The sequence below is a fragment of the Equus przewalskii genome, chromosome 20, assembly GCF_037783145.1.
Source record: "Equus przewalskii isolate Varuska chromosome 20, EquPr2, whole genome shotgun sequence".
NCBI lineage: Eukaryota > Metazoa > Chordata > Mammalia > Perissodactyla > Equidae > Equus > Equus przewalskii.
In genome coordinates this window covers 4,474,211-4,546,299 of record NC_091850.1, presented here as the reverse complement: position 1 = coordinate 4,546,299, position 72,089 = coordinate 4,474,211, and the positions used below count along the sequence as shown (strand labels likewise).

The 72,089-nt window shown below is 40.9% G+C and overlaps 1 protein-coding gene across 7 annotated transcripts; it reads right to left on the bottom strand.

The window, feature by feature from the left end:
- Positions 1 to 24,360: 24,360 nt before the first annotated feature.
- On the bottom strand, positions 24,361 to 58,013 carry PGBD2 (piggyBac transposable element derived 2). Of its 7 annotated transcripts, XM_070586809.1 has the most exons (5): positions 57,146 to 57,335; positions 53,567 to 53,761; positions 53,180 to 53,270; positions 29,809 to 29,872; positions 24,361 to 26,825 (listed from the first exon to the last, which is right to left on the bottom strand). In XM_070586809.1, exons 2-5 carry the CDS (start codon positions 53,654 to 53,656, stop codon positions 25,064 to 25,066), a joined length of 2,007 nt encoding a protein of 668 aa, XP_070442910.1. In that variant the 5' UTR covers positions 53,657 to 53,761; positions 57,146 to 57,335; the 3' UTR covers positions 24,361 to 25,063. The 7 variants fall into 7 exon arrangements, with proteins under 7 accessions (XP_070442910.1, XP_070442909.1, XP_070442913.1 ...); XM_070586808.1 differs by lacking the exon at positions 53,567 to 53,761 and having other exon boundaries at positions 57,267 to 58,013; XM_070586812.1 differs by lacking the exon at positions 53,567 to 53,761 and having other exon boundaries at positions 29,775 to 29,872; positions 57,267 to 57,406.
- Between the last annotated feature and the right edge of the window lie 14,076 nt (positions 58,014 to 72,089).

Sequence of the window (72,089 nt, the reverse complement as noted above, 5' to 3'; positions counted from 1 at the left end):
GATATCTAAGGAGGCAAGAACTGTACAGCCAGAAAGCCATTGCAGAGTGTGGAGCGTCCAATCCCTCTCCATTCTGCTGGGTTCCTGAGGAAAAGGCCGCAATAGATGGAGAAGTCTCATGAGGGTTTCTGGACACCATAACAAACAGCATTTCATTGGCAGGTGGGCCAAAAGGTGCCAGGACATGTTAGTTGTCAATTCTAAAACAGATGGTACAATAGAGACATGCTTCCTTCTACCTGGCTTTTTGATCTGACACACTCAAGGGACAAGTACCTAGAAGGAAGTACAGATAAAAAGGAGAGATTCAATACATGAATTGTGGTAACTGAAGAGGTAAACGTATTCTCTGAGATCAAACATGTATTAGACGGCATTGAAGCATTGTGGTTCCCTGATGAATTTCTACTCATCTGATCTTGAGACTCAACTAAGGCCTTTGTTAATACCCCAGGCTCTCTCCCAGCAGGTTTTGGTTGTACTTCAGAAATCTGTACTTTTCAGAAGTCGTCTTTGATTCTAATGAGCAGGTAACTTTGGGAAACATTATTCAGTAGGTAGAGTGCAGTATTGAATCAGATTGCCAGGGTTCCTTTATGGCTCCTCTGCCTTTGGAAAATTACCACGTGGAAATTACCATGTTGGGTTCATATATATTAATAAATGTTATGTTTTATTAATGGAGTTTCCCCTTTATCATTATATAATGTTCATCTTTGTCTCTTGTTATCTTTTCTGCCTTGAAGTCTATTTTGTCTGATATAAATATGGCTACCCCCTCTTCCTTTGGTTGCTGTTTGCTTGGAGTATCATTTTCCATCCCTTCACTTTGAGCTTATGGTTTTTTTGAGTTGAGATGGGTCTGCTGGAGGCAGCATATTGTTGGGTCTTGTCTTTTAATCCATCCACCCACTCTGTGTCTTTTGATTGGTGAATTCAATCCATTTACATTTAGGATGATTATTGACATGTAAGGACTTAGTACTGCCATTTTATGTTTTGTTTCCTGGTTGCTCTATATTTTCATTGTCTCTTTTTCCTTGTGTTTCTGTCTGTCATATCAGTTTGGTGGTTTTCTGTGGTGCGTTTTCTCAGTTTGCTCTTCTTTTATGTTTCGTGTCTCTGCTCTGAATTTTTGTTTTGTGGTTACCACGAAGTGTGTATAAAAGGTCTCAGATAAATTAGTTCTTTTTCTGCTGAAAACATCTTCATTTTCCTATAAATGTTCTTTTTCCTCTTCCCTTTCTATGTTTTTATCATCGCAGATTATCCCTTTTCATGTTGTCAGTTCATTACCAAAGTGATTATAGTTATTTTTAATGCTTCCTGTTCCTTTAACCTTTGTTATAATTAAGTATTTACCAACCTATTCTGGTACAGAGTTGCAATTTTCTTGTTCTATTTATCACCTTCCTCAAAGTATTCTATACCTTTGCCTTTTTGTTTTAGGTAAGGAGGGCTGCTTTCAACAGTTCTTACAGGGTAGGTCTAGCAGCCATGAACTCCTGCAGCTTTTGTTTGTCTAGGAAAGCCTTTATTTGTACTTCATATCTGAAGGATGACTTTACTGGTTAGAGTATTCTTGGAAGATAGTTTTTATCTTTAAATATTTTAAATATATGATTCTACTTTCTCTTGGCCTGTAGAGTTTCTGCTGAGAAATCTGCTGATAGCCAAGTAGGGGTTCCCTTGTAGGTTACTGCATTTTTTTCTCCGTGGATGCCTCTAATATTCTTTCTTTGTCATTGACTTTTGGCAGTTTGATTGTCATGTGTCTCAGAGAAGGTCTTTTTGCATTGAGATAACTGAATGTTCTATTAGCTTCATGGATTGATATATCCAGTTCCTTCCCCAGGTTTGGGAAGTTCTAAGCTATTATTTCTTTAAATAAGCTCTCTGCTCACTTCTCTCTTCTCCTTTGGGATACCCATTATCCTTATGTTGCCCTTTCTAATGAAGTCAAATAAATCTTATTAAATATCTACATTTTTTAAAAATCTTAGTTCTCTCTCCTCTTCTACCTGTATCATTTTTACATTTCTATCTTTGAGCTCACTAATTCTCTCTTCCATATGGCCTGCTCTATTTCCAATGTTTTATAATGCATTCTTCCTCTCATTTGTTGAGTACTTCAGCTCCAGAATTTGTTTGGTTCCTTTTTTAGAGTTTCAATCTTTTTGGTAAAGTATTCCTTCTGTTCATTAATTTTATTCCTGAGCTCATTGAACTGCCTTTCTGGGTTTTCTTGTAGCTCACTGAGTTTCTTCTGACAGCTGTTTTGAATTCTTTGTCAGTTAGATCACAATCTTTCATGACCATGTTTGGATTCTGGAAAATTGCTATTTTCCTTTTGTAATGCCATGTTACTATGGGTTTTCCTGGGGTTTGATGAGTTATTCCTCTGCCAGTGCATTTGTTGTAGCAAACGCTTTTCTTAATTAAGTATTGCTTTGTTTGCTTTGATTCTAACTATTCAACTGGTTGGAGATTAGAGGCTTTTCTTTCATTTTTCAGTAGGTGGTGCTATAGCACCAGTTTTCGGTTTTTCTTACCTGAGCTGCACGCACCTCCGGGCATCATTGATGCCTTGCTGTTGCCAGTGTTGCTGCAGTTGCTGGTTTTGCTGCCAAGGGCACAGTACTGTGGTGGGGGAAGGGGAAGGATGGGGAAGAAGGTGGGTTGATAGGGCACTGCCTCCACCATTGTCCAATTCCATGCAGACACTGGTGCTGCTGTGGATGGGAAGCCAAGTCAAGTGTATGCCTCCACTGCTGCTGTCAAGCTCTGAGCCACAGTAGGGCTTTAGGATTGTGGAGTTCCACCTCTGCTATTTGTCCATTCCCTTTAGTCAAAGGCACCGCTGCAGCCAGGAGGCTGGAGTCATGTGCATGCCTCTGCCGCTGCCACCAGGTTCTCTGAGGCTGAGAACAACTGGATTAGCCGCCATGACTGGCAGGGCAAGGATTGTGGGCACTGCCTCCACTGTACCTCCAGTTTGCCTTCTCTATGTGTTCCAGTTAACCCACGTTCAGATGTACTGATGTATGAATCTCTCCAGTGCCCTGGTGTATTGATCAATGTGGCCTTTGTTGAATTATGGATGTTTTACCTGTTGTAGACTGAAAGACAGAGACCAAGGGAGCATCTCACACCACCATGACAATGACATCACCTTGAGTAAAGTTTTGAGCTCCTTATTCTTTACTCAAAAAATGGAAAACATTTTTTCCTATTCTAATGCAAACATCTAAATGTAGTTGTTTAAGTGAGTGCTGGTTTCTTTAGTTGTTGTTGGTTGTCTTGTCATTTATCCATATTAGAACATGGAATTTACCTCTTTAGAACAATTCGTCCCAGCATGAAAATGTAAAAACACTGACAGAGAAAACTGAATCAGAAATGAAATATTACCATTTAATTAAGAACTTCTGTTTACATGTCAGGGACTGGACAAGGTTGGGGCACTCTTGAAACTGGCCCCCTTCTTCCTATGTCCAATTCAGCATTTCCCAAACAGTGTTCCATGCACCCTCTGGTCCAGGAGGATGTGAATAAACATAATAGAGGAAATCGGTTGAGAGGATAAATAAGCATGAAGAATTCTAGGTTTAAAAACTAAATAGTTTTATTTTAAATGGCAGAAATTCCCAAATTATTTAATATCAAAGGAAGAGATCAGAAATTGGTTTTAAAGTCTCTTCCCTAGGATCTGTGTTCTGAAGATGATCCTCTAGAAAATACTTAATTACTCTTGCTTTGTTATTTTAAAAATGGAGCAGTAGAAACATTAACAGCAAAATCTCTTCTGATTCTTGGCATTTTTTTCTTGATGCCTCAAATCTGAATGATTCCACCTACACAGCTGTTAGAAAGTATGTTCAAAAAAGTCCAGAAAATTGAATGCTTTTTTTCTAGAAATTTACCAGATATCCTGTTACATGTGCATGCTGACTGGCCAAGATAAAATTCACCCAGTTGCAAAAAAATGAGCATTTCAATTTAGGTTTATTAACTTTATTATTTTTTTCAGTTCTAAACCAAAACTCTTCTTTGCCCTCATTTTTTCTTGCCTCATTCAAATTCAGAGAGACGGTACATTTGATTTAAGACTTACAAGGACGACATTTTAGAATATCCTACAAAGAATATTTTGGAAGTATTTCCTTAAAAAGATGTGGCTTTCTAACACAATAGTGACAAACAGAGAATAGGGAGGGTATGGGAACCCTGAACAGACTGGTTGGACTAATAAGCACTAGTCCCAGACACCCACAGGCAGATTTGGCTAGTTTAGGCAGAGTTGTGAAATCCACAGCCACACTGATCACACCATTTCCACAGGCAGCCAGGCCTCTAGGTTGCCTCTAGATAGTGACTCCATCTAGAAGCAAGAGGCATGCAGGTCTTCCAGACCATGGCAGTTGTTGCTCATGAGGAACCCTTTCTTTAATGGAACACAAATACACGCTGTCTGACCAGAGATGGATCATGGTTTTCATATTGACTGAAAATTATAGCTGTCATCCACATGGAAGGATGCAGGCATTATTCCAAGCAGTTCAGTACAGTGGTAGCCCAAGTGTTATTCTCAATTTCTGTTGAACACCATTGTAGGTGGATAATTAACAGTGGATCACAAACCATGAATAGTCATCCACTCCAACTATCTTGCCACATATTTGGATTCAAACAATGAACCTCCTGAAATTCAGAGAGAGATTTGGTTTGGCTATTCATTTACACTTCAAAAGATAAAATATAAAACTAAGTAAAGAGTAGGAGTAAGGAGATTGGGAAACTAACCCTTCTTTTTTCTTAGATTAGAATTTCTTTGGAAGGGAAACTATAAATGGTCTCTAAAATAAACTTGAGCCTCCCTGAAACAAAAACTACTCTGTGTAGATGACTGAAACTGCCACTGCCCTTATCGCCCTCTTTCTCTGAAATGAGCAATTAGATGACCAGCACCCTCACTATCCAACCAAATCTCATCACTGAATATGGTAATTAAGTCACTGCTAAATTCTAAAAGTTCTAACACAACAATTTCAGTTCCTTTAACGGAATTTTTTTCTCCATGAATTATTAGGATTCCACCTCTATTTTTTATTATGATTTTCCCTCCTCTAACCCACAAGAAGTTTTGCCTTATTTTTTTAAGATGTTATTCCAACACCCCATTTGATTGCCTTGGTTTGGGTTCCCATTATTATTCCTATGGGTTTGAAGATTCTAGAAATATTTTCATCATAATGATTCCTCTTTTTCCTAATTGTCAGGAAAGTGGCTCCTGCTCTCTTATGTGAGATCGGCCAAATCACACTCAAATCTAAGGTAGAACTGGAATAAGCCTATCCCAGTCTTTAAATAAAAATACTGTACAATCATCTAGGCTAGAGCTGAGAAAATCCTGGTCTTCACATATTAACACTGAGGATTCCTGAGTATTTATAGCTAAGGGAATTTGAAGAGCTAAAATCAGTGTCTATATAGCTTTCTCAACTTCAAAGAAAACCTATGTGAAGCCCAAAGTCAAAGAAAGCAAGAGTATGCATTTTATAGTCTCAATACCAACCTCATCCCTACCTCTCTTTTCTTCCTCTGTCCCTCCCTATTCGTCCTCTTTCTTCATCCATCTCTTAATATCTCTGTCTCTATGTGTAGTTACCCCTCCATCTCAGGTCTCCCATGTCTTTCAGCATCCCTGAGCCCTTTCTCTCGCCACCTATTCTTCCCCTTCTCTCCATCCTCTCCTGTGTCTCTCACTGACCCTTCTCAATTATTTTGCTGTGTGTATCCTTTGCATTCCTTTCTCCAAATATTTTTGCAATTTTACTTTGCAACCCAAGTCTCACTTCTGTTTTAAAGTGTTGCAAATACAAAACCTAAAAATGTTTATGCTCATTGAATAAAGTTTTACATTTTTTATTCATTTTATAAGAGCAATATAATTGAGTCTTTTATATTTCTCACTTTAAGGAAAATAATAGCGTTTTAGTTTGGGGCTCTTTATCATTTTTTACTTTATCTTCTGGCATTTGGTAGTTAGAGAATTATTTTCTCATGCCTAATCTTAATCCATTCCCATGTCAACAGTTAAGAATGCCAACAATCCAAGCAATTTATCCTTTCACTGGAATCTCGGAACTGAAATCACATTCTTTACTTCTAGAAAGCTCTTATGTCCTGTCCTATCTCTGTTCTCATTAGGCAATATAAATGCTAAGAACTTTCTAATGCTGCACATTTACGGCACTCCAAGCATGAATGATTCCAGCTATGTAAATATTTGCTATGATGCAAACAAAATAGCCAGTCAATTGAATGAATCTTTCAAGCTTCATCATTACTTTCAAGTATTGTACAGCTAGAGCTGCTCAGTGATGGAACAAGCACAAAATCATCTGGGGAAAGGAGGATAAATAGTCCCTCGGAACTGCATGATAACTCAGACTTTCTATGAGCAACCGTTACACTTTCTCCCCAATTTTTCTTGCAGCATCTTTAATTTTGAAGGTTTCCTACAATTCCAGAGATGCAGTGACATAATTTTAGACAAGAAAAACAAACCCATCAATGTCAGAAAGGATTTGAACCAAGAAGTTAATTTAAAACTAGGAGGAAAGTCAAAGACTCAGAGTGAGGGAAACAGAGAAAGAGAGACTGAAGGAAGGAAGAAGGTTAGGGAGGTTGCAGATGTTTCCTCTAATTTAATGTAACACCAGATAACTTTCTTCTAAAGATCTGACACTGGAATTTCTCAGATTTAATATGTATGACACCAGCAACAAGAATGTAAATCAAAGCCCCTAGAGTTATAGTGACATAGCAACCAAGTTGCTGTCATAGCTAATTCTGCACACTCAGGCACCCACAGAGGATACACCCAGGTGTAGACTGGCACATCCAGTCTTCTATACTCTTTGTTAACTCAGTCCCACCACATGTTGGATTACCAGAGTACCTGACATGCCTGAATAATGGCTGGAGCATTATCACAAAGATCAAAACTGTTATTACATTCTTGGGGTTTTCCAAGCATTGTGCCAAGAACAGAGCTTCCCTATCCTAGGTTCCTGTGTTCACCAAACCAAGCAGCTATTTAATAAGAAGTGAAATGGACTCATCCACATATTCAAAATGTTGCCACACATTTGAATATACCTTATGAATATATATAATAGTGTCACAAGTAAAATGTATATATTAACAAAGCAAAAGTTTTGCAAGAATTTATAAAAGTACAGACTCTGGTTTTCTTTCCCTAAGCAAAGGATCTTGTTTTCCTTTCCATAATTTTTCAGGTGAAATTAACTAAGGCTAAAACCTGGGTCAAGGAAACAGAAGTTAACACAGACTTCATTTTCCAGAATTATCTTCTAAGGACTTCTTTGCTCTCCCACTACCACTCATCTTTGCAGGCTGTTTGAGTCACTAGAAACACGGTTCTGATCCTCCTACATGCAACCTGCACCTCCTCCCCTGCCCTAGCTTCATCCTCCACCATCTACAAGACAGCCTCCAACTTCTCAAGAAAGAAGAAGCACTCACAAAAGGACCGTGGAGCACATATTTTCTTTCATTTGGCATCTTACCAGCTAAACATTTCCTCTTGGCTCCTGTGTCTTCTGATTGATCTATGGCTAACTGTCACCCTTCCAAGGGTATGAGTGAAACACCGGCCAAGTGCTAGGTTAGAAGTGGCTTGTTTTCCCAAAGCTCATGCTTTGTGCCATATATTCCACTACCAGTCCTGCAGAGCTGGCTCATACTGACTCACAAGAACCAATTGTTAAATTTTCAATAATTTTGCAAGTTGGTTGTTTAACCACTGGTAGCTAAAAATTCACCATGGTGGAAGTATTTAGACCATGGGAACTGGTAAAAACTACCAATCAGGGCTTTTTTGTTTGTTTGTTTTGTTTGGGGATTTTTTTGAGAGCTAACTTACCAGCACATCATTGTCTCTATCTGTGCCTTGAAGGAGATTTATCATTCTGAAATTCACATCTGAATATACCCCTACTAGATACAGCTATGAATTTCAGGCTTTATTTTTCTTTTATAACTCAGATTCCTCCCACACTGAGAAGCACTCCCCTAAATGCAGGAACATAACTGGCTAACCCTTTCTGCCCTGCAGTGTGCTGAGCCCCTCTTGTCCAGCCACTGTTAAATCTCCAACCACAGAGACCAGCCATCTCCCGAGTGGAAACCACCACCTTTTTCTCTTTGATGCTATATTCACCCCCAGGTCAATATCCCTCATCTATCAACCAAGAAACAAGGAGCTGCTGACAGTTCTGAAGAGAGTATTAAACAAAACGTTTAATGAAAACTATAAACGCACATACTCAAGAAACTCAAATAACCTCAACCAACAGGAAGAAAGATGAAAACCATAAGGGTCATTATAATAAAATTTCTTAAAACCAGTGATAAACAGAAATCTTAAAGCACCCAGAGAGAAAAAGACACATTATGTACAGAACCAACAGAATAAGAATTGCAAGAGACTTCTCATCAAAAAACAATGCAATCCAGGAGAAAATGGGCAGATAACTTTAGAGTACAGAAAGAAAAACTTGCCAACTTAGAGTTCTATATACAGCAACAACAACTTTTCCATAAAAAAGGTGACATAATGTTAACAAAATTGGCAAAGTAAGTACTCTTGAAAATAAGTTTTACATCCATAAAAGCAACGAAAACACTGGATATTTTTTGTCAGAATTGTGGAAATTAAATAAAGCCTTTCAGCAATCTGGGGAGCATTTATTTGAGAAAAAATGGCTGAATCTTAGTAAAAAAATTGGTGAGATTTCTGTCTTTTTAACTTGTTTACTCCTATCTTCCCTTCTGTTCTGCTGTAGCCTTAAAAACCAACAGCCTGTAATGAAGGTGAAAAATAGGAGCTGGGCAGTGAAGGAGCAGGACAGGATAGGATTTCCTTCAAAGCCCCATGCCCAGAGAATTACCATTATTTGTTCGTTGATTGCATGGAAGAGCCCACTAGCGATACTGTCTACATGATCTGACTCTGTGCTCATCCAGTACCAATAGGCCCCAGAAGAATTTGAAAAAAAAAAAATCAAAGGCAATTGTAGAACATCACAGCTGCCAATGGTAATAGATAATAGTTGGGGGAAAACTGGCTGACCAAAAAGCTTAAAAAGAAAACATGAAGAATGAGATGTCCATGGCAGATTTGAAAAGTTCAAACATATTCCTGGGACTCTTGAAAGCCACGTGCATTCACAGGACTCTGTACATCCCCTGAGGTGTGTGCTTGCTCAGAAATGACCGGAGAAAGCCCTAAGCATGCACTTCTGGCTAACACTGAGGCTCAACACAAGCAGGAAGTGAACGCTGAAGTAGAGTTGTACACTGCCGGCCTGAAAGTTGAAGGACTGTCCCAATATGCAAACTGAGGCCCACAAAGAAGACTGGAAGTATTGGTTACAGGCACTTAAAGAAAACTCTCCAAAACATTAGCTGACCAATAAGCTACCTAAACAGACTTCAGTGGTGACTTATGACAAAGAATACAGACTTTTCAAAGTCAGTTCAAGACAGTCACTAAAAACTAACAACAATAAGAAACAACTACAACAACAAACCCAGTGGACAAAGAAAAATCTGATGTCCCAATATTCTAAGCTGTATTATTTAAAGTGTCCAGTTTTCAACCAAAAATATTAAGTATGCAAAGAAATAAGGAAGTCAGACATATTCACAGGGCAAAAAAAACCCCACTCTACAGATCTATCTGTGAGGAAGCCCTCATGTTGGGCTTACTGGACAAAGAATTTAAATAAGCTCTTCTAAATAGATGTTCAAAGACCTAAAGGATATTATGTCTAAAAACTACAGAACAGTATGAGAATGATATCTAACCAAAGAGAAGATCAGTAAAGAGACAGAAATTATTAAATAAAAAATGAACCAAATAAAAATTCTAGAAATGAAAAGTACCATATCTGAAATGAAAAACTTACTCAAGGAGCTAAACAGCAGTTGATGAAACAGAAGAGTGAGCAAACTTGAAGGCAGATCAATTGGACTGTACAGTCTGAAGAATACAAAGAATAAAGAAAAATGAACAGAGACCTGTGGAATATCATCAAGTATACTCATATATGCATATGGGAGTCCTCGCAGAGAGGAGAAAGAGAAAGGGGCAGAAAGAATACTTGAAAAAATAATAGCCAAACACTTCCCAAATTTGATAAAAAACATAAATCAATACATCCAGGAAGTTCAATAAGCTCCAAGTTGAATAAACTCAAAGAGATCTACATGTAAACACATCATAACCTAACTATCAAAAGACAAAGAAACAATCTTGAAAGCAGGAAGAAGTGATTCAGCAGGTATAAGGGACTCTGGATATGATTAACAGCTGATTTCACATCATAAAAAATGGAGACCAGAGACATCATAATTATAGTGGTGTGAGAGAATCACTTTATCTCTCCCCTTCAGTCTACACTGAGTAAAATATCCATAACCCAACAAAGGCTGTGTTGTTCAACACACCAGGATGCCAGAGATATCTACACATCTGTACATAAAAAAGTCTGACGATGGGAGCACATACAGGAGGCTAAATGGGGGAAGAGTAGAGGTGATATCCAGGACCCTGGAACCCCAGCAGTGGCAGCTGACCCAGCTGCTCCTAGGCCCAGGGAAACTGACAGGCAGTGGCAAAGTCATGTGTGTGACTCCAGCCAGCTGGCTGCAGTGGCACCTGTGGTCACGGGGAGCAGAGCAGCAGCAAAGGTGGAGCCCCATGATCCTAGGCCCCTGGACACAGTTTAGACCCTGTAGCAGCAGCAGAAGCACACACAGAACTCCAACAACCCAAATTCAGTGACGCCTGTGACCACAAAGTAATGGGCAATAGCAGAAGCAATGTCTCATGAACCCAGCTCCCTCCATCCCCTTCCCTTCCCACCTCCATGGCAGTGAAACTTCCAACCCAAAAGCGGTGGAGCTGTTAGCCGTCCCTGTACCCCCAGTAGTGAACTCAGAGACCACAGTGACTCTGGCAACAGAAAGCCATCAGTGACCCCCCAGGGGCACAGGTGGAAATGATGAGTACTGGAGACACCACAAAAACAGGTGGTGGAAGGTGGAACGTGAAGATCCTCAAATATAGGCAGAAGGAGCTTAGTCAAGAGAATCAAAAAACTAGTAATATAGTGCCACCTACTGAAAAACAAACGAACAAAAAAGCCCCTAGTAAGTTTGACTCAAAACAAACAAAGCTGTGCTAAACAAGAAAAGTGTTTGCTACAACAAATGCACCAGCACAAGAATAACTCAGCAAGCACCACAGCAGCCATGGTAACATAGTATCAAAAAAGAAACTAATTCTCTAGAAACCAAACATAAAGTCATGGAAGGCTGTGATCCAACAGTAAAGAATTCAAATAGCTGTCTTGAAGGAATCCAACAGGCTACAAAAAAACGTCAGACAGGCAGTTTCAGGAGCTCAGGAATAAAACCAATGAACAAAAGGAACATTTTACCCAAAAGACTTAAACTGTAAAAAAAAAAAAAAGAAAGAAATTCTGGAGCTCAAAAAATGAGATGAAGAATGCACTAGAAAGCATTGGAAGCAAGCAGACCATAGGGAAGAGAAAATTAGAAAGCTCAAAGATACAAACCTACAAATGATGCAGGGGGAGAACTAAGATTTTTTTTTAAATGTATACATTCAATGAAATTTATTTGACTCCATTAGAAAGAGTAACATAAGGGTAAAGAATATCCTAGAAGGAGAAGAGAGAAAGAAGGGAGCAGAGAGCTTATTTAAAGAAATAGTAGCTGAGAACTTAACCTTGGTAAGGAAATGGATATACAATCTATGAAGCTAACAGAAAATCCAGTTATCTCAATGCAAAAATTTTCTCCAAAACACATGAAAATAAAACTGTCAAAAGTCAATGACAAAGAAATAATGTTAAAGGCAGCCAGGGGGAAAAAACCCAATAACCTACAAGAGAACCCCTATTAGGCTATTAGCAGATTTCTCAGCAGAAACTCCACAGGCCAGAAAAGAGTGGAATGATATATTCAAAAGATTTAAAGATAAAAACTGTCAGCCAAGAACACTGTATCCAGCTAAATTACTGTTCAGATATGAAAAAGAAATAAAGCTTTCCTAGACAAAAAAAAAAAAAAAAGAGGGAGCTCATTGCCACTACCTATCTTACAAGAAATATTGAAAAAAGAAGCTCTCCTACATGAAACAAAAAGGCAAAGGTATCAAAAGATTTGAGGAAGGTGACAAATGGACACAGAAGCATAAAACTGTGAGATTGCTGGGCAGGTGGCAGCATATGAGGACACTGAACTCAGCCTCCTCCCACGGACGCAACAAACTTACAACTACCCTTGGAACAATTACCCCTGAAAGAGAACAAAAAACTGGACACAAGAACCCTCACAACAATTTACAGCACTGACTGACGTGGAAGAGGGAGAAATACACTTCTAGAGAGGAAAAAGTCACATTCTAGCCACAGCACTTCATGGCTATGAGCAATCTTCAGGTACAAAGCTTTCCTGGAGGGGCAGGGGATCTGAATGGGAGAGCTTTACCACAATAAGCAGCTTTTGAACTCTGCACAACCAAGACAAGTGTCATAATATCTGGCTTTGTTGGCTATTTAAAACAATGGGGAACACCCCCAGTAAAGCCATCAAAAACAAGGAAAAGAAAATCCTTCTTTTAAAGGGCCCACACACAAATTCACCCATTCTGGAAAACAACACAAAATCACCAGAAAGAAAGGGACACAGTCCTTTGGCGAAAGACTCACTTGACAGGCTCTGGGTGTATCTCAGGGAGGCAGGAGTCAGCTGGAGCCACCTCCCCAGGGACTGAGGCATCAGCAGCAGCCATTATTGTGACCTAGAACAGGCGTGCTGACAAAGATGATGGCAGACGCCATTGGAGTCCTTCCCCTGACCTGTTAGCACAGGGGTTTGCCCCAACCACTAGAGCACAAATTTAATCCAGCTTAGCCAGGGCAAGCAGCCCATCCAAGGAACTGGCCACATCCACCAGAAAGTCCTCAGGCAACCTGTGGACCTGCATAGGCAGGGTGTCTGAGACCCCTACAGCAGGACAAGTGGGCCCACCTCTGTGAGGCAGGGCATACACAAGGGGCAGGTCTGCATTGGGGATCGTGTGGGGCCCTTGCAGAAAGGCGACTGGATCTGCTTCAGCAGAGAAGGGCATGCAAATGGGGCAGGACTATGTTGATGGGGTGCATGGGCCTACAAATAGTGGGGCTTGTCAGCTGCAGCACACTTATGCTTCTCAAGCAGCCACATAGGGATCTGTTCCACCTTCCAACTACTCCTGAAACAACTCTGCTGCCACACATGGGGCTGGCCCAACCCAGGTGCACTTTTAAAAGAGCTGACAAAACCATCCGTACTTGTGAGCCCATGAGCATAGCAACCAGCCATTCTGGGGACCTAGTCATTTAACAGACAAACTGCAGAAGAAATGTGCTATTTAGACCTTGCACGCAACTGTGCTGGGGCTCCCCTCACCCAATAGTGACTGAAGGGAAAATAGCAGTCACATGCAGCTGAGCATTACAAACAGCTGGCCAGGGGGATAGCCTAGCTTCCCTGGCACCTGCAGCAAAAGCAACCCCATCACAATAGAAGAACACACAGTGGACACTCTTGGAACAAGTGAACTGAGAAGAGGGAAGCACACTGCTCGTCCTCATAAGACATCTCATAAGGCCACATCTCCAAGATCGGGAGACATAGCTGATCTACCTCACACATAGATATAAGCAGACAGAAACAGGTAAAATGAGGAAACAAAAGAATATGTTCCAAATATGGGAACAAGAAGAACTCTCAGAAAAAGAATTAAACAAAACAGAGATAAACAATCTACCTGGTAAAGAGTACAAACTAATAGTCACAATGATGCTCACTGATCTGGGGAGAAGAAGAAATGAACACACTGAGAACTTCAACAAAGAATTGGAAAATATAAAAACAATCAATCAGAACTGAAGAATACAACAAGAGAAATGAAAAGTTCACTAAAGGAAATCAATAACAGAGCAAATGATACAGAAGAACAGATCAGTGAGCTGGATGAAAGACTAGAGGAAATCATCCAACCTGAACGGAAAAAAGAAAAAAGAATTAAAAAGAATGAGGACAGTCTAAGGGACCTCTAGGATAACATCAAGCATACTATCTAATACCTGTATTATAGGTGTCCTAGAAGGAGAAGCGACAAAGGGGCAGAGAATCTATTTGAAGAAATAATAGCTGAAAACTTTCCTACCATAAGGAAAGACACAGACATCCAGGTACAGGAGGCAGAGACAGCACCAAACAAGATAAACCCAAAAAGGCCCACACGAAGACACATTATAATTAAAATGTCAAGAATTAAAGATAAAGAGAGAATCCTGAAAGCTGCAAGAGAAAGGCAGCAAGTTATATCCAAAGGAAACCCCAGAATGCTATGAGCTGACTTCCCAGCAAAAACCTTACAGGATAGAAGGGAGTGGCATGATATACTTAAAGTGCTGAAAGGAAAACACCTACGGCCAAGAATACTCTACCCAGCTAGGTTGCCACTCAGAATGGAAGGAGAGATAAAGGGTTTTCCAGCACAGTGTCAAGAGGGGGGCTTAGGCAGACTCTGAACCCACCTCCTCCCATGGAGACAACAAATTTACAACTACTCTTCGAACAATTACCCCTGAGAGAGAACTGAAAACTGGATAAAAAGAACCCCCACAACAAGGGCAGTGCTGACTGAGGTGGAAGAGGCAGAAATTACTTTCTGGTAAGAAAAAGTCACCTTTGCAAGATGCAGCACTTCATGGCCAGCTGGGATCAATCCTAAGGTATGAAGATTTCTTTGGGGGAGGGGGGGCCTGAGCAGAGGAGCATTATTGCTATAAATAGCCTTTTGACTCAGCATAATCAAGATGATTGTCCCGATATCTGGCTTTGCTGGCTACAAACAACAATGGGGAATACCCCCAGAAAAGCTATTGGACATAAGGGTAAAAAAGCCTGCTCTTAAAGGGCCCATGCACAAGAACATACAATGGAGAAAGGGAAGTCTCATCAATAGTGTTGGAAAAACTGGACAGCCACATGCAAAAGAATTTAAGTAGACCATTGTACTACACCATACACAAAAAATAAATCAAATGGATTAAAGACTTGAATGTAAGACCTCAAATCATAAAACTTCTAGAAAGAAACACAGGCCGTATGCTCTTTGACATTGGTCTTAACAGCATATTTTTGAATACCTGGCTGACCAGGCAAGGGAAACAAAAAGAAAAATAAACAAATGGGCCTACATAAAACTAAAAAGCTTCTGTATGGAAAAGGAAACCATCAATAAAGTGAAAAAACAACCTAACAATTGAGAGAAGATATTTGCAAACCATATATCAGACAAGGGGTTAATATCCAAAAAATATAAAGAACTCATACATCTCAACACCAAAAAATTAACAACCCAATTAAAAACTGGGCAAAAGATATGAACAGACATTTCTCCAAAGAAGATATACAGATGGCCAACAGGCACATGAAAAGATGTTCAATATCGCTAGTTATTAGGAAAATGCAAATCAAAACTACAATGCGATATCACCTCACACCAGTCAGAATAGCTATAATTAAGAAGAGAAGAAATAACAACTGTTGCAGAAGATGTGGAGAGAGGAAACTCTCATACACTGATGGTGGGAATGAAACCAGTCACTATGGAAAACAGTACAGAGATTCCTCAAAAAATTAAGAATAGCACTACATATGATCCAGCTATTCAACTGCTAGGTATTTATCCAAAGAACATGAAAACACAAATGCAGAAAGATAAATGTGTCCCTATGTTCATTACAGCATTATTCACAACAGCCAAGGCTTGAAAATAATCTAAGTGTCCATCAAGGGATGGAAGGAGAAAGAAGATGTGGTATATATTCAGAATGGAATACTAGTCAGCTATAAAAAGGTGGAAATCTTGCCATTTGAAAAAACAGGGATGGACTTTGAGTGTATTACACTAAGTGAAATAATACAGATAGAGGGAGTCAAAGACCATATGATCTCACTCATAAACAGAAGATAAAAACAATAACAACAGTAACAACAAACACATAGATACAGAGATTAGATTATGGTTACCAGAGATGAAGGAGGGAGGAGGATGAAAGGGGTCACTGAGCACATGTGTATGGTGATGGACAGTAATTAGTCTTTGGGTGGTGAACATGATATAGTCTAAACTTAAATTGAAACATAAAGATGTACACCTGAAATTTATATAATGTTATTAACCAATGTAAGCTCAAAAAAAAGTAATAATATTTTTTAAAAAGACAAACTAAAAAAAGGAATCAGAAAATTGCAACTCTATATCAGAAGAGGTTAGTAAACACTTTATTATAACATAAAGGCTAAAGGGAAAGAAAGTATCAAAAATAACTGTAACTCCTTCCACTTAGTAACAAACTCACACTACATAAAGGAATAATTTGTGTCAACAAACTCATAGATGGAAAAGAAGAAAAGGATGGACTCTGTAAAGGCAAATGAAGATAAGATGCTATCAGCAAAAAAAGGACTATCGCATCTAGGAGATCTTTTACACAACTTAAGGGTAACCACAAAACAAAACAAAGAGAGACAGAGCACAGGCACAAACATGAGAAAAGAGAAAAGTGAGAAACACATCACAGAAAACCACCAAACTGATATGACAGACAGAAACACAAGGAAAAAGAAACAACGGAAATAAAGAACAACCTGAAAAGAAGAGATAAAATGGCAGTATCAAGCCCTCATATATCAAAAGTCACTCTAAATGTAAATGGATTGAATTCACCAATCAAAAGACACAGAGTAGTTGGATGGATTAAAAAACATGACCCAAAAATATGCTGCTTCCAAGAGACTCATCTCAGCTCCAAAGAGAAACAGAAAGAATGGATGAAAGATGACTCTCCAAGAAAATGGCAATCAAAAGAAGGTGTAGCCATACTCATATTAGACAAAATAGACTTCCAGTCAAAAAAGATAAGAGCCAAAGATGGACATTATATAACAATAAAAGGGATATTCCACCAGGAAGAAAGAACATTTATAATACATACACACGTAAGACAGGAATATCAAAGTATATAAAAGAACTGTTAATAGATGCAATGGGAGAAACTGACAGCAAGACAAAAATAGTAGGGGACCTTAACATCCCATTAATATCAATGAATAGATCATCCAGAGTCAACAAGGAAACACTGGCCTTAAATGAAACACTAGACCAGATGGACTTAATAGATATACATTCAAAAGAATCAGAATACATACTCTTCTCAAGTGTACACGGAACATTCTTAAAGATAAAGTATATGGTGGCAAACAAAACAAGCCTCAATAAATTTAAGATTGAAATTGTATCAATCATCTTTTTCGACCACAATGGTATGAAACTAGAAATCAACTACAAGAAAGCTGGAAAAGTCACAAATAAGTGCAGAATAAACAAAATGCTACTGGACAACTACTGAATCAATGAAAACTTCAAATAAGCAATCAAAAGATACCTGGAGACAAATGAAAATATGTCATAGCAAAATCTATGGGATGCAACAAAAGCAGTACTAAGAGGGAAGTATTTAGCAATACAGGCCTACTTTGAGCAACAGGAAAAACTTCAATCTAACACTATGCATTAAAAAATTAGAGAAAGAAGAAGAAAAAAGCCCAAAGCCAGTATAAGGAAGGAAATTTTAAAAGATAGAGACTAAAAAGACATGAGAAAGGATCAATGAAACTAAGAGCTGGTTCTTTGAAAAGATAAACAAAATTGACAAACCCTTAGCTAGACTTGCTAAGACAAAAAGAGAGAAGGCTCAAATAAATAAAAACAGAAATGAAAGAGGAGCCACTGCAACAAATACCAAAGAAATACAAAGGAGTGTAAGAGAATACTGTGAAAAGCTACACACTGACAAATTAGATAACCCAGAAGAAATGGATAAATCCCTAGAATCAGACAACCTCCCAAAACTGAATCAAAAAGAAATAGAGAATCTGAATAGATCAATCACAAGTAAAGAGATTGAAAGAGTAATGAAAAACCTCTGAAAAAACAGGAGTCCAGGACCAGAAAACTTCTCTGGTGAATTCTATCAAATATTCAAAGGAGATTTGATAATAATCCTTCTCAAATTCTTCCAAAAAATTGAAGAGGACAGGACACCTCCTAACTCATTTTACAAGGCCAACAGTACCCTGCTACCAAAACCAGACAAGGACAACAAAAAAAGGGAAAACTACAGACCACTATCGTTAATGAACATAGATGCGAAAATCCTCAAAAAATAAGCAAATTAAACACTACATTACATTAAAAGGATCATACATGACAATCAAGTGGGATTTATTCCGGAGATGCAGGGATGGTCCATGTTTGCAAATCAACTAATGTGATATACCTCATAAACAAAAAGATTAAAAAACACAAGATCATCTCAATAGATGCAGAGAAAGCATGTCACAAGATTCAACATCCATTTATGATAAAGACTCTGAATAAAATGGGTATAGAGGGAATGTATGTCAACATAATAAAGGCCATATATGACAAATCCATAACAAACATCACACTCAGTGATGAAACTGAGAGCTATTCCTCTAAGAACAGGAACAAAACATGGATGTGCACTCTCAGTACCCTTATTCAACAAGATTGGAAGTCCTAGTTAGAGTAATTACACAAGGAAAAAGAAATAAAAGGGATACAAATGGGAAACGAAGAAGTGAAATTGTCACTATTTGCAGACGACATGATCCCATATATAAAAAACTCTAAAGAATCCACCAAAATCTATCAGAAATAATTACCAGTAAATAACAGTAAAGTTGGAGGGTACGAAATCAACGTACAAAAAGCAGTTGCACTTCTATACACTACTAACAAAGTAACAGAAACAGAAATCAAGAATACAAACTCATTTACAATCCCAACAAAAGAATAAAATACCAAGAGTAAATTTAACCAAGGAGGCGAAAGATCTAAACACTGAAAACTATCAGACATTATTGAAAGAAATTAAAGACAAAATAAAGAAATGGAAAGATACTGTCCTCAGGGATTGGAAGAACTAACATAGTTAAAATGTCCATATTACCTAAAGCAACTTACAGATTCAATGCAATCCCAATCAGAATCCCAATGACATTTTTCATAGAAATAGAACACAGAATTCTAAAATTTATATGGAACTAAAGATCCTGAATCGCCAAAGATATTCTGAGAAAAAAGATGAAAGTTGGAGGTATCAAATTCCCTGATTTCAAAATACACTACCAAGCTATAGTAATCAAAAGAGCATGGTAATGGCACAAAAATAGACACATACTTCTATGGAACAGATTGGGAGCCCAGAAATAAACCCACACATCTATGGACAGCTAATTTTCGACAAAGCAGCCAAGAACAAACAATGGAAAAAAGAAAGTCTCTTCAATAAATGGTGCTAGGAAAACTGGACGGCCGCATGCAAAAGAATCAAAGTAGACCATTATCTCACACTATACACAAAAATTAACTTTAAATGGATTAAAGACTTGAATGTAAGACCTGAAACCATATAACTCCTAGAAGAGAATACAGGCAGTATGCTCTTTGACGTTAGTGTTAAAAGTATCTTTTTGAATATCATGTCTCCTCAGGCAAGGAAAAAAAAAATAAACAAGTGGGACTACAACAAACTGAAAAGCTTCTGCATGGCAAAGGAAACCTCAATAAAATGAAGAGACAATCCAGCAACTGGGCGAAGATATTTGCAAATTATAATGTTATACAGGGTTAATATCCAAAAGATATTAAAAAAAAAAACTTACGCAACTCAACAACAACAAAATACCCCCATCAAAAAATGGGCAGAGGATATAAAGACATTTTTCCAAAGAAGATATACAGATGGCCATCAGGCATAGGAAAAGATGTTCAACACCACTAATTATTAGAAAAATGCAAATTAAAACTACAATGAGATATCACCTTACACCCATCAGAATGGCTAATATTAAAAAGACAAGAAATAACAAGTGTTGGAGAGGATGAGGAGCAAAAGGAATCCTTATACACTCCTGATAGGAATGTAAATTAGTGCAGCCTCTACAGAAAAAAGTATGGAGATTTCTCAAAAAACTAAAAATAGAAGTACCATATGATCCAGCTCTTCCACTGCTGGGTATTTATCCAAAGAACACTAATTTGAAAAGATATATTCACCCTTATGTTCACCGCAGCATCATTCACAATAGCCAAGACTTGGAAGCAGCCCAAATGCCTATCAACGGACGAATGGATAAAGATATGTTTTACATATACAATGGAATACTACTCAGCCATACAAGGAAGACAAAATTAGGCCATTTGCAACAATATGGATGGACCCTGAGTCTATTATGCTAAGTGGAATAAGTCAGAGAAAGACCTGACTTATTTCCTGTCTGACATATAAATACCTATGACTTCACTCATATGTAGCTAATAAACACAGAAACAAGCACATACATAAGGAGAACACATTGGTGTTTACCAGTGGGGAAGGGGGTGAGGGGAGGCCAAAAGGGGTACAAGGTCATATATGTATGGTGACGGATGGAAACTAGACTTTTGGTGATGAACATGATGCAGTCTACACAGAAGTTGAAACTTGAAATTTACATAATGTTATAAACCAATATGACCTCAATGAAAAAGAGTAGTAAGAATAACTATAACAACAAACTTGTTAATGGAAACACATTAGAGAAAGCAGTAAAATCTGATTTCAATTACAGAAGGTGAGTGGGGAGATTAAAGTGTACAATATCTGTATGTGATTGAAGTTGTCATCCATTTAAAATAGACTGCTATGACTACAAAATATTCAATGCAAACCCCATGGTAACCACAAAAAAAATACAGTAGATACACAAAGAAACAAACAGAAAAGAATCAAAGCAGTCCACACAAATTAAAAAAATCATCAAACCACAAAGAAAGTCAACCACAGAAGGGACGAACAAGAGATCTACAAAGCAGACAGAAAAGAACTTACAAAATGGCGAGAGTAGGGGCTGGCCCCATGGCCGAGAGGTTAAATTCTCGCACTCCGCTTCGGCGCCCAGGGTTTCACCAGTTTGGATCCTGGGCGCGGACATGGTACTGTTCATCACACCACATTGAGGCCACGTCCCACACGCCACAACAAGAAGGACCCACAACTAAAAAAAAATACAACTATATACTGGGGGGATTTGGGGAGAAAAAGCAGAAAAAAAAAAGATTGGCAACAGTTGTTAGCTCAGGTGCCAATCTTTAAAAAAAATGGCAAGGGTAAGTACTTACCTATCCATAATTACTTTAAATATAAGTGGACTCAACTCGTTAATCCAAAGACATGGGGTGGCTAAATGGAATAAAAAGAAAAAACCTACTATATGCCTTCTTCAATTAGATCTCTTGTGCACTGTTGGAGGGGATGTCAAATGGTGCAGCTACTATGGAAAACAGGATGGAGGCTCCTCAAAATTTAAGACGTATGTCAAATTTGACATATGATCCAACAATCCCACTTCTGGCTATATACCCAAAAGAATGGAAAGCAGAATTTCGAACAGGTATTTGCACACCTCTGTCCACTGCAGCATTATTCACAATAGCCAACAGATGAAAGCAATTCAAGTGTCCATCAACAGATGAGTAGATAAGAAGGTTGTTGTATACATACAATGGAAGGTTATTCAGCCTTAAAAAAGAAGGAAATCCTGTCAGATGCTACAACATGGATGAAACCTGAAGACATGCTAAGTGAGATAAACCTGTCACAAAAAGACAAATTCTACCTATATGAGGTCTCTAAAGAAGTCAAACTCATAGAATCGAAAGAAGAATAGTAATTGCCATGGGCTGGGGGAAGGGGAAAACGAGGAGCTGTTTAATAGGTATAGAGCTTCAGTTTTGCAAGATGAGAAATTTCTAGAGATCTTTTGCAGAACAACATGAATATACTTAACACTACTGACGTATACACTTAAAAATGGTAAAGATGGTAAATTCTATGTTATGTGTTTTACCACAATTCTTTTTAAAGACAACTCTCTGGCAATCGCTAAGTCCTGTAGACACATTCATGGTTTTGAAGAGCTTCAGAGTCATCCAGGCTTCACATATACTAAGTTTTTTTATTGTGTCTAGTTTCTTAGCAAAAGAAAAATACTTAAAACACCATCTAGAATAAGCAGGACAACTTTCATATTGTTTCCAGTTAAAAGATTCATAAACAGTTCCGTGGTACTTAGTAGACAAGGCAGATAATCTGTACAAGTGTTTCCCCGCTTGTAGGGTTAGTGACCGCCCATAGTTTCATTTGGTACCTTAAAATCTTCCTCTGAGAATATGCCAGCATGGAATGTCATCTGGCCTTGACAGCCAGCTATGATCCTTGATACTGTCTACACAGTCTTCTACCGAATGTTAGTTTTGGCTTGAGTTAGTGGCCTGGGGAAAACTGCACAGTCCCGCATCTGTTTTTACAACCTGTAACTATATATCTTTCCCAGTGGCAGTATTTTCTTTAGCTCTTAAGGCAGGAGTCACAATTGGCCATTCTGTAGTTTCTGGAAGCTTTACAGACTGTTTTCACAATCATTTCAACTAATTCCTTTGGACTATCAGTAAGGTAAAAAATAGCTGGTAAGTATCTAATATTTACGGATCATGATGATGCAGGGGACGAAAACTGAAAAGCAGAAAGAAATTTGCTCAACAATTTCTTCTTAGAACAAACATTTTAAAGTGACCAGGCTAGATTTCTAAAGATGGAAATGATGTACCAAAAGTATGAACACTTTTTTAACGTACATTTGGAAAATATTTTGGACCTACAAAAAGGTTGTAACAGTACGCACCGTTCCTTTTATCCATCTTCCCCAAATGCTGACATTTTGCATAACCACAGAACAGTTGTCGAACGCAGAAAATTAATATTTATAAAATAAAATTAATAAACCTACAGACCTTATTCAAGTTTCATCAGTTGCACCATTAATGTCCTTTTTTGAAATCTTTTTTGTGGAACCTGGGCCAGGATCACACATTGCATTTTGTCATACTCCTTGGTCTCATCTAATCTTGGATAGTTCCTCATTCTTATTGCCTTCTACAGCCTTAACACTTTCAAAGGGTATTAGCCAACTGTTTTTGTGGAACGTCCCTCAGTTTGGATCTCTCATGTTTTCCCATGATTTGGAATTCAGATTGCATCTTCTGGGCAGGAACACCACGGTGCACCATACTTGGGGTTGGGATGAACATCTGTCGTCTATAGGTCTCGTCATTGGTGATATTCACTTTGATTGCTTGGTTGAGGTGGTGTCTGCCTGATTTATCCAGAGGAGTTACTGTTTATTCCTTTTGTAACTGAGGGGTATCTTGAGGAAATGCTTTGCCCCACTAAGTTTAGCAGCCACTGATACTTCTTGCTGCAAAATTACTACTGTGGTGTTTTCCAAAAGTATTTTATTTCCATCCTTCCTTCTACATTTATTAATTGGGATTCTACTGAAGGGAGGATCTACCCCTTCTCCCCTTTTATATATTTATATCACTATGGACTAAACATATGCTTTATTCTCTGGATATGAACATTTTTTAAGATTTTGGATGGACCTTAAATTGTCAGAAAGGTTGCACAGATTTACACTGCTTCAGGTAATGCATGATTCTGCCACCTTTCTACACCCACACCAACAGTAATAAGTACAAATAACAAATTAGTTTGATTAAAAGAGGGGATCTAGTAATTGCTTCTCTTGGCATCTTACTACCACCAGAGAGGAGCCTCTTACACATGTTCACTGTTCATTTGTTTTTTATCTTCCATCTTTCGTCTTTTCATGTAACATTGTACATTTTACCCTTACCATCCATGTGTTTATGAGATCTTTATTCACTGAGGATACTATTACAAATGTAATAATGTGGAATATAGTTTCTCAAATTCTTTGCATTTTAACTTTAATAATGACTATCAATTTTACACTTTATATAGTTAAATATATTGTTGTGGTCCTCTTTAATAGTGCTGTACTAGAAAGTTCTTTCCCAAATAAAGAGAAGATATTCAACATATTGTCTTAGATTTCTGATAGGTCCAAATTTTTACATGTTTTTCTTTTATTCTGGATTATATTCCACTAGCCTTTCCAAAATAAAATTTTTTCTTTGTTTCAATACTTTCCCCCAAAGTTCAGGAATTTATAGAGACAGAATCTAAATCAGTGGGAAAATACATATAACTTTTAATACAAAATGCTGACCTATCCATTTGGAGGAAAAACCAGATCCTTACACCACACTCTTTATAAAAATGGATTCCACATGGATACACGGGTATTAGGAAAATATTTTTATCAAGAAAATACAAACTCTACAAATCCAGTTGTCTGGATAAACACAAGGCAGATTATCTGTTCCTGGACAATTTGCTAACATTGGATTAAACTGAAGTAAATGATTAAGATACTTTCATCATACTGATACAACATTTATATACTAATGCCTATGTCTTAGATTACAATTGATAACATACAACTGTAAAATCTCTTTACTGTTCACCAAAGTTTCCTAAAGTTTCTGGTTACACTTGATTGTCCTTACTAGGACTCAGCTATACCTCAAAGCAAGATTTTTATTTGAGTAAAAAGGGGCTATAAGTTGAAACAAATAACAGAATAAAATACAGATTTACAAACATTTACAATTACTAATATAAATATTATATTAACTTGTCGTAACAGAAGACAATAAAAAGATAATTGTAACGGAGTTGGGGAGAAAATACAAGATCGAATCATCAGGGATTCAGGTCTCTTTTTTCCAACACAACAAAATTCAAGTGCTCCAACTACTATATGTAATTAGCTGTAAATATCTCATTATAAACCAAACATTCACAGGGCTCCCTCTGCCCAGTGGGAATCACCGGATGTGGTACTCCCTGAAGCACTTAGCATGGACGCCCTTCTGGCACTTCTCACAGCGGGTGTTGGTCTGCGAGTGGCAGAGGGCACACCGGGTCCTCTTGTCTTGGTGGACGATCCAGTGCCCAATCATGTCAAAGCGACTCTCGGTTTCCAGCCTCCTGCTTCGCCTCCCTTGGGATGACGTGTCAGCATTGCTCTCCAGGTACACACAGGCCACATATCTCCGGAAGGCCAGAAGGTCCACCTGGGCATCGTGGCTGCAGATCCTGTGCAGCTGCCACGCGTTGTTAAGGGCAGCGTCAATGATGTAGCCAATGAAGCTTGAGTACCACTTCATGCCACGGATCTTCACCTTGTACTTGGCAATGTTCTGGTCCATCCGGCCAACACCCCCCACCTTCTCCTGGTACAGTCTCACCAGGGACGGCTGATGGACCTGGGTCCGTGTTTTGGCTGCTCCTGAGTGATGACTGGTCAGCCCCACCGGCTCTATGCCTATGGCATTGGAGCAGATGTTGACCACACTGCTATCATGCCAGCGGCACACGATGATCTCCTCTCTCTCGTCAACTTTGTAATCAAATGAACCCCTTTTCATTTTCTTCAGTTCTTTGGGATCTTTGAGGGGACACCGCTCAGTCCTGTACTCACAAACAGTTCCCGTGGCCTTCACCCCCTTTTTCCTCAAAACAGACATCAGTTTGACACTTGTAAAAGCCTTGTCAAAAAATATGTGGTATGGCAGACAGCCACGCTCCTGCAGCGCATCCACAAACTTTACCACCATGCTGCCTCCTAGGTCCAGGCCCCTGTCTGGCTTAGTGAACAGCGTGCCTTGCGAGGGCTCGAACCATACCAAATATCCCCTGCTGGTCGTCCCACACCAGATCTTATAGCCCAGCCGCAAAGCCTTCCCCACAGGCAGCTGCTTGGACCCCCGGTGTCCAAAGTACTCACACATGGACTCGCCAAAGCTGTAGAACTCCTCCAAGGGCGCGTGCTTCTGGAAATTGCGGTTCAGCCGCACAATGAGAGGCCTGACCTTGGCAAACCTATCGCTTTCATCCAGCTTGCTGTTATCTGCAAAATGCAGGTATGAGAAGATCAGTTCGAATCTGTCCCTTCTAATTGCATCGGCCACAAGATGATGATGTGAATCAGGAGATGTTTCCCAAAACATCCTTCTCCTCGGATAGGAGATATACCCACTTAAAATCAAAATGCCCAAAACACACTTCAATTCCTGGGCTGTGAGACCCAGGTTGACGTTTTTCTGCCAAGCGTAACGATTGGTTTCATTAACAATGAAAGTAATTGTTCCTTCATCAAAAAACAATTCAAAGAGGCCTACAGGACTCAGTTCTTGGCTTTTGAGATCCTCCATATGAGGATCCGATGCTGTCCAATTGCTGAAGTCTGGTCGGATATCTCTTTTGGTCCAGACACGCTGAGGTGCCACTCCTGCTTTCCACCTCTTCGTGGCTGGCTGCAGCTGCAGGTCATCCTCCTCCTCCTCAGTGCTGGAGTCCTCAGGCACAACAGAGGCATGCAGCACAGTGCCGGGAAGGTGGGCCCCTCGCTGGCCATCTTCATCACCTGAGTCCTCATCAGTGAAGTCACCTGCAGCATTATCAGGCGGTACAATGAAGATCTCCTCCTTGCTGCAACCGGACTCCTCCTCCTCCAGAGCATTCAGAACCTCAAGCAGCTTCATGGACTTCAGCTTCGAGCCGGCACATCTCCTGGCAGTGAGGACGCTGCAATGACAAGAAACGGAATGGGGAGAGGCCATGAAAGAGAGCCAGTGATTCAGCAGAAAACCCCGTTAAAACACTGCCTGAGAGGCAGGGACTCCCGCTGCAAAAGCATCTCAGACCCGGCCTCATTAGGCACAGTGCAAGATAAGTGAATTTTTCAGACAAACACAAATGCAGATGTATTTTAATGTTGGGAGGCATTCTAAAGAGGCATTCCATTCTTCCTTTCCCGCTTAAATAAAGTATTCTGAATAGAGGATCCCCTCTAGTGATGAATCCAGGTGCCACTGTCATCACCCAGATAACGGTAACTACTGATGACCTAAGACCAACAAATAGCCAGTTATTTTGCCAGCAGGATGGGTTTCTACAGGAACAGCAAAGAACTGCAATTTGGGACATGCAGTCTGTGGCAAACCACATGCAAGTCCAGCAAAACAATGGAGAAAAACGTTCTTTTATGAATTGGGAGGGGTTGCTGTAAATGAAGAGTCCACTGGAACAGACTGGGAGTTCAAAGTGTAGCGTCTTTTCATTGGCTGAGTTACGGCAGTCTCCCACTGGCTGAGCTGTTGCTGGGCAAGAAGGAATTTCTTCCTTCCTTCTGCTAGAGTAGTAAGTAGTATCAGTCCCTACTGGAGACACAAGGCACAGTCTCTTCCTGTTGGGGTCTGTAGCATGCATTGAGTGGCTCGTACATAAGAGTTCTCTCTTCTGGCCTCCTGACTCCAATTTATTTATTTATTACTTTTTCTCCCCAAATCCCCCCAGTACATAGTTGTGTACTTTAGCTGTGGGTCCTTCTAGTTGTGGCATGTGGGACCACCTCAACATGGCCTGATGAGCAGTGCCATGTCTGCGCCCAGGATCTGAACCAGCGAATCCCTGGGCTGCTGAAGCGGAGCGCATGAACTTACCACTCGGCCACAGGGCTGGGCCCCCGACTCCATTTTAAATGAGGTTTCTGTTTATTAATTTTCACACCACTGATAGGAAGTCTGGGCCACTCGAGTACACCTACCGATGTCCCCTGACTCAGGGGCTCCAGCTCTGTTTTCATGCTTCTGACCTACTTATCTTTTCCCTTTCTCTTATTCATTTGGCAAATATAAGTTTCCTCACTTCTCAAATTTTCAAACTCTCCCTACTTGAACTCACTACCCAAATTCAGGACCTGAAGAGATTCAGACAGATTTTCAGATGGCTCCATCAATATCTGATATCTTATTGCATACCAAGTGCAATTCAGGAGGCAAACAGATTTGGAAACATGGAAACCCTACTATTACAACTTTCCCTGTCCACATGGCAACCAAATGGATGGCAAGAGATACTTGTATTTAATGAGCACCAACCACGAGCAGGGGAGGCCCAGGGAATGCCCAGGGGCTGGCACTGGGCACACTCCACTCCCTACCTGCACAGCACTTCTTCTAACTGCAGGAGACAGACGATAGATCAAAAAACAAGTAGCTAGGCAGGACAGCATCAGATAGCGAGGAGGGCCACCCTGGACAAGGGACAGAGACTGCAGTGAAGGCGCAGGACTAGGGTGCTGTTTCAGATGATGATGAGCGAAGGCTCACAGGGCAGACAGCCCGAAAGTGAGGGAACGAACCCTGCAGACAGCTGGAGACAGTGTGCCCCAAGCAAAGAGAAAAAACTACAGGCACAAGGGCCTGAGCCTGAAGGGACTTGGTATCTGTGAACAGTAAGGATGCCAGTAAAGCTGCAGATGCAGTGGGGGAGCAGAGCAGAGCAGAGCAGAAGTGGCCGAGATTGGGCCCCAGAGGGCTCCAGACGCCTTGATGAGGACTTCTGGTTGTGTTCAGCTATCACAGGAAGTCCTCCAGGGAGATGGAGCAGGGCAGTGAAGGGTCAGATACGTCACTCTGATTGTCAGAACGGACTGGACGGGGAAAGCAGGCACTACTACTGCTCTGTGCCCCTCTCTGAGCCCGACCTGTATGTCAGAAGAGCCCCAGCCAGGGAGGACACAGGTCTTACCACAGAGACTACTGCCTGTGGACCTAGCCTTAGACTCTGGAGTTCAGGTTGCATTCGAGGTTCACTCCAACCTCACCTCCTGGACACTGACTCTGCCAGCCCTGTGCTAGAGGCTAAGGTGGAGGAGGTCTGATTCTGGAGAGGTAAGGTACTCCTCAGGCTCTGCATGGGCCAGGAAGAGAGCCCAGCCTTTGAGAGAGAGGAAACCCAAAGCCCTCCCCATGGACCTTGGACTAAGACAGGTTCTTAGAGGACAGCAGCCATTTTCACGGCTCCCCCAGCCTTGCTTGGTTCATATCCAGGCCTGCCAAGCCAGGGTCTCTGCTAGCCTCACCACTCGAGTTGCTCTTCATCAGCAGGCCTTCACGCCTTCTGTACGTTGCTGTGCAATCCCTTGTCATGAGAAAGCCTGCAGGGACTGAGGCAGCCCTAGGGGCAACTGTCTTGTGTCTTAAAAATGAAGAAAGTGGGGCCAGCCCAGTATCACAGGTTTAAGTTCGCATGTTCTGCTTTGGTGGCCTGGGGTTCACCAGTTCGGATCCTGGGTGCGGACCTAAGCACTGCTTGTCAAGCCATGCTGTGGCAGGCGTCCCACATATAAAGTAGAGGAAGATGGGCATGGATGTCAGCTCAGGGCCAGTTTTACCCAGCAAAACGAGGGGGACTGGTGGCAGATGTTAGCTCAGGGCTAATCTTCCTCAAAAAATAAAACAAAGGAGGAAAGTAAATCACATTTTTAGATGAAGTGTAGACACTGAAGCTACACAGCTATACCCACACCACACATACTCCCTTGTCTGCCTCACCTTTTCTCTAATTTTCTCCTTTGTCTCCTTGCTCTTTCTCCTTTTTGCTTCCTAGAGACCAAGTGCTTACTGAGACCAGCAAGACTAAGAGAAAAAGTGTCCTGGCTTGGCCTTCCAAAAACAGAAGAGTAATTACCTGCAGAAAGCCTGTCATCAAACAGCACCCCTACCTTGAGGTGGAAGCCATGATGAACTGGGGACATGGGGTTGTCTCTAAGCGCAGAGTCGGAGAATCTGTAAGACAATGGGAGTCAATTTTAAAAAGGATCTTCTCTACCATTTACAGGGAAAACATCTCTGGCTTATGGTTCACCAGCAGCCAGAGGGAAATGGATTGAACACACACAGGAAATGGTTATCAAGTTGACCGGCTGGTCAGAGAGAAAAAGAACAAGCTCCCCATCCCACACCTCGCAACAAACTTCATCACAGGCACAGTCGCCTACCCTCAGAACCACTGGCAGTTTGGGTTGGCTGAGTCTTTGTTGTGTGGGGCTGTCCTGTGTATCATGGGATGTTTAACAGCTCCCAGGCCTCTGCCCACTAGATACTAGTAGAACACCCACCCCCTAGTTGTGAAAGCCAAAAATGTTTCCAGACATTGCAAAGTGCCCACAGGAGGCAAGTCATCCTTTGTTGACAGCTACTCTTTAAGATCAGTGCTACCAACAGAACTTACTCTGAATATTTTGTACCAACACTGTCTAATATGGTAGATATAAGCCACGTGTAGTTATTAAGCATTCGCTATTTGGCTAGTGTGACAGAGAAACTGACTTTTTAATTTTGTATAATTTTAATTAATTTTAACTTAAATAGTCACATGTGGCTGGCTGATGGCTACTGTCTGAGATGGTGACATCCTAGACATATTAAGAACTAATTGAGAAAAAGCAAAACTTTTAAAGTATATTAAAGACCACAGAATAGGGAAGCCTTCTGTGTAGACAACACAGACTTAAAGGAAAATGAATAAATTTAACCATATCAAACTTCTAACAAATCTATAGTAGGCAGCTTCTCCGATAGCCCCCAAAGATCCCTACCTCCTGGTAGTCATGCCCTGTGTGCAATCTTCTCCCCTTGAGTGGGGTGGACCTTGTGACTTACTTCTAACAAACAAAATATGGTGAAAGTGATGAGATGTCTCTTCTGAGATTACACTACAAACAGACTAGGACTTCCATCTTGTGCACGCTCTCTCTGTTGCTCTCTCATTCACTGACTCCAAAGAAAGCCAGCTACAATATTCTCAGTTATCCAAGGGAAAGGCCCATGAGGCAAGGAACTCAGGGAGTTCCCTGGCCCACCACCAGAGGGAACTGAGCCCTGAGTCCAACCACCCACAATGAACTGAATCCTGAGGAACACCCCTCGCAGTCAAGCCGTCTGATGAGACCACAGCCCCTGCTGACAGTCTGACTGCAACATAAGACCCTACGCCACAGGAAGTCAGCTAAATCATAGCTGGGTTCCTAACTGGCAGAAAACTTAAAGATAATAAATGTCTGTCATTTTAAGCTTCTTTGTTGTGGGATAATTTGTGATGCAGTAACAGATAACTAATGTAATATTTACACAACAAAGCACCAAAATCAAAAGTCAAAGCCATAGCGGTCAGAAGATACTCACAATGCCTATAGCTAGCAAAGAGCCGGTATCCAGAATATATAAAGAACGCCCACAAAACAATGAGAAAAAGATAAACAATCCTAATAGGCAAATTAATTTGTTAGCTACCTTTTGCCCTGAGGAGCTCTCATGAACCCTAGTGATACTGAGCTTCTATTTCTGAGGATTACATGGAATTTAAAGTCTAGAGGAGAGTAGAAACAGACTTAAATAAAGGGTTAATGAAACAGGACTACATTAAGACCCTGCCAAAGAGCTACACTTAGGATATAAAGATAAATGATAAATAATCCCATTGTGAGGGCCCACCCCGTGGCCTAGTGGTTGAACTTGGTGTGCTCTGCTTCGGTGGCCCAGGTTCAGTTTCCAGGCACAGACCTATAATAGTCGTCGGTGGCCATGCTGTGGTGGCGACCCACATACAAAATTGAAGAAGACTGGCACAGGTGTTAGCTCAGGGTAAATCTTCCTCGAACAAAAAGAGAATGATTGGCAACAGATCTTAGCTCAGGGTGACTCTTCCTCAGGAGGAAAAAAAAAAAAAAGATAATCCCATTCTGTATAAGTGGTCACACAGTAAACATGCTGACTTAACCTTAGCACTGCATAGAGAGGTGAGGGGGGCCAGATCTCCTAAGAATTTGTAACCAGGAACATTTATGAGGTCAATTCACATTTCTTAGTAGTCCCAATAACCTCAAGTGAAAATGTGAACTGAAAATGACCACTGGTAATGCCCTCCAGGGGAATAGTGGAAACAAACAAAACCTCTCAAGAGGACTATATCCTAAACAAAACTTCAAGGAACTCCACTGATAACAGTTCCAAAGAACATGAACTGACAACCTTGAAAAAAAAAATCACAAAATAACCAAGGGAACAAAGCACCATGAATAGGAGCCAGCAGAAACAAGACACAGCAGAATCAGACTCACGGACTCTAGATACTGTAAATACCAGAAAAATAATACAAAATAAGCACACTTAATAAGTCGAAAGAAACAGATGAACAAGAAACAAGGAATTTTAAATGAAATAAAAGATCTACTAGAATTAAAAAGGACAAAATAAAAATTTAAAAAGGAAAAAGCCAAAAACAAATAAGAACAATACAGCAAAAATGAAAATAAACAAAAAAGACCTCCCCCAAGAAATGAAAAGGAAATAAAAACCAAATAACAAAAAAACACCAAAATACCAAATAATCAATACCAAACAAACAAAAAAGAGAAACCAATAAAAACAAAAGCCAAATCAAAATTTAAAAATACATAACAGCATATTGGGGCTGGCCCCGTGGCCGAGTGGTTAAGTTCGCGCGCTCCGCTGCAGGCGGCCCAGTGTTTCGTTGGTTCGAATCCTGGGCGCGAACATGGCACTGCTCATCAAACCACACTGAGGCAGCGTCCCACATGCCACAACTAGAAGGACCCACAACGAAGAACACACAACTATGTACTGGGGGGCTTTGGGAAGAAAAAGGAAAAATAATAAAAAATTAAAAAATCTTTAAAAAAAATACATAACAGCATATTAAAAAATCAAAAACAAGAGTGACATGGGCAAAACAAAGGACTAGAAAGTTCCAAGATCTCACCCCGACATCAAACTGAAAAAACCACCATAAACTGTCTAAACCAAACTTGTAGGAGCTCTGAAAACAGTCAAAGGTTTATAGCAACCAGCAAACGTTCAATCAATAAAAAGCCATCTTGGCACTTACCGGGCAGGAAAACTACTTTGTAGCCCACCCACTGCTGACTACAGCCTTCAGCCTCCAGGACCAGGAAATCTAACCAGAGCACAGGCACACTTACAGTGACACAAGAGCAGAAAGCACAACTCTGTCTACATAGCGAAACTGGTAGCTGCATCTGGCCAAGTAATTCAGTGCATGGTTCTACCTGATTTGGGTCCCCAGACAATAAGCTATGATTGGGCCCATTCTGCTGCCTCACTCAAGTAGGAAAGCTAATTCATACCCCTGCTTATTGTCAAGTACAGTACCCACTCCCAACTATCTAAGAAGCCTGACTGGAGAACCCAGGAAACCATGGAGCCCATCTACAGCCTCACTTGGACCAAGAACCAGGCCAGCAGTCCTATCCAACTGTCCTCAGCCAGCAGTACTCCCCATCTCCTGACCTCAGAGCTCAGGCAGTGGCCTTACCCAAAAATAGACCCTGATAGCCAGCCCCAGCTGCCCAAGGATGCTACCAGCTAACATGTCCATAACCCCAAGATGACCTAAGTGTAAACGGCAGATGCTGTCAAAGTAAACTGGTAACGTGTGGAAGAGGAGACCACATACTCAAATGCATAGACATCAACTTAGGGAAGCAAGGATGACAAAGAATCAGATAAACACAATATCACCAGAGGAAACTAATAATGCTACAATAACACACCCTAAACAAATGTAAATCTATGAGTTGTCAGACAAAAAATTCAGAATAATCCCCTTAAAGAAGTTTAATGAATTACAAGAACACAAAGACAGACAAATAAACAAAATTAGGAAAACAACACATGAACAAAATGAGAAGCTGGACAAAGAAATAGGAACCATCAAACAAACAAACAAACAAAAATCCCACAGCTGAAGAATACAATAAATGAACTAAAGAATTCAACAGAAAGCTTCAACAGCAGCCTTAACCATGAAGAAGAAAGAAACAACTACCTAGAAGACAGGCATTGACATTATCCAATCAGAGAAGAAACAAGAAAAAGGAATGAAAAAGAGTGAAGAAAGTCTACAGGATTTACAAGACACCATCTTATGGGAACCCCAAAAGGAGAAGAGAAAGAGAAAAGGGAGAGAAAGTACATTTACAGCAATAAAGGCAGAAACCTTTCCAAACCTGTGGATAGAAATAGATATCCAGATCTAAGAAGCCCAAAGGACCTCTAATAGGTTGAGCCTGAATAGGACTACACCAAGACACATAATAATTAAATTATCAAAAGTCAAAGTCAAAGAGAATTTTGAAATCAGCAAGAGAAAAGAGAAAAGTTACCTACAAGGGAGCCTTCATAAGACTAAAGGCAGATTTCTCTACAGAAACGATTCAGGCCAGAAGAGAATGGGATATATTTAAAATATTCAAAGAAAAAACTGTCAACCAAAAATACTATACCTGGCAAAACTGTCCTTCAGAAATGAAGGAGATATAAAGACTTTATCAAACAAGCAAAAGCTACGGAGGTTCATCACCACTAGATCTGCCTGACAAGAGATGTTAAAGGTAGTTCTTCAAGTAGAAGTAAAAGCATACTAAGTAACATCACAAAAACATATGAAGATAATGTAAAACTCACCATAATGGTGATTATATAGTCAAAGGTCAGATTCTCTAATATGTTAATTGTAGTACATAATTCACTTACAACTCCAGTTTAAGAGTTAAATAAACAAATGTACTGGGGACCAGCCCCATGGCCTAGTGGTTAAGTTTGGCACCCTCCGCTTTGGTGGTCCGGGTTGGAACCTAAACCATTCATCAGTGGCTATGCTGTGGCAGCAACCCACATACAAAATAGAGGAAGACTGGCACAGAAGTTAGCTCAGAGTGAATCTTCCTCAAGCAAAAAGAGGAAGATTGGCAACAGACATTAGCTCATTGCAAATCTTCCTCACCAAAAAAAATAGTATTAAAATAACCCATAACTACAATAATCTGTTCATTGGATACACACATAACAAATAAGTAAACTGTAACATCAATAATCTAAAATGTGAGGAGAGGAGAAATAAAAATGTAAAGTTTAGGAATGCTATCAAACTTAAATTGTTAGTTTAAAATAAGGAGTTATAATTTTAAGATATTTTATGTAAGCCTCATGGTAACAACAAAGAAAAACCTACAGTAGTTACACAAAAGAGCATGATGAAGTCAAAGCTTAAGAATACAAAAAGTCATCAAATTGCAAAAGAAGACAGCAGGATAAGGAGAAAGGAACAAAGGACCTACAAACAGACATAAAACAATTAACAAAATGGAAATAGTTGGTTCTCATCTATCAATAATTACTTGAAATGTAAATGGATTAAATTCTCCAATCAAAAGACAAAGAATGTGTGAATGGATAAAAATGCTACCTACTCACTTTGACTTTTAAACACACACATAGACTGAGAGTAAAGGTGTGGAAAAAGATTTTTCAAGCAAATGGTAACCAAAAAAAAGCTGGGATAGTAATACTTGGACATAACCACCTTTTAACTCAAAATGGTAAAAAGAGAAAAAAAGGCCATTATGTGATGATAAAGAGGCCAAGACATCAAAAGACATAACAACTGTAAATATTTATGCACACAAGAACACCTAAATATATGAAGCAAATACTAACCAAACAAAAATGAGAAATAAACAGCAATACAATAATAACAGAGACTTTAACACTCTCAACAGAGCATCCAGACATACAATTAATAAGAAAACATTGTATTTAAACACTATAGACTGAAAGGAGCAAACAGATAAAGAACATTTCATTCGACAATAGCAGAATAAACACTCTTCTCAAGCACACATGGAATATTTTCTAAAATAGATAATGTTTGGCCACAAAACAAGTCTTACCATACTCAAAAAGACTAAAATCATACCAATTATCTTCTCTGGCCACAACAGTATGAAAGAGAAATCAACAACAGGAGGAAAATTCAGGAATATATAGAAATTAAACAACACTCTCCTGAACAACCAATGGACCAAAGAAACTGAGGGGGAAATAAAAACATATCTTGAAAGGAATAAAAATAGAAACACAATATACTAAAACATATGGGATACAGCAAAAGGAGCTCTTAGAACGAAGTTTATAGCTAAAAACACATACATAAAGAAATAGAAAGATCTCAAATTTATAAAACTAACTTTATACCTCAGGGAACTAGAAAAAGAAGAATAAACTAAGCCCAAAGTTAGCAGAAGGAAGGAAATGAAAGATTACAGCAAAAATAGAGAACCGAGAAACAATAAAAAAAAGACAAATTGGTACTTTGAAAAGATGAACAAAATTGACAAACCTCTAGCCAGACTAGTCAAGAAAAAAAGAGAGAGGACCCAAATCAACAAAATTATAAATGAGAGAGGAGACATTATAACTGATACTACAAAAACACAAAGGATCATTGAGGCTACTATGAGCGATTATACGCCAATAAACTAGACAACCTAGAAGAAATGGATAAATTCTTAGAACATAGAACTTACCAAGACTGAATCAGGAGAAACTGAAAATTTGAACAGTCAAATTACTCGTAAGGATATTGAATCAGTAATCAAAAATCTCCCAATAAAAAAAAAAAAGGCCTAGGATGACATGGATACACTAGTAAATTTTATCAAACATGTAAAGAAGAATTAATGTCAATCCTTCTCAAACTCTTCCAAAAAATCAAAGAGAAAAGCACATCATCGAACTCATTTTACAAGATCAGCATTACCCTGATACCAAAGTCAAATAAGCACATTACAAGAATATCCCTGATGAATATAGACGCAAAAATTCTCAATAAAAACTAGCAAACCAAATTTGACAGCACATTAGAAAGACCATACAGCATGATCAAGTGGGACCCATCACTGGGATGCAAGGATGGGTCAACATATGTAAATCAGTAAGAGTGATAAATCACATTAATAGAATGAAAGACAAAAATCATATGATCATCTCCATAGATGCAGAAAAAGCATTTGACAAAATTCAACATCCTTCATGATAAAAATTATCAAGAAATTAGGTATTGAAGAAATGTACCTCAACATAATAAAGGCCATATATAACAACTCACAGCTAGCATGACTCTCAATCGTGAAGACAGAAAGCTTTTCCTCTAAGATCAGGAACAAGACAAGGATACCCACTTGCAACACTCTTATTCAACACAGTATTGAAAGTCCTAGTCAGAGCAATAGGTCAAGAAAAATAAAAAGCATCAGAATTAGAATGAAAGAAGTAAAACTATCTCTATTTGCAGAAAACATGATTTTAAATATAGAAAACTCTATAAAGAGATTTTAAAAACTGTCATAACTAACTAATGAATTCAGTAAAGTTACAGGATACAAAGTCAACATTAAAAAATCAGTACTGTTTCTACACACTAACAAGTTATCTGAAAAATAAAGATAATTATACCATTTGCAATAGCATCAAACAATAAAATACTTAGGAGTAATTTAATCAAGGAGGTAGAAGAGCTCCATATTGAAAACTATGAGATATTGATGAAAAAAATTGGAGAAGACTAATAAACTGAAAGATATCCCATGTTCATGGACTTGAAAAACTAGTATCACTACAATGTCCGTGCTACCCAAAGCCATCTGTAGATTCAATGCAATCTCTATCAAGATTCCAATGGTATTATTTATAGAAGTAATAAAAACAGTCCTAAAATTCAGATGGAGCCACAAAAGATGCTTAACAGCCAAAGCAATCATGAGGAAATAAAAAAAAGCCCGAGACATCAGAATTATTGATTTCAAACTAATTATAAAGTTATACTAGTCAAAACAGTATGGTACTGGCACATGGACCACTGGAACAGAACTGAAAGACCAGAAAAAAATCCATGCATAAACAGTTAACAAATATTTGACAAGGGAGGTAAGAATATTCAATGGAGAAAAGAAAGTCACTTCAACAAATGGTGCTGAGAAACTTGGATAGTCACATGTAAAAGAATGAAAATAGACCTCTTTCTTACACTACTCACAAAAACTAACTGAATAATTCAAGAGAGATAAAAGACTTAAGTGTAAGACCAGAAATCATAAAACTCCTAGAAGGAAACAGAGGGGAAAAGCTCCTTGGCATGGGTCTAGGCAATTATTTTTTGGATAAGACATCTAAGCACCAGCAACAAAAGCAAAAATCAACAAGAGGAACTACATCAAACCAAAATGCTTCTACACAATAAAAGAAACAATCAACAAAATGAAAATGCAAACTACGCAAGAGAAGAAAATATTTGCAAACCACATACTGGATAAAGGGTTAATATCAAAATATATAAAGAAATCATACAACTCAACAGCAAAACAACAAATAAGCCACTTCAAAAATGGTCAAAGGATTCGAATAAACATTTTTCCAAAGAAGATATTTAAACAGCCTACAGGTGCATGAAAGCATGCTCATCACTAATCATTACTGAACTGCAAATCAAAACCACAATGAGATTTCATTTCACGCCTATTAGAATGACTATCATCAAAAAGACAAGAGATAACAAATGATGGCAAGGATGTAGAGAAAAGGTAAGTCTGGCACACTGTTGGTAGAACTGTAAACTGGTACAGCCACTGTAAAAAAACAGCATGGAGTTTCCTCAAAAAATTAAAAATAGAACTATCAGGGGCCAGCCGCACGGCCAAGCAGTTAAGTTCAAATGACTGCTTCAGCAGCCCGGGTTTCAGATCCTGAGCATGGACCTATGCATTGCTCATCAAGCCATGCTGTCAGCATCCCATAAAGAAGAGCCAGAATGACCTACAGCTAGGAAAGAAAACTATATACTGGGGCTTTGGGGAGAAAAGGAAAAAAGAGAGAAAGACTGGCAACAGATGTTAGATCAGAGCCAATCTTCCTCGCCAAAAAAAAAAGGCAGGAGAGGGCATAAAAAAATAGAACTATTATGTGATCCAGTAATTCTCCTTCTGAGAATAGATGTAAAGGAAACAAAAACACTACGTCAAAGAGATAGCTGCACTCCCATGTTAACAGCAGCATTATTTACCATAGCCACAAAGTGGAAACAACCTAAGTGTCCATCAACAGATGAATAGATAAAGAAAGTCTGGTATAAAGGCCAGCCCCATGGCCTAGTGGGTAAGTTAGCTGCAATCTGCTTCAGTAGCCATGGGTCGATTCCTGGGTGAAGACCTACACCACTTGCCAGCAGCCACACTGTGGGAGTGGTGCACATACAAAATAAAGACTGGTACAGATGTTACCCCAAGGTGAATCTTCCTCAACAACAAAAAAGTATGGTATATATACAATGGAATATTATTCAGCCATAAATAAGAAGAAAATCCTTCCATTTCTGACAATATAAATGGACCTTGAGTACATTCTGCTAAGTGAAATAAGTTAGACAGAGAAAAACAAATACAGTAGGATCTCACTTATATGTTGAATCTAAAACAAAAAACAAAAACGCCAAACTCAGAAAAAGAAATTAAAGTTATGGTTACCAGAGGCAGGTAATGGAGAGAGAGGGAATTCGATGAAGGTGGTCAAAAGGGACAAATGTCCACTTATAAGATTTAAGTACTGGGGAAGTACTGGACAACATAATGACTATAATAATACTGCTATATCTAATATTTGAAAGTTGCTAAGAGAGTAAACCCTAAAAGTTCTCATCACAAGGAAAAAAGGGTTGTTCTTTGTACCTATATGAGGACACGGATGTTAATTAAACTTACTATAGAAATCAATTCACAATATATGTATTTCAAGTCATTCTGTGGTACACTTCAAACTTATACAGAGCTGTATATCAATTCCCTCTCAATAAAACTGAAAATAAATAAATAAAAAGCCATCTTCAAAATGACAGGAAAGTTTCATAGAGTTCCCACCCTTGACCTACCCGTTCCCCAGCACTGCAGCAATCTTAGTCTTGAGCAGGCAGAAGCCCAGTTCCCAGTTCTCCCCTCAAACCAGAGGGAGCAGACCTTATTTGCAAATTGTGTATTTCTGTTCTAACCTGTCTTGGGGATACCTGAAAGAATCATAAAAGGCACTTGTCTCTGTTTTGCATAACTTGGAACAGATGTAGGAAAAGTGGCAGGTACTACTGATCAAAGGTATGAGGTAGAATACAAATCCACAAACGGAGCAAGAGATTACAGGTGCAAACACATAATAGGCCATCTAAGGCCCAAAGGAGAAGCTGGGATGAGACTATTTGGGAATATAGGACATTCAAAAGCAGCCACGTATATGGAAGAATTTAGGAAGCAACACACAAGCCCAGGCAAGACACAGGCTCTCAAAACTCCTGGGAAGACCTTAAACTTTCACCTGGGGCTAATCCCAAGATTAAGAGAATCCTAAAGCAATGTTACCTCAGTAAGAAAAAAATAAACCAAATTTTAAAAAGTACCCTAGCTAAGTGATGAAGGAGTGCCCCAGCAGAGAAAATATGCAAAGGCAGGGAGAGGTGGCTGCTCTTTTCTCTTTTTATCAGTGTTCTGTTTGTTTCAGCTCCTGGGATTCAAGGAAATCTGTCAAAAGATTAGCTGAACATAAACTACAGAAACAGAGATCCTCAGTGATCACACATGACAAGATATAGACTCAGTAAAAATAGTTTGGAAAACTCTCAAAACAAATGGACTACTACTGTCTTCAACCATCCAAAAAAAAAAAGCAAACCCTGAGGAAGGGGAAAATCTAATTTCCAGAGTTACCACATTATAATAGAAATATTTCAAATTTCAACAAAAAAAATCACAAGGCATAAAAAACACGAAGGCATGGCTCATTCAAAGGCACAAAACAGACGGAATCAACTCTGAGGAAGCCTAGACATCAGACTTACCAGACAAAGACTTTAAAATAACTGTCTTAGATATGTTTAGAGAGTTAATGGAAAACACAACCAAAAAACTAAAAGAACTCAGGCAAACAATATATGAACAAAGCTGAAATGAAAAGTTCAACAGCAGAGTTGAGCAGGTAGAGAAAAGAACTGAACACAGGACTATTAAAATTACCAACTCTTATCAACAGTAAGAAAAACATATGAAAAAAAGTGAAGAGAGCCTGAGAACCTGGTGGGACACCACCAGCTGTACCAACATACATATTTTTGGAATCTCAGAAGGAAAAGAGAAAAGAGCACACAGATTATTTGAAAAAATAATAGCCAAAAATTTCTCAAATTTGAGGGAAGACATGCATCTACAAATCCAAGAAACTCAATGAAACTGAAGTAGGAGAAACTCAAAGACACCCATTCCAAGACACAGTGTAATCAAACTGCCAAACACTCAAGCAAGAATCTTGAAAGCAGGAAGAGAGAACCAACTATACATACCAAGGGATCTGCAATAAGATATCCAGCCAATTTCTTATCAGAAATCTTGACGGCCAGAAAGAAGTAAGATACTCTATTTAAAGTGCTGAAAGAAAAAAACTGTCAACCAAGATTTCTATATTCAGCAATACTGTCCTTCAAAAATGAGGGAGAACTTTAAGACATTCCCAGGCAAACAAAAGTTGAGGTAATTCATTACCACTAGACCTGCAATACCAGAAATGCTAAAGAGAGTCCTTCAAGTTGAAATGAGGGGATACTAAACAGTAACTCAAAGCCATACTTAAGAAAACATAAAGTCCACCAGTAAAAGTAAATATATAGACCAATATAAAAAACAATATTATTGTCATTTTGGTTTGTAACTCCACTTTTTATTTTCTACAGGATTTAAAAAATAAAAGCATAAAAACTATAAATAATGTAATTTGTGGCATCAGTAATATGAGGGCAGAAATTTCTAAGAGAAGTATTCGTGTATGCAATTGAAATAAAGTTGGTATAAGTTGAAATGAGACAGTTACAACATTAAGATATTCTATGCAATCCCATGGTAAACACAAAAAATACCTAAAGAATATGCATAAAGGAAATCAAAAGACGTCACTACAAAAAAATTAACTATACACAAATGTAGGCAGTAATGGAGGAAATGAGAGGGAAAAAAGCTATAAGACATATAGAAAACAAATAGAAAAGTGGCAAAAATAAGTCTTTCCTTATGAGTAATTATTTTAAATGAAAATAGATTAAACTGTTCAATCAAAAGGCAGATATGGGGAGGTGATGCCAGCCAATGGTGGACTAGGAAGCTCCACGTCCTCATTCCTCATAGAAATGCAAGTTAACAATATATGGACCAGGATACTTTTGTGAGAACTACAGAGACCACTTGAGATGGTGTAGTACCAGGCCAACAGAAAGCCAAAAAGGGATTCCATAGAAAAGGGTAGGAAAGTTCATGGCAATTTTCACACACATCCATCTCCCCCTACTCAGTGTAAGTAGGTACAACTGGGGTAAACCTTCCATATGGGAGCTCCTCCCTCAGGATGGAAACAAGAATGGATCATGTGTCCAACATTCTGGCTTGTCTAGGGGCTTCCTGACAGACAGATTGCTGTCTCACTGGACTCGGAGCACTGATGGAAATGGTGGCAGACTTTGGAAACCACTGAAAATGTAGGTGAGTGCCACAGCACAGTAGTGCTGCAGAGATTCCACAGTTCTACAGGCAGACGCCAGAGAGAGCAAGAGGTTACAAGCTCCTGAGAAGAAATGGGGCAAGCAGCTTATGGAAATTGAGACAACTAAAAGTACACTCAATTCCAGAGAAGACACCACCAGAAAATGTTGGAGAGGTCCCAAACTTCTATGTGGACTGACTGGTGAAGGGATTCCCCTGAATGAAGCCAGTCCATAAAGACTGGGAGAGGAAGCTGTTTTTTCAAATGGTCAAATCTCAACAACAGATCACAAAGCATATAATGAAACAGGAAAACATGGCCCAATCAAAGAAACAAAATAAAACTCCAGGCATGGAACCTAAAGAAAAACAGATTGCTGAATTTCTTGACAAAGTATTCAAAACAACTTCTTAAAGATATTCAATGAGCTAAAAGAGAGTACTGATAGACAACTAAATAAAATAAGGAAATGCATGAACAAAAAGAGAGTGTCAACAGACTATAAGAAAGAACAAAACAGAAATTTGGGAGCTGTAAAGTACAATAACTGAGCCAGCATTACCCTGATACCAGAGCCAACCAAAGACACTAGAAGAAAACTAACGACCAATACCCTAGATGAATATTGATGCAAAAATCCAAACACAATATTAGCAAAGTAAATTCAACAGCACATTAAAAGGATTATACACCACAACCAAGTGGGATTTATTACTGGAATGCAAGGATAGTTCGACATATGAAAATTCAACCAATGTAACATGCCACACGAACAGAATGAAAGACAAAAACCATATGTTACTATCAGTTAATGCATAAAAAACATTTAACAAGATTCAACACAGTTTCATGATAAAAACACTTAATAAACTAGGAATAGAAGGAAACCATCTAAAGATAATAAAGAACATAGGATATATATAAAAAAATCACAGCTAACATCATATGAAATAGTGGAAGACTAAAAGCTTTTCCTCTAAGAATAGGATCAAGACAAGGATGCCCACTCTGGCCATTCTATTCAACATAGTGCTAGAAGTCCTACCCAGAGAAATTAGGCAAGAAAAAGAAAGAAAAGGCACCTGGGAGGAGTGATGTCAGCATTATGGCAGAGTGAGCTCTCCCCTTGAACTCTCCTCTCTAAAATACAACCAAAAGGACATTCATACACCAACAGAAGATAATCACACAACACAAAAGGCGTCTGAGAGACCCATGCAGCCATATGTCTGAAGGTAGTGGTGCTGGATCCCCTGGAGGAAATGGAAGGTGGTAAGGGGGACTTTTCTTTTCCCCACAGCAGCGACCCCAGGACTGCATGTGGTTCTGAAAGGAAAGGGGGGAGGGGCAGCCCTCCACGAGAACATTGCTCTCTGAGTTCCCTCACAGCCCATGAGATAACCCAACACACAGAGGTGACTTAGCTATTGTGGAAGTGTCTTCATCAAGACGGCACCCTAGGAGAGCAGTTAGTGAAAGCCGAGGGAGAATGCCCCAGGATTGTGCAGGAGAAAGTGCTCCTCCCCCAGCTCAGCACTCCAGCTCTACAATCTGACAGAGCGCTGCACAGAGAGGAAAGCAGCAGCTGGAGGAAGTGCAGGTGAAACAAAGTGCCCCTCTCCTCACCCAGCACTCCAGCTCTGCCATCTGCCAGAGCATCACAGAGATAAAAGGAGTCAGCGGCTGGGGGAAGCATGCACATGAAAGAAAAAGCCCCCTCCCCTACCAGCACTCCAGCTATGCCATCTGCCAGAGTGCAGCACAGACAAAACAGGAGTCAGCAGCTGGAGCCAGGGAGCCACGGACCATGCCGGGCCCAGAATACACAGGGCCTGACACCCACCAAGTGGTGGTAGGAGGAAGCTGCAACCAGAAAATATCACTATGCAGAGAGAAAAATCCACACCTCTAAGCAGTATGAAAAAGTATATTAAATTTCCAGACCAGAAAGAAAATGACAAGTACCCAGAAACCAACACTGAAGACACAGGAATTCATAACCTAAACAACAAAGAATTCAAAATAGCTATCATAAAAAAACTCAATGAGTTACAAGAAAATACAGAAACACAATTCAACGAAATCAGGAGTATCTTCACAAAAGAGACTGAAACTATAAAGAAACGATCAAGGGTCAGCCCTGTGGCTGAGTGGTTAAGTTCACACACTCCACTTCAGTGGCCCAGGCTTTTACTGGTTCAGATCCTGGGCAGAGACATGGCACCACTCATCAAGCCACATTGAGGCGGCATCCTACATAGCACAACCAGAGGCACTCAAACTAGAATACACAACTATGTACTGGCCAGCTTTGGGGAGAAGAAGAAGAAGAAGAAGAAGAAAAAAGATTGGCAACAGATGTTAGCTCAGGTGCCAGCATTAAAAAAAAAAAATCAGAACTGTTGGAGATGATGAACACAGTGGATGAGATTAAAAAAATTTGGATTCCCTAAACAACACAGCTGACATTATAGAGGACTGAATTAGCAATTTAGAGGACAGAAATATACAAATGCTTCAGATGGAAAAAAAGAGAAAACTAAGACCAAAAAGAAATGAAGAAACTCTCAGAGAAATATCTGACTCAATAAGGAAATGCAACGTAAGGATTATAGTTATTCCAGAGGGAGAAGAGGAGGAGAATGGAGAAGAAAGCTTGTTCAAAGAAATAATATCGGAAAACTTCCCACATCTGGGGAAAGAGCTGGAAATACAGGTGAATGAAGCTGACATATCTCCTAACTATATTAATGTTAAAAGACCTACTGCAAGGTATAGAGAACTAAACCTCGCAAAAGTCAATGACAAAGAGAAAATATTAAGAGCAGAAAGTCAGATGAAAATAACTTACAAAGGAATCCTTATCAGGCTTTCAGCAGATTTCTCAACAGAAACCTAGGGGCCAGAAGAGAGTGGAATGACGTATTCAAAATTCTGAAACATGAAAACTTTCAGGCAAGAATACTCTATGCAGCAAAAATATCCTTCAGATATGATGGAGAAATAAAGTTTCCCAAATAAACAAAAGCCAACGGAGTTCATCACCACAAGAACGCCCCTAAAAAAATCCTCAAGAAGGCCCTCATACCTGAAAAAAAACTAGGAAAGGGGCCACAAAGCCCTGAGCAAGGAGATGAATATGTAGGCAATAATCAGAAAATAGAGGCTCTCTATCAGATCAGGTTAGTAAACACTTAACTATAATGTTAAAGATAAAAGAAGCTAAACACCAAAATAAAAATAATCTTGTCATTTTAACCACAAACTCAAAATACAAGATAGAATAAGATATTAATAATAACTTAAAAGGAGATGAAAAAAGGGATGGAATTCCCTTAGTCTAAGGAAATAAGAGGCTATCAGAAAAGGGACAATCTCATCTATGCGATTTTTTATACAAACCTAACGGAAATCACTAAACAAATAATTAGAACAGAGACACAAATGATAAACAAGGACAAAAGTAAGAAAACCTTCAGAGAAAACCACCTAACCAAACTGACAGTCCAAAATACACTGGATGAGAAACAAAGGAAATGCAGAAGAACTGGAAAGTGAGCAATAAGGTGGCAGAATTAGGCCCCCACATTTCAATAATCACTCTAAATGTAAATGGATTGAATTCTCCAGTCAAAAGACAAAGAGTGCAGGATGGATTAAAGGACAAGACCCAACAATATGCTGCCTCCAGGAAACACATCTCAGCTCCAAAGATAAACAGACGCTCAGAGTGAAGGGATGGAAGATGATACTCCAAGCTAACGGCAAACAAAAGAAAGCAGGTGTTGCCAAACTTATATGAGACAAAGTAGACTTCAAGATAAAAGAGGTAAAGAGAGATGGGGAGGGTCAGTATATAATGACAAGGTGGACACTCCACCAAGAAGACTTAACGCTTATAAACACAGATGCACCAACACAGGAGCACCAAAGTACATAAAGCAATTATTAACCAAACTAAAAGGAGATATTAACAACAACAACACAATAACGGTGGGGGATCTCAACACCCAATTTACATCAACAGATAGATCATCCAGACAAAGAGTCAACAAGGAAATAGTGGAATTAAATGAAAAACTAGACCAGATGGACTAACAGATATATACAGAAAACTCCATCCAAAAACAGCAGAATACACATTCTTCTCAAGTACACAAGAAACCTTCGCAAGGACAGACCATAGATTGGGAAACAAGGCAAGCCTCAATAAATTTAAGAAGATTGAAATCACATCTAGCATCTTTTCCAACCATAATGCTATGAACTAGAAATTAACTACAAGAGAAAAGCTGGGAAAAGAACAAAAATGTGCAGACTAAACAACATGCTATTGAACAACCAATGGATCGCTGAATAAATTAAGGGAGAAACAAAAAATATCTGGTGACAAATGAGAACAAAAACACATCATGTCAATTCACATGGGATGCAGGAAAAGTGATCCTAAGAGGGAAATTTATAGCAATACAGGCCTATGTTAACAAAGAAGAAAAATCTCAAATAAGCAATCTTCAACTACATCTAACAGAATTAGAAAAAGTACAAGCAAAGCCCAAATTCAGAAGGACGAGGGAAACAATAAAAATTAGAGCAGAAATAAACGAAACTGAAACAAAAAAAAGACTGTAGAAAGGATGAAACAAGGAGCTTGCTCTTTAAGATAAACTAAACTGACAAACAGACTCACTAAGAAAAAAAGAGAGAAAGCTAAATAAAATTAGAAATGAAAGAGGAGAAATTACTACAGATACCAGAGAAATACAAAAGATTATAAGAGAATACTATGAAATATGCCAACAAACTGGACAATCTAGAAGAAACAGATAAATTTTTAAACTCTTACAACCTCCCAAAACTGAATCAAGAAAAACTAGAGAATCTGAATAGAGCAAACACAAGTAAAGAGACTGAAAGAACAATCAAAAACTTCCCAAAAAATAAAAGTCCAGGACCAGACGGCTTCTCTGGAGAATTCTACCAAACATTCAAAGAAGATTTATTACCTATCCTTCTCAAACTATTCCAAAAAACTGAGGAAGATGGAACAATTCCTAACACATTCTATAAGGCCAAAATCACCCTGATACCAAAGCCTGACAAGGACAACAGAAAGCAGGAAAATTACAAGCCAATACTGCTAATGAAAATAGATGTAAAAATCCTCAACAAAATATCGGCAAGTCAAATAAATCAATACATTAAAAAGATCATACATTATGATCAAGTAGGATTTATACCAGGAACACACGGATGGTTCAACATCCACAAATCAACGAATGTGACATACCACACTAACAAAATGAGGAACAAAAACCACATGATAATCTCAATAGATGCAAGCTCCAACATCCATTCATGATAAAGACTCTCAATGAAATGGGTATAGAAGGAAAGTACCTCAACACAATAAAGGCCATACATGACAAACCCACGGCCAACATCATACTCAGTGGGGAAAAACTGAAAGCCATCCCTCTGAGAACAGGAACAAGACAAGGGTGCTCACTCTCACCACTCTTTTCAACATAGTACTGGAGGTTTTGGCCCGAGCAATTAGGCAAGAAAAAGAAATAAAAGGAATCCAAATAGGGAGTGAAGAAGTGAAACTCTGTTTGCAGATGACATGATTTTAAAGATAAAAAACTCTAAAGAATCCATCAGAAACCTATTAGAAATAACCAACAACTACAGCAAAACTGTGGGTTACAAAGTCAACTTACAAAAATCAGCAGCATTTCTTTACTCCAATAATGAACTAACAGAAAGATAACTCAAGAATACAATCTCATTTCCAATCACAACAAAAAGAATAAAATATCTAGCAATAAATTTAACCAAGGAAGTGAAAGACCTATACAAGGAAAATGATAAGACATTACTGAAAGAAATCAATAATGACATAAAGAGATGGAAAGAGATTCCATGCATATTCCATATTCCAAGAATAAACATAGTTAAAATGTCCATACTACCTAAAGCAATCCCAATGCAATCCCAATCAGAATCCCAATGACATTCTTCATGGAAAGAGAAAAAAGAATCTTAAAATTCACATAGGGCAACAAAAGACCCCGAACAGCCAAAGCAAACCTGAGAGAGAACAACAAAGCTGGAGGCATCACACTCTCTGACATCAAAATCTACTGCAAAGCTACAGTAATCAAAGCAGCATGGTACTGGTACAAAAACAGACACACAGATCAAGGGAGCAGAATTGAGAGCCCAGAAATAAAACCACACATCTATGGACAGCTCATCTTTGACAAAGGAGCCAAGAACATACAATGGAGAAAGGAAAGTGTCTTCAATAAATGGTGCTGGGAAAACTGCTCAGCCACGTGCAAAAGAATGAATGTAGACCATTATCTTTCTCCATAAACAAAAATAGACTCAAAATGAACCAAAGACTTGAAGGTACAACCTGAAACCATAAAACTTCTGGAAGAAAATATAGGCAGTGCGCTCTGTGACATCAGTCTTTAAAGAATTTCAAATACCATGTCTATTTGAACAAGGGAAACAAAAGAAAAAATAAACAAGTGGGACTTAATCAGACTAAAGAGCTTCTGGAAGGCAAAGGAAAGCAGGATCAAAACGAAAAGACAGCTCACCAACTGGGAGAAAATATGTGCAAATCATATACCCAACAAGGGGTTAATCTCCATAATACACAAAGAACTCACATAACTGAACAACAAAAAAAACAAACAACCCAATCACAAAGTGGGGAGAGGATACTAACAGACATTTTTATAAAGAAGATATACACATGGCCAATAGGCACATGAAAAGATGCTCGACATCACTAATCATCAGGGTGATGCAAATCAAAACTACACTTAGATATCACCTTATGCCTGTCAGAATGGCTATAATCACCAAGACAAAAACCAACAAACATTGGAGAGGGTGTGGAGAAAAGGGAACCCTCACACACTGCTGGTGGGAATGCAAACTGGTGCAGCCACAATGGAAACAGTATGGAAATTTCTCAAAAAGTTAAAAATAGAAATATCATATGACCCAGCTATCCCACTACTGGGTATTTATCCAAAGAACCTGAAATCAACAACACAAAAGGACTTATGCACCCTTATGTTCACCACAGCATTATTCACAACAGCCAAGATGTGGAAACAACCCACATGTCCAACTGACTGACAACTGGATAAAGAAGACGTGGTATATATATATGATGGAATACTACCCAGCCATAAAAAAAGACAAAATCGTCCCATTCACAACAACATGGGTGGACCTTGAGGGTATTATGTTAAGTGAAATAAGCCAGACAGACAAAGACAAACACCATATGATTTTACTCATTGGTGGAAGATAAACAAACTTACGGACAAAGAGAACAGTTTAGTGGTTACCAGGGAAAGAGGGATGGGGGTTGGGCACAAGGGGTAGAGGCACATTTATATGGTGACTGACAAGTAATAACGTACAACTGAAATTTCACAATGTTATAAACCACTATGACCTCAATAAAAAGGAAAAAAAGGTGTCCAAATTGGAAAGGAAAAAGTAGAACTATCTGTTTGCAGATGACATAATCTTATACGTAGAAATCGATAAGGATTTAAAAAAAAGAACCATTAGAATAAACAAATTCAGCAAAGTTGCAGAAATCAAAATCAACACATAAAAACCAGTTGTATTTCTATACACTAACAACAAACAATCTGAAGTGGAAATTAAGAAAACAACTCTGTTTACCGCAGCATTGAACTGAATAAACTATTTAGAAACAATTCTAACCAAGGAGATGAAAGAGTTGTACACAAAACTACAAAACATTAATAAAAGCAATTTTTAAAAAACACATGGAAAAGAGGCCAGCCCAGTGATGTAGTGGTTAAGTCTGCGCGCTCCGCCTTGGAGGCCTAGGGTTTGAGGGTTCCGATCCCGGTGCAGACCTACACACCACTCATCAAGCCATGCTGTGGCGGCTTCCCATATACGAAATAGAGGAAGACTGGCATAGATGTTGGCTCAGGGCCAATCTTCCTCACCACCTCCCCCCCCAAAAAAAGAGGTTAAGATGGTAAACTTTATTTTATGTTTTTACAGTTAAAAATAACATAAAATAAGACCAAAAAACAGAAGCATTATCAGAGAGAAACAGGGTCACTTCACAGGGAAAAAAGTTTTGACTCACCAGAAAGACTCAATAATTTTAAACTTTATGCATCTAATAATATAACTTCAAAATACAGTAAAAATTAACAAAACTATAGAAACCAACAAGTCCATAATATTGAGAGAGATTACAACACATCTCTTTCAGTGATTAATGATCAAGCAGACATGTTTGATCCATGCTAAATAAAAAAGACAGGAAATGATGTCAGCAAGGTAGTGGAATAGCAAGTGACCCGCTTGCATCTCCCTACACAAGCAATGATTTGGCAGTCAAAAATGAAGAAAAGTGTCTCTGCAGGAGCTCTGGGATCTGGAAGGAGGTTGCAAAACCCCAGTGAATCTCAAGACCCAGGAGAACTGCTTCAAAAAGCCAGATCTGCACCAAGCTCACCAAACGTGGTTCCATCTGCAAACTGAGAGCAGCCCCGACTCCCGATGGACTCAGCTCCAGGCCTGCTTGGCCATGGTGCTGCAACCAGGCCCACCTGCCAAAGGATCCGGGAGGAGGCACGCTGTCTGTACCCCCGGTAACAGGCCTACCAGCCTTGGACCAGACTACGGATCCTAAAGTAGCCCTGTGACCTGGCTCTAACCCTGCTCTCAGTCCTGCTCACGCAGGGACCCAGCAACAGCCATCCATGCCCCTGGTAGCAGGCCCACCGACCTCAGTGCTGGCTGCGGAACCTAAGCGGCCCTGAGACTTTGTTTCAGCCCCACTCTGCCACGGCCTAGGGGAAGTCCTGCCTTCCCAGGGAACCAGTGGGAGACATGCCCATCCGAGCCCCCAGTGGCAGGCCTGATGACCTTAGCCCCAGCTGTGGACCCTGAAGCAGCCCCGTGACCAGCTCCAGCCCTGCTCGAGTGCAGTCCCAGAGGCAGACTCGTCCACCTGGGATCCGGCAGGAACATCTACCCACAAAACATTCACCATAAAGAAACTGATTGATAAATTCTACCACATTTAAATTAAGAACTTTTCTCATCAGAAAAAATTCATAAATAGGAAAAATTATTTGCAACAAATATAAGGGCTTAGCATCTAGAATATATAAAGAATCTACGGCATACAAAGAAATCCCAGAAACAACTAAGAAAAACAAACACCACAACAAGATAACGGGCAAAAGGATATCAGGAGGCACTTCTCAAAAGAAATACAAACAGCAGAGAGACATGAAAAGATGCTCACTCTCATTACTATTCAGGAAATGAAAAGTAAAACTACAGTGAGATATCATTTCACATATACCAGTTGGCAAAAATTTTTTTTAAAGATTGGCACCTGGGCTAACAACTGTTGCCAATCTTTTTTTTTTCCTGCTTTATCTCCCCAAATCCCCCCTGTACGCAGTTGTATATCTTAGTTGCAGGTCCTTCTAGTTGTGGGATGTGGGACGCCGCCTCAACGTGGCCTGACGATCGGTGCCATGTCCGCGCCCAGGATCCGAACCCTGGGCCGCCGCAGTGGAGCACGCAAACTTAACCACTCAGCCACGGAGCCGGCCCCAGCAAAAATTTTAAAGGCAGGAATTATCAAGTGTTGGACAGGACAATGAGTAACACAAGAGGCCATACACTGCTGACAGAAGTATAAACAGGGCGTTAGTAACTACTAAAGTTGAACTCCCCTCCCACCCAGTGGTCCACCCCAGGTATTTACCCCAGAGCACGAGTTCTCAGTCTCAGCACTGGCATTCGGGATTAGACAAACTAAGGTCTTTGGTGCGTGGGAAGGTTGGAGGAGGAGGTGGGGAGGCTGACCTGCGCACTGTACCATGTTTAGCAGCATGCCGGGCCTCTAGCCACTAAAGACAGTAACACCCCACCTCCCAGTTACGACAACCAAAAGCGTCTCCCTTCCTCCCCTCCCCACAGACCCCCCAACACCATTTGAGAACTTCTATACCTGTGCACCAGGAGACCGGGACCAGAATGTCCACTACAGCACTGTTTATTTTCAACAGCAAAAACTAGAGACTGCCCAAATGGCCATCAATAGAAGGGATGTAATGGAATACAACAGAAAGAGGGAATGAAGAACTTCAGCCACACACCACTGAATAAATTTCAAAACCACACTGAGAGAAGAAACCCAGAAAACTTGCTACACGATTTCATTTTATAAGGACCAAAAGGTTAAACAAAACTAAAAAAAAAAGAAAAAAAAAATAGAGACATATATATATATAATCTAGAGATACATACATATACACACAGTAAAACTATAAAGAAAAGCAAAGAATGATTAACAGGAGCTGCAGCACTGTGGTTACCTTTGAAGAGAAAAGATGCAGTTAGGGCAGACACACAGGGGACTTCTAAGGTTTGATAAGGTTCTATTCTTAAACTGACAGGATATTCAAAGTTGTTTCATTATTCTTTAAACTGTTCCCATGCATTTTCTATATTTTTGAATGCATATTTGGCACACTCACACAGATACAGACTAAGGCACAGGGATACTCGCACACAAATGAGCAAATACTATTAAGCTGACGCACTCACCACCCCTTGGGCAGACCGCCGTCTGCAGACGGGGAATGGCAGGCAGAAGGCGTTCGTCTGTGGTGTTCCAGAGCACACATATCTTACACCGCTAAAGGAAGAAAATTAGGACACGGTCATCTCTCCACTCTACAGTCTCAGGAAAAATCTCCTTATAAAATCCTTGTGAAATTGTTTACCCAAATTTCTTCAAAGCCCAGCCAGCCTGCATCCTAGCTTGTTCCCTTGACATTGCACTTAAATTCCTCTACAGCTTGTGAGAAAAGCTCATTGCCCAACCAGACCACAAGATGCAGGCATCACAGAAATGCGTCCCCACAGGCCCTCAGTAAATCAGAGTACGTGACCGTGACCTCTATGCGGCTCCCATCTCCCTTCTCTTCTGACCTTCCTTGCACTCAGGCAGGCTGGCTGCAGAGGCGAGGTGTCTGAAACGTGGGAGAAAGACCTCGGTTCTCCAACAACCTCCCCTCGCATTCACGAGTCTGCCGTCCGGTAAGAATGTGGACTCTGGAGCCATAAGTGACGAGCTATGCGAGTCTGGGCAAGTCACTTACGTTCTCTGTGCCCTCATCTCCTCACCTGTAAAATAGGATCTTCAGGGTAGTGACTCTGACAGTTGTTGTCGTGAGGACAAAAGTCAATGCACGGGAAACACATACAACAGCCCTGGCTCTACAAGTGTTAGCTACCATTTCAGATCCACTATCCCATACCCACAATTTTCAGAAGTCAAAAACGTTGTGAAAAATGAACAATTTCTTAAAACTTGGTGACAAACTCTGGCAGCAAAATCTGAAATGATCTGAGGCTCTTTATAATCTGTTTATATTACTTACTATAGACATCCATACATCTGGCTGCGAAAATTCTGTTTGATTAAAGGGTGCTTCAGTGTAACTCTGACAAAATTCAAACATTCTTTTTCCCATGTCCGGCCGGGTTTGGGTCAGAGACCTGTGTCGCCACTTCACAGTCACTCTTACCCTCAGCAGCTCATTTCGTCACCTTTTCCTCTGTTGTGCCCTAAGCTGTCCCTCATCCACTCGATAACTTTCAGTGACAGTCTTCAACCGGTCATTCTGACACCAGCCTATCCTCACAGCCTGGGCAGACCAGACCCTCCCTGGGCCATAACCCCACAGGCCCTGAAATAAGGTCAAGGCCACTCACAGCCTGGTCCCCAGCCTCCCCCTAACCAGTCCCTGCCTCAGCTCTGGCCACCTCACGCCCTGCAATGTCCTTCTCCAAGTCAAGGCTTCCTCTGTCACAGCTTCACCTTGATTACTGCATGCTGACTCCCACCACACGCCCTATGATGGCAGGACAGGTGCAGAATTTATTCAGTTGTATCCCCAGAAGCCAATATGGCTATTTATTCAGTTGTATCCCCAGAAGCCAATATGGCTCCAGGGATGCAAGAGACACCCAATAAATGCTTGCTGAACTGACAAGTCATGCTGCAGAGCAAATGGCCACAGTCCAGGCAAACCCATCTACCTCATCCTGCAGGCCTTCATTTTCATCTCCACGTTTTGGCTTTAAGGCAGCTATTTAGAACAGGACTAGGAACTCTTGATATACGATTGATACTAAGCAAAACATATTCCTAAAGATTCTCTGAAACCCTGCACAGGAAATGTCTGTCAATGGAGAGTCAACTAATACAGCAGACTCGACCAGGGTAAAAGGAGTAGCTAGGCTGGACGGGCGGCAGCAGCCATTTCTCCCTTTCAGTGGTCCTTGGGCTGTGCTCCCCAGGCCCTCCATCCTTCTTGCCCTGCCTAACAGAACCAAGAGAGGAATGGGACAAGAGCAAGCAGGTCCCCTGCGGGCTAAGCAAATTCCCAAAGGGAATGATGTCCAGATAGAGACTGTTGGGCAGCTATATTAAGTAGCCCATCATTTCTTCACTTATTTGGCAAACATCAAAAGCGTCTACTAGGTACCAAGCACATATGTATAAAACTGCCACTATAACAGGGGTAGCAAAGAGAGGAGAGATCAGGACCTGGACCTAGTCAGGGAGGTCACAGAATGCTTCCCTAAGGAAGGGATGACTAGACAGAGATCTGTGGGAAGAGTAAGAATTCCCTGGGTAGGCAGGGAACAGAATCCCAGGGAGAGGAAACAGCAAATGAGGGGGAAAGCAAAGCCAGTCATGCTAGAGCAGGGAATGCAAGGGAGAAGGGGTACAAGAAGAGGCTGGACCAGCCGTGCAGGGCCTTGAAGGCACCTTTAAGGAGACTTGCCTTTATCCTAAAGCAAAAAGAAATTTAAAAAGATTACAAGCAGAGCATGACACAATCAGGTTTGTATTTTAACAAGCTTAGTCTGATCGTGGTGTGGACAACTGAGTAAGAGCACCAAAAGGGACACAGGGAGACAGACAGCAAGGCAGGATGGTGGTGCCTATAGAGGAAAGTGGGCATGCCCAAGGGGGAGGCAAACAGTAAACCCGAAAGTCTGAATTGATTGGGGAGGAGGGGAAGGGCTTATCCTGGGGTTCCTGCTGAGTGATTGGGATAGGGTGGTGCCATTCACAGAGGCTGGGAGCACAAGAAGGGGACCAGATGTGGGTGAGCTCGAGCTATGTCCTGCAAGTACTGAGAGGGAAATGCTTTCGAGATAACGCAGAAATACATCAGTAGGCCAGAGATTCTGCGAGTCTGGAACAGACAAATGGCCTGGGCTGGAGTCATAAAAGAGTGAGTTTCCTGAGTATTCATGGAACGCTCAAAGCTGCAAGAACCCTAGAAACCACAAGACATGACCAAGAAGGAAGCCTAGACTGAAAGAGAAAATGGCCAAGGAAGATGCCTTCAGAAATCTAAGGGCAGAAAGAGACAGGCCTGAGAGGTAGGATACCAAGGAGAGGCTGAGCAAGTGGCCTGAGACAGATGGGTTAAGGCGCAAAAAGTAACCTCCTGTGCCAAAGCTGCCCAGAGGCCCCAGCTGGACATTCTAAACAGGCCCTGGCACCCAGGAAGAAAAGGTTCTTTGATTGGAGACCTGGTGCTCCCAGGACCAATCTGAAGGGTTTGGGGGGCGAGGTGGGGGAGGGGGACCTCTACTGTTTCAAACGGAAATTTTTCCAATGAGACACTACAACTAAATGCAGCTAAATCCTAACTTGGATCCTATACCACAGAAAGGAAATGGGTGGCACTAGCAGACAAATCTAAGTGAAACTTGTATATGTTAGTGTCCTGGTTTTGCTAATTATTCTGTTAAACAAAATATTAACATTTGGGGAAGCAGGTGAATAGGATGTGGGAATTCTTTCACCAATTTTTTAACATTTTTTTTAATTCTGAAATTATTTCAAAATGATTTTTTTTCAAATAAGACACTTTATAAGTGTGAACATCTCAAAACTGAGCATGGTGTAAAACTGCTCAAGAAAGGCCTCTGTGATAAATAGGCCCCCTCCCTTTTTCTCTTCTCTATCTCAATACCCAAATGACACAGAGGAAAAGCGGAAAACCAAGACCCTCCGCAACCTCGGCGATGCCAGGATCCCAGAAGAAGGCAGAAAAGCCAGAAACGCCCTGCACCCAGCGCGTCCCCCGCGGAGCCTCTCCCAAGGGGGCGCGGCGGGGAATGTGCGCGCCCACTCAGCCCGCCCCGGCCCCGCCCACAGGCGTCCGCCCACTCCGCCCTTAGCCCATCGCGCGGCAGCCCGCCTCGGCCCCAACCCCGCCCACAGTCCGTCCTCTCAACCGGCCCCGCCCCCGACTAGGCTAACGGGTCCCGCCCACAGGGCTGTGAGCGCCTGCCTCAGCCTGGCCCCCTGGCCCCGTCCCCTACCCCACCCGAAGTCCCACCCCATCCACGCTAGCCCCGGGCTGAGCCCGCCTCGGCCCCCGCCTCGCCTCCCCGTCCCGCAGCAGAAGCGCCCCGGTGCGGCCCTCGGAGCTCGGCGTCCAGAGGCCCATTGTCCCCGTCCCGGTCCCGCCTGCCTACCGTCCGCGCACAGCTTTGAGGGCCAGTGCCTGGGACGCCGTTGAGAAAACGCAACGCCAGGCCTCGCCGCTCCCGCACCCATGCTGGGCCCGGTCGGTGGCGCAAGCTGAACAACGCCTACCTGCTCTGGCCGGGCGGAGCCTTGCGGTGCCGCACCGGACACCAGGCGCAGGGCTGAGTCTGGAACCCCGCGTCCGCGCCGGCGTCGGACGTCGCGGCCGCGCAACGTCCGGCACGAGAGCGCTTGGCTTGCTTTGGTCCGCCCACCGCGCCCCGGCCAGGCCACGCCCCCGACCCGAGCGACCATCGAGACGCAAGGACCTCCACGGAGCCTAGAGGGAACCCAGAAGTGCCTCTGGGCACGGACCGGGACGGCCAAAGTGCGCCTCGGTCTTCCCGCCACGTCCGCTCACCCTGCTACCGTCCATGCTAGCCCACACGCTTTACTCGCTCCTACTTAGGGAGGCGCGAAGCGTTTTCTGTCTCTAGGGTAGTGGTTCTCCAGTGTGGCCTCAGATCAATAGCAGCTCCACCTGGGAACTTGATAGAAACGCAAATCCTGGGTCCTCACCCCAGAGCTACTAAATTCCCGGCCCAGGGTTTCACCGGTTTGGATCCTGGGCACGGATCTAGGACCGCTCATCAAGCCATGCTGAGGGGACATCCCACTTGCCACAACTAGAAGGACCCACAGCTAAACATATACAACTATGTGGGGCGGCGGTGGCGGGGGAGGGAGCACTTTGGGGAGAAAAAGGAAAAAAATCTTCAAAAGAAACCAAAACAAAAAGAAACTGAGGGCAGGCCCAACAATAGAGGTGATTGTGGCGCAAACTAAGGTTAGAAAACCGTCTGTCCTGTGGCAGAGTTTGTTAGCTTGCGCACTCGACTCTTTGGCCTGGATAATTCTTTGTTGTGGGGGCCTATCTTGTTACGGCACAAAGGGCACAGTGCTCACCAGGAGACTGAAGCCAATCATCAAGAGGCAAGATGGTGGCAGAGAAAGGGCATTTTAATACAGCTTACTAGTAAGAAGGAAGATGGCCCACTCACGTCTGAAAGAACCATCTTAAGGGAGGCACAGAATCTTGAAGCAGTTGTATAAGCGGGTAGGTTATAGGGGAGGGAGTTAGGAATGTCAACCCAGGAGTCGCCACACCAGATCTTTACTTTTCATCAATGATGGCTATCTCCATACACTCTCTGTTTGGTGGTTATCATTTTGCTAAGGAACTCAAAAAAATGAAGTTATCCTTTTACCGCAGCTAGGAGGTATATGCATAAGCAGGGTGTCATAAAATCTAGAGAGCAGATGGATCTCCTGAAGGGTGCAAATCCAGCTGGGTTAGTAGAGTTCATTCGAGGTTACAATATGGTCTGTTTTCTACAATATGGCTTCACTTATGTCAACCTTGTGTTAAGCTAGTTTCAGTCCTATGCGTTGTAGGTGCACAAAATAAAATACAGGGCAAGCAGTTAAATTTGACTTTCAGATAAACAGTGATGTTAAAGTAAGATTAAAATTTAACTGGTAGTCATGTATTTCATCCGGAGACCCTACCCACAGGTGTTTTTATTTGCTAAATCTGGCAGCCCTCATCATAGGCTATTAAGCATCCCTGGTGTGAAAGATAACATAAGTGGAGCCATGTTAAAACAGAGATGAGCAGCCATTTCGGAGGGATTCCTCTGCACATCTTATCTTCCAAACTGAACCAAACTGCCAACATTACAAGACGTCAGTAAGAATGAGAATATCCTGTTTGACCTCATCTGTCAACATTCAAAAACAAAACCAGTTTAAGAGGCAAATCGTTTATTTGGGATCAAAGAATTGCAATTCAGGGAGCACAGATTCAGGTAGAAACCTAAACAGTGTCTCGATGAAGGGTTCAGGGTTTTTGTGGGGAAAAGGGAGGAGCATGAGGTGAGTTGTATTAAAGAAGAGTTCATTGGTGCTGGATGAGGTAAGGCTAGGTTTGTACTACATAGATTGGCTTGAGATTCAATCATCAGGCAAAAGGCTAGACTAGTACTTCATTGTTTGGTTAGTGATTCAGTCATCAGCAAAGTCCAATTTCATCAGTCCTTACAAACAGGTATAGGGGAGGAAGACAATTCCTCTATCCACTGTAGGTTCTTCTGGCTGGGATACGAATTAAATTGACATGAGACAGAATAACAGGAGAAAAATTAAAGAAGTTTAATAACATGTATATATGGGGGAAACCCAGGAATACTGAGCAATTTGGCCATCTGGCCAAAGCTACCATCTTAAATATTATCTTCAGTTAAAGGCAAAGGAGGATGTTGGATGTAGTGGTCTTGGATTTCCGGGGGGAGGAAGACAGTTTACATGGAGATAGAAATAGAAATGTTTGTTAAACAAGTTCTGCTGGACCAAAAATGGGCTTGTTGGTGCCTTTCTGTCACACCTGTTTTACATCATACTATAGCTGTCTCACGGTATTAGCTCCTTCCTGGAACTGGCCTTATACGTTAAATTCTTTCAGGCAGTTTGGGAGAAGGTTAAATGTTCTTCCTGAGTCTTCTGAACCTTTATTGTGACAAGACATTTTCACATATTGAGGCGTATAGGGTAACTATTCGAGTTCAAAACTGACTCAGCTTGAACTAAAAAGCCTGACTTATAGCCTGTCAAACATACATTGTACATCTGCTTAACCATTAAAGTAAAGAATGTACTCTCTTAAGATAAGAATGCATACTTCCCCTCCTATGCCCTATTGATAACACTCTATCGGTAATACTCAGATTAGTCCCTTTCCTGGCATCTTGGTCAAGCTGACCTGCTAATTTGCAACCAAATACCTCTTTGAAAATGTATCCTGGGTGTGTTTAATGTATCTTCTTTTTTCTAAAAAGATATAAGACTGTACTGAAACCCATGCTTCTCTGGAATGCCTTCTAAAGCCTTCCTGGGTTATAATCCTCACTCTGGCTTATAATAAACTCATCCCAATTTTGATTTATAGGTTGGTTATATATTATTTGTGTCAACAATTGTCTTCAGCTCAAAATAATCTGCACCAGAGTGGGGATTCTTGGGGCAGCCTGTCCTAAACGCCGTCACAGGATACTCTTGTCCGTACTGACTTCTTGGAATGTTGGTGGTTTGGTCCAGTTTGGAAGATGAAGAAAACAAGACATGCAAGGCAATTGCTCTGAAATGGCTGCTCTGGCTCTATTTTATGGCCCCACTCATGTCATCTTTTGTGTGTAACTGCAGGCCCTCCAGGATCAGTTCAACCAACACCATCTCTTATCAACAGAGTGATTAAGAATTGCCTTTCAGAAATTCTGAGAAGTCAGAGAATGCGTAAAAGAAGAAATTGTGACCTGAAACAATCTCAGAACTAAATATCCTCCTCCCCATGGAACTCAAGGACCAGGACGCGACCGGAATTTGAAAGTTGGATTCTTATCAGAAGCAAGGGGTCCTTCAGAAAGAACTAGAGTTAAAATTTCTCCCCCTCTTCATCAAAAATGTGTAGAACCCCATCATAAATGTATAACCCTGTCATAAATGTTGAAAACCTTACCATAAATTCTTGAAGCCCACCAATCAAACCTTGTCCCACCAGCATTTCCACATGCCAGCCTGTTCTCTCTAACCTCTTAAAGTTCATCCCAAATCCTGAATTGGGTAGACGGATCTGAAGGCACATGCCCCCTGTCTTCCTGCAGATTGATCTCGCAGAATAAAAGCTCATTTCTCCCCCAAAGGCAGATGCCATAATTAGTAGGCTTGTTTATGTGCATTGGGCAGAGAATCCCGATTTTGTGTGGTAGCTTGCATACCAATGAACCCTTCTTAAAACTTCTTACTTCATCTTCCTCCTTTTTCCCATAAAAACCCTGAGTCCCTGTCCTGTGATTGGGACAGTGTTTGGGTTTCTACATGAATCTGTGTATGTTGAATTGTAATTCTTTGATTCTAAGTAAATGCTTGCCTCTCAAACTGGTTTCTGACTTTTATAAGTTGACACTGGCCTCTACCTACTAGGTGCCAGTAGCACACCACACCCCCACCCCTCCAGTTATGACAACTAAAAGTGTCACCAGACAATGTCCCCTGGGGGGCAAAATCTCCTTTACACTCTAGCCCACCCATACCCTTTCCTCCCACACACACAATGAGAGTCGTTGCTCTATCAGGTATATAGGACAGAGTACTTCACAGAAAAGGATGCCTTGAATTCCAAGGGTTTGCCTAAACGCAAAAATTCCTGGGACCAAACCATAAAACATCCAAGAACAGGGTCAAGTAGTGAAGGCTTCATATTTGCTTCTCCACCCCGGCACTTCTGCATGAGGGATTTTTGGTCACTGTAAAATATGTTTCAAAACACCCAGGTTAGAAAAATAAATCATCGCTCCCATTTGTGAGATTCTGGAGCCAAAGGCACACTCAAGTTTGTCATTGTTCATTCCATGTGTTTTTATGGAGGCCCTGGGCACCAGATATAGCAGAGAACAAATATTTCTTGTTCTCCTGGGATTTGTTTTCTCATGGGGGAGGCACTCAGGAAACAAATAGTATGTGATGTGTCAAAAGGTTATAGCTGCTGTGAGGAGAAATAAAGCAAATTAAGGTGAGAGAAGATGAGCCCTGGGAAAACAGGGCACTATTTTAGGTATGTCACTGGACCCAAACACGAGTTTGTTTCTCTGCCACATAGTAAGGCCAATAAAGAAAAAAAATGAAACACCAGGCTTGTGGCAAGCAAAGAGGTTTACTTTTACTATTATTGAAAGGCAGCCAGACAAGGAAATGGGAGTTAGAACTCAGATCCACCTTCTCAAAGGGAAAAAGGTAAAGGTTTTTATCTGGGGTTTTGGGTAGGGGACAGAGAGCATGTACAGGGGTTTTGGGTAGGGGAGGGGAAGCATGTAGCCTTGCTGGTTGGTACCTTCCCACCAGTCTGTGTTTGGCCTTGAAGGCTAAATTTCTTTCCCTTGACCGTCTAGACTTTTGTGGTTGGTTTTCATTTTCAACCTGCTTTTGGCCTTGTGAAGGCTTGATCTTGATGTCTGGACCTTGACTTCCTGGGAAAGACAGCTCAGTCATATACTAAGGAGAAAGACCTGGTTAGTTTTAAACAACAGTTGATTATGCTGAATATGCACAGCTTCAGTTAGCAAAGCTTATTTCAAAGTTTTTTCTCTTCTGCTAGCCAAGAGAAGATTTTTTTAACCTCTTCATCCTTGGTTTCAGGTAATGTAGGGGCAGTGTTTCCTACCTTGCTTTCTTCCCCAGAAACTGCATCTCATTCATTCATTCAATTAACAAATGTCTTAATTAGTGCCCATTCTGTGACAGTTACTGCTCCAGGCACTGCTGTTAGAACAGTGGGGAAAAAGAGACCAAAAAAACCTTTTGTCTTGATGGTGCTTACGTTCCAGTGAGAGAAGCAGACAACACACAAACAAGTAAAATATATGGTATGTCAAAGTGGAAAGTGCTATGGAGAACAATAAAGCAAGGAAGCGGGATAGTGAATCCAGTTTTAAACAATGTGGTGAGGGAAGGCCTCACTGAGAAGACTATATTTGAGGGAAAAGCAAAAGATGTGAAGAGCAAACCATGCAGAATTCAAGAAGAAAAATATTTGAGGCAAGGAGAATGGCATGTTCAAAGGCTCTGAGGTGAGAGCAAACTTAGCAAGTTTGAGGAATAGCAAGGCTGGAGCTTAGTGAACAAGGAGAATCAAAGAAATGAGGTGGGAGAGGTGATAGATAATGTACCGGATGTATGGGGCTTTGTATGCCACTGCTTGCCTCAGCATTCACTCAGGGTGCTGAGCAGAGGAGGAATTCAGTCTGATGTTGCTTTTACAAGTGCCCTCTGGGGTGAAGCAAAAGCAAGGAGCCAGACAGGCGGCTGCTGTCATGGTTCAGATCAGATATGATGATGACTTGTATGAGGCTGAGTATGGTGGAGGTGGAGAGAAGTAGGAGGTTTCTGGATATAGTTTTGAAGGTTGAGACAAGAGGATTTGCTCATAGATGGGATGTAATATGTGAGAGAAAGGAGTTGAAGAAGACTCAAAGGTTTTGGCCTTTGCAAGTAGAATATTTTACTAGCAGAATGGGCTTATTTGGGCAGAATGGGTTTATTTGAAAATAGCAAAGAATTGCAATTTCAGACACGCCATCTATGGTGAACCATGGGCAAGTCCAGAGAAACCCGTTATTTTATGAAGTTGGGAGCGGCTGTTATAAATGAAGAGTCCATTGGAGGAGACTGGGAGTTCAAAGCATAGTGGCTTTTCATTTACTGAATTATGTCAGTCTTTCATTGGCTGAGCTGTTGCTGGGCAAGGAGGAATTCCTTCCTTCCTTCTGCTTGGATAGTAAGCAGTATCATTTCTGTTGGAGTTGCAAGGTACAGTCTCTTCCTGTTGGGGTCAGTAGTGTGTGGTAAGTGACACATGTGAGAGTTCTCTCTTCTGGCCTCCCAACTCCATTTTAAATGACATTTCTATTTATTCATGTTCACACCATCAACTGAGAAGGGGAAAATGGCAGAATGAGCAGATTTGATGGGAGGTCAGGAGTTTGGTGTTAGATGTGTTAGATACGTACTGGAATCCTCATTCTTTTGGGATCTTGCTTAGCAGGTTAGAGGAGGTGACTGACAGGCTTGTCTTTTCTAGATGGAGAAATACCTACCTAGTTCATACCCACCTTTGCCTTAATTAGTAGATAGGATCCCAGCCTAAGCCATTTTGTCCTGTATAAGTGCTCAGTAAAAAATGTGAGGTCTTGTTTGAATGACTGGATTCTTCCATTCAGAATTTAAGGCTCTTCACCCCCATATGAATAATGTAAATGTTCACAACCCCTGGCTAATTCATAGAGTTTAACCTGGGGAGGGATTACACTGAACCTTCACCCTCCACTCGAGCTCCTCACTTCCCTCCTTCTCAGATAATAGAAACGGCAGGTGGAGGGACTTCACTATTCATACAGTAACTCATGTGCTGGAGACTGTGGCTCTTCATTCGTGAATGACCCCAAATAGAGGAGGGAGGAATCTGAAGTGAGAGGCCAACACTCCTCCAGATGATGAATAAACGGAAAGCAATAGAATATATTGTAGTATATGGGGAAGCCATGTGGTTTAAAACTAATTTGGGCTGACCTTGTTTTTCCAGAAAAGCGTGATGTGGCCTGTTGAGCAGGCATTGTACATCTGCTCTAAACACTTATAATGTCCTAAAGCCAAGAATGATGCCCTTAAAGATAGGGATATTGCCTCTCCCATATCAGCATTACTTTAAGGATAAGCATTTCTTCCTTGAAACTAAGGATTAACTAGTGCCCTACTTTAAACTCATGTCATGACCACTGACCTGCTGACCACTGACTAGCTGTGCTCACCTTGTGACCACTATCCTGCTGTACTAACAAAGCATCTTGTGACTGTTGTAAAAAAGATATTCCTGTCATATGTGAGTTATGCTCTTTGTTCCAAGATGGTATACAACCACTTCGTACACCCCATTTCTTCGGAGTGCTTCTTTCCTTGGGGAAGGGAGCCCCCAGGCTATAGTCCTCAGATCTGTCGTACAGTAAACTCACCCCAATTTTAGTTTATAGATTGATTATGGATTGTTTGTGCTGACATAGAATAAATAAGCATACCAACCACCAGAAATTTCAAGTCCCTTTTATGGACTATTAAGGATTATAGATATCTGGGGAAGGGGGAGTTTAAGATATAGGGAGAAACAAATATAGGCCAAAAATAGATGGAGAATAAGATAGTCATGGAAAGATGGACTAAAGGTGGAGAAGACAAGGAAGAGGAGAATGATGGAATTGGTGCCAGTGTCCTCGAGGTGAGTCCTTCTAGTGACTCAGGAGATTTCTCCTCGACTGGGCTGCTTCCTTGGAGGGCATTGAAATAATTTTTTTGAATAAAGAAATCCTTGCTTTGCTTGTGGTATTAGAGATGTTAGCCAGCCCTGTAGTGAGTTGAATGGTGCCGCCTCAGAAGATATATCCACCCAGAACCTCAGAATGTAATTGTATTTGGAATAAGAGCCTTTGCAGATGTAATAAAGATGAGGATCCTGAGATGAGGTCATCCTGGATTAATGTGGGCCTTAAATCCAATGATGGATGTCCTTGGTTTTCTTTGGCTGGTGGCTGCATCACTCCATTCTCCGCCTCGGTCTTCACATGGCCTTCTCCCTGTGTCTTTGGGTATCTTCTCCTTTTCTGTCACTTATAAGGGCACCGATCTTCCCATCTTTGTATTTTAAGCTGTTGCTCATAGTATTCTGGCAAAAAAAAAAATTGTTCTATTAGTTGTTTAAGTTAAGGGCTCAGCATAGTGGGGTCTTAGTTATCATGTATTTAGAAATGTTAAAGTCACTTTTGCAGCTTGCTTTTATTTCAGCTGGAGCTTTTTACATCTTTGGTTAAAATTTAACTTTATTTCTTATTTCCCTTAAATACAGTTTATGCCAAATATTATTGAGTTAATCATATGACCACAGTGACTGGCATAAAATTTACCAACCCTTATATATGCTGCTTAGTATAAGTCAGTCAAACTTTCATTCATTGCTTAATTTTTTTCGCTGCTGTTTTCCATAGGGGTCAATTGAGCAAGGAATAATGAGCTACATAAATAGTGTGCTCAGTGCCTGCTCCTTTCAGATCTTTATGATCTAGAAATGATTCTCGCTGCAATGTGGACTCTAGCATATACAATTTTATCAAAAATTAATAAAAAGATCAGGACCAAGTCTACATGTTTATGGAGGTTTGAAGCACCCATCTATGCATTTTCAGTGGCTTGCTTTGAATTAAGCTACATCAACAATTTAAAAAGTCAAATCTTTAGACAAAGATTTTAAATTGGTGGCAGAAAGGAAAGAAAAAACCCTACATACTAGGAATTAATAAATTCAGCCCATTAAACCAGAATTCTTTCTAAAAATGAAAATTTTGAAATTGTCTTTAATTGAGAAATAGGCTAAATAAGTTTTAAAGAAAAATTTTTATTAAAAAATATTAAAATGAGGAGAGGATCCAAGATGGCGCCGTGAGTAGTCCTCTTTGTCTCTCCCCCTTCGAGTCTACAATTATTTGGACACTTATCGCTTAACAAAGGATATCCAGACAGCATCTCAGGACGTCTGAGATACCCACGTGACTATACATCGGAAGGCGGATGGACTTTCCTCCGGGAGGATGTGGAAATAGGTGAAAACTCTCCGACCCCAACCGAGCAGCCTAGCCCACAAGCAGCTTTCTTCCAACGGACGCCCCCAGAAGATCTACACACATCTAGGGCAGGAGCGAGCACACAAAAGAGGAGCGACGGTGGAAACAGGTGACCAGAACCCTACCTAAACCCCCTGCAATTACTCCTAAACGCAGAGGGAAACTTTGGAGTTGCACACCTGGGCCCGCGGGGAGAGTCTCTCCCCGCCATTGGCGGGGAGACCCCGCCTGGTGTTCGTGGCGCCCGGAGGGTCCCAGAGAGAGTTGCTGAGGGTACGGAGGTCTCCCGGCTGCCACTGCCGGCACGGTGGGGCTAGGGATTGCCAGAGATCTCCGAGCGGACTGGGACTGGGTGAAGCTCCAAAGGCCGACTCCACGCCCCAGAGGGGAAGTTACAGAATTCTGCCCGGGCAGCAGACAAAACTCTCTGTCTGCCATTAGCGGAGGGGCCACACCCAGCACTCAGCTCCGGGAAAGTCCTGGAGAGAATCCCAGAGGGCGGGGTGACCCCCAGCTGCCGTTGCCCGCCCCATGGGACTAGGGATTGCCAGAGATCTGGGAGAGGACTGGGGCTGGGGGAAGTTCCAAAGGCCGGCTCTGCGCCCCGGAGGGGAAGCTCTGGAGTTCCGCCCAGGCAGCAGACAAAACTCTCTGTCTGCCTTTAGCGGAGGGGCAACGCCCAGCATTCAACTCCGGGAAAATCCCGGAGTGAATCCCAGAGGGCAGGGCGACCTCCAGCTGCCATTGCCCGCCCCTTGGGGCTAGGGATTGCCGGAGATCTCGGAGAGGACTGGGGCTGGGGGAAGCTCCAGAGGCCTGCTCTGCACCCCAGTGGGGAAGTTACAGAATTCTGCCCGGGCAGCAGACAGAGCTCTCTGTCTGCCATTGGCGGAGGGGCCACGCCCAGCACTCAGCTCCGGGAAAGTCCTGGAGAGAATCCCAGAGGGCGGGGCGACCCCCGGCTGCCGTTGCCCGCCCCGTGGGACTAGGAATTGCCGGGGATCTCGGAGAGGACTGGGGCTGGGGGAAGTTCCAGGGGCCGGCTCTGCGCCCCGGAGGGGAAGCTCCGGAGTTCTGCCCGGGTAGCAGACGGAACTCTCTGTCTGCCTTTAGCGGAGGGGCAACGCCCAGCATTCAACTCCGGGAAAGTCCCGGAGAGAAGCCCAGAGGGCGGGACGACCCCCAGCTGCCATTGCCCGCCCCGTGGGGCTAGGGATTGCCGGAGATCTCGGAGAGGACTGGGGCTGGGGGGAGTTCCAGAGACCCAGCTCCGTAGCCTAGGGGGAAACCCTACAGGCTCACAGCAGCCTTAGGGAAAGCCTCTGCACAGCACCAGTAGAAAGCACCCAGCCGGCAGCCACAAGGCTGGAAGACCCCAGGGCAAAAGCAGCATAGCTAAGTGAACTAACCACAGACTGTAGAAGATGCCAATAGCTCTCCTGCGACCCATAGAGGACAAGTGAGATTTTGTGGGTGCCGACAGCAATGGAGCGACAAATATAAGTGATCCCACCCCTGGCCGCTGGAAAAGCCCATAACACCGTTGCAGACCCCAAGGAGGGAGCACATCTAGGTGGGCTGCAACAGTAGGCACCAGCAGCCTGAAGCCCCCCTGTGACAGCCCCCACGGCAGAGGAGGGAATCCAAAGGACCACTGTGACTACGAGGAGGGGCCCAGGCCCAGTTAGCAACTGCGGACAGGGTTACTGGTTGGTGCAGTATAAACAGCTGCTCCCCCACCGCAGCAGCTGAAACAAGTGAAAGGAGCAACTAAACTCTATCTCCATGCCGAGGCACAAATCAACAACATCAAACAATATGAAAAAATACATTAAATCTCCAGAACAGAAAGAAAGTAACAAATACACAGAAAACAATCCCAAAGAAAATGAGATATATAACCTAAATGATGATGACTTCAAAACAGCCATCATTAAAATACTCAATGAGTTAAGAGAGAATTCTGGCCGACAACTCAACGAGTTCAGGAGCTATGTCACAAAAGAGTTTGATACGATAAAGAAGAACCAAACAGAAATATTGGAAATGAAGAACACAATAGAGGAGATTAAGAAAAATCTAGATGCTCTGAACAGTAGGGCCGATAATATGGAGGAAAGAATTAGCAATTTGGAAGATGGCAATATAGAATTGCTGCAGGCAGAGGAGGAGAGAGAAGCAAGACTAAAAAGAAATGAAGAAACTCTCCGAGAATTATCAGACACAATTAGGAGATGCAACGTAAGGATTATAGGTATACCAGAGGGAGAAGAGAAGGAGAAAGGGGCAGAAAGCCTATTCAAAGAAATAATGGCTGAGAAATTCCCAAATCTGGTGAGAAAGATGGATCTTCAGGTGACAGAAGCCAATAGATCTCCAAACTTTATCAATGCAAGAAGACCAACTCCACGGCATATAGTAGTGAAGCTAGCAAAAGTCAACGACAAGGAGAAAATACTAAGGACAGCCAGGCAAAAGAAACTAACCTACAAAGGAACCCCCATCAGGCTATCAGCAGATTTCTCAGCAGAAACTTTACAGGCTAGAAGAGAGTGGAATGATATATTCAAACATCTGAAGGACAAAAATCTACAGCCGAGAATTCTCTACCCAGCGAAAATATCCTTCAAATACGATGGAGAAATAAAAACTTTCCCAGATAAATAAAAATTAAGGGAGTTCATTGCCACAAAACCTCCTCTACAGGAAATCCTCAGGAAAACCCTCATTCCTGAAAAATCCAAAAAAAGGAAAGGGGCTACAAAACCAAGAGCAGAGGAGATAAGTAGAAGGACAACAACAGAGAGTAGCAGCTCTACATCAGAACAGATTAAACCATGGGACGAGAAACAAAGGAAATTGAAGAAAACCGGAAAACAAGACACAAAATGGTAGTGGTAGGCCCCCACATCTCAATAATCACTCTAAATGTAAATGGATTGAACTCCCCAATCAAAAGACACAGAGTGGCAGGATGGATCAAAGAACAAGATCCAACAATATGCTGCCTCCAGGAAACACACCTCAGCCCCAAAGACAAACACAGACTCAGAGTGAAGGGATGGAGAACAATACTCCAAGCTAATAATGAACAAAAGAAAGCAGGTGTCGCTATACTAATATCAGACAAGGTAGATTTCAAAGCAAAACAGATAAAGAAAGATAAAGAGGGACAGTATATAATGATAAAAGGGACTCTCCACCAAGAAGACATAACACTTATAAATATATACGCACCCAACACAGGAGCACCAAAATTTGTAAAGCAACTCTTAATAGAACTAAAAGAAGACATCAACAGCAATACAATAATAGTAGGGGACCTCAACACACCATTAACACCAATGGACAGAACATCCAGACAGAAAATCAACAAGGAAATAATAGAATTAAATGAAAAATTAGACCAGATGGACTTAATAGATATATATAGAACACTTCATCCAAAAACAGCAGGTTACACATTCTTCTCAAGTGCACATGGAACATTCTCAAGGATTGACCATATTTTGGGAACCAAAGCAAACATCAATAAATACAAGAGAGTTGAAATAATATCAAGCATCTTTTCTGATCATAATGCTATTAAACTAGAAATCAACTACAAGAAAAAAGCATAGAAAGGTGCAAAAATGTGAAGACTAAACAACACGCTTCTCAACAAACAATGGATCATTGAAGAAATTAAAGAAGAAATCAAATTTTATCTGGAGACTAATGAAAATGAGAACACGACATACCAAATCATTTGGGATGCAGCAAAAGCAGTCCTAAGAGGGAAATTCATCGCAATACAGGCTCACCTCACTAAACAAGAAAAAGCTCACATAAGCAACCTCAAACGACACCTAACAGAACTAGAAAAAGAAGAACAAACAAAGCCCAGAGTCAGTAGAAGGAGGGAAATAATAAAAATAAGAGCAGAAATAAACGATATTGAAACAAAAAAGACAATAGAAAGGATCAATGAAACAAAGAGTTGGTTCTTCAAAAGAATTAACAAAATTGACAAACCCCTAGCCAGACTCACCAAGAAAAGAAGAGAGAAATCGCAAATTAATAAAATTAGGAATGACAGAGGAGAAATCACAACAGATACCAATGAAATACAAGAGATCATAAGAGAATACTATGAAAAACTATATGCCAACAAATTGAACAACCTGGAAGAAATGGACAAATTCCTAGACTCCTACAATCTCCCCAAACTGAATCAGGAAGAAATGGAGAATCTGAATAGGCCAATCACAAGTAAGGAAATAGAAACGGTAATCAAAAACCTCCCCAAAAATAAGAGTCCAGGACCAGACGGCTTCTCTGGAGAATTCTACCAAACATTCAAAGAAGACTTAATACCTATTCTCCTCAAACTGTTCCAGAAAATTGAGAAAGATGGAGAACTCCCTAACACATTCTATGAAGCCAACATCACTCTGATCCCCAAACCTGACAAGGACAACACAAAGAAGGAGAACTACAGGCCGATATCACTGATGAACATAGATGCAAAAATCCTCAACAAAATTTTGGCAAACCGAATACAGCAATACATCAAAAAGATTATACACCATGATCAAGTGGGATTTATACCAGGGACACAGGGATGGTTCAACATCCACAAGTCAATCAACGTGATACACTACATCAACAAAATGAAAAACAAAAACCACATGATCATCTCAATAGATGCAGAGAAAGCATTCGACAAGATCCAACACCCATTTATGATGAAAACCCTCAATAAAATGGATATAGAAGGAAAGTACCTCAACATAATAAAGGCCATATATGACAGACCCACAGCCAACACCATACTCAATGGACAAAAACTGAAAGCCATCCCTCTGAGGACAGGAACAAGACAAGGGTGCCCACTTTCACCACTCCTATTCAACATAGTACTGGAGGTGCTGGCCAGAGCAATTCGGCAGGAAAAAGAAATAAAAGGAATCCAAATAGGTAACGAAGAAGTAAAACTCTTGCTGTTTGCAGACGACATGATCTTATATATAGAAAACCCCAAAGAATCCATAGAAAAACTATTAGAAATAATCAACAACTACAGCAAAGTAGCAGGGTATAAAATTAACGTGCATAAATCAGTAGCATTTCTATACACTAACAATGAACTAACAGAAAAAGAACTCAAGAACTCAATCCCATTCACAATCGCAATGAAAAGAATAAAATACGTTGGGATAAACTTAACCAAGGAAGTGAAGGATCTATACAATGAAAACTACAAGACTTTCTTGAAAGAAATTGACAATGACATAAAGAGATGGAAAGACATTCCTTGCACATGGATTGGAAGAATAAACATAGTTAAAATGTCCATACTACCTAAAGCAATATACAGATTCAATGCTATCCCAATCAGAATCCCAAGAACATTCTTCACAGAAGTTGAACAAACAATCCTAAAATTCATATGGGGCAACAAAAGACCGCGAATTGCTAAAGCAATCCTGAGCAAGAAAAACAAAGCCGGCGGAATCACAATCCCCGATTTCAAAACATACTACAAAGCTACAGTGATCAAAACAGCATGGTACTGGTACAAAAACAGGTCCACAGATCAATGGAACAGAATTGAAAGCCCAGAGATAAAACCACACATCTATGGACAGCTAATCTTCGACAAAGGAGCAGAGGGCCTACAATGGAGAAAAGAAAGTCT

What these genes read in the sequence shown, in the direction of transcription:
- PGBD2 (XM_070586808.1), bottom strand. Translation starts at nt 57,452, where the DNA reads ATGGTCGCTCGGGTCGGGGGCGTGGCCTGGCCGGGGCGCGGTGGGCGG. An exon ending in GCTCCGCCCGGCCAGAGCAG is followed by an intron (nt 53,271 to 57,266) that starts GTAGGCGTTGTT and finishes TTCTTCCTTTAG; the next exon opens with CGGTGTAAGATATGTGTGCT. An exon ending in ATCATGGCTTCCACCTCAAG is followed by an intron (nt 26,826 to 29,808) that starts GTAGGGGTGCTG and finishes TTGTCATTGCAG; the next exon opens with CGTCCTCACTGCCAGGAGAT.